At 37.1% G+C, this 72,089-nt stretch overlaps 1 protein-coding gene and 1 pseudogene across 1 annotated transcript; one reads left to right on the forward strand and one right to left on the reverse strand.

The window, feature by feature from the left end:
* Positions 1 to 26,031: 26,031 nt before the first annotated feature.
* On the forward strand, positions 26,032 to 30,876 carry LOC149223653 (nuclear pore complex protein NUP133 pseudogene; annotated as a pseudogene).
* Positions 30,877 to 41,672: 10,796 nt separating this feature from the next.
* On the reverse strand, positions 41,673 to 42,215 carry LOC149223654 (cinnamoyl-CoA reductase-like SNL6). The gene is made up of 2 exons (XM_089387964.1): positions 42,110 to 42,215; positions 41,673 to 41,965 (listed from the first exon to the last, which is right to left on the reverse strand). The coding sequence occupies exons 1-2, from the start codon at positions 42,213 to 42,215 to the stop codon at positions 41,673 to 41,675; spliced, it is 399 nt and encodes a 132-aa protein (XP_089244090.1).
* Positions 42,216 to 72,089: the final 29,874 nt, after the last annotated feature.

Below are 72,089 nucleotides of genomic sequence, written 5' to 3' on the forward strand. Positions count from 1 at the left end.
ATGATCCACCCGACCATAGAGTGGCTGAGCTAAATCTCTCTTCAACCATTCACCCCCATGCCATATTACAAGCATGAACGCGTGACTCAAACCAAAAGAACCAACCAGGGCATACCGAGGCTAAACCACCTCACCCTCATCAATAGAAACTAGGCTTTACCGTAATCCATCGTGGATCACTAAGCCTAATCTGAATGTTGGGAAAAATTGTTAATTCTATGCAAGCTCCCTCATCAATATTAAAAAGACGTGTTTAGGATCATCTCAAGTTAACCAAAATGTGAAGGATTATGTGTCAAGTATTGAGTGTCTTTTATGAGAAATTCATGAGGTTATTTAGCTATTTAAAAACACATTTACAGTAAGTAAAATACATAAGTAAAACACAACAAACTCATAACACACAACTGATAAAGGAGTTCACCCCTCCTGGGCTACATCTCCTTGGACCTGCTTCAATGGCTAGGTTCTCTTTGGATTAATGGTCAATTATATGATTACATGCACATGCAGTGTTCTAATGGATTTGCAACTAGCTCCATTGGATTAAGAAGACCTGGCAAAAACACCAAAAATGACTTCCAAGCTCTACAATTGGACTTCAGTTGATCTAGGCTTGACCTCCTCTCCTGGTGGCCCTAGGCTTCATTAAACTTAAACGTAGAAAAATAATATACAAAAGTGCCTTTCTACCTCTGCAACTTGTTCCATTGTGTTTATAACATCCAAATAATCTAGGAATGACTCTTTCTGAGCCAAAATTGGTCAAAAAATGCCAAAGTTACGGCTTCTTTAGATTTTCCTAGGAAATCTCCACTAAATCTGGAAAAACTCCAAGTAACTCCGCCAAATTTGGAGTTAGCTCTAGATTTGTCAGCTCCACCAAAATTTTGCCAACTTAAACTGCGCTTAATTAATGGATAACCACAAATTAATTAGCACTAATCCTCCACTTAACACTTAATCCATAGTTAGCATAACATGCTAGCGGTTAGTGTTTCAAGGTTGGTCACATGCTAGCGGTTTATCCGACGGTTAATGCTACCTGGTGGTTACATAACTGCTAGCGATTAAGTTTGCAGTTCTGGTCACATGAGTGGTTAAGTCTAGCGGTTAATGCTAGTGGTTAACTCCAAATCCACCGGCGGTTAACAAACATGGTCACATGGGAGAGGGTTAACGCAAGTGGTTATCTCCCAAACTCCACGGTTTAACACTTTAAAATGCATTTGCGCTCATAGCATGTTAAGCAACACATGTGTGGTATGGTGGTAGAGAATTATGCTTTTTGAGGAGAGGTCACGATTTGACTCCCTGGCCTACCCATATAAATTTTACTTGACCTTTGAGAGGGCACGTGGTGGCCTCTGGGCTTGCCACTTGTCAGCCTCTCAATGGTCCTCCCAAATGCACTTTAACCAATTACGTACCGCCACTTGTCATGATCCGGTTGGTCCACCTGTTGGAATATTCCAAGGAATATTCTTTTTTTCTGACTAGGGTGTACGAATGCCTAATCAACATCCCAATCACAAAATTTTGCCTATTTGACCAAACAAACAACAGACTCTAACTTTCTCATACAAACTCCATTTTGAGTGAAACAAGTTGCATTGAGATCATATCACTGAGATAGACACTGTCATTTAGGTTTTGATCGATTGTGAGCACTTTGATTTTTGAGAAATTTTTTGCCCCTAAACCAGATTTTGGTCACTCCTTCCCAGTGACAGCCTTTTGGACCCATAAAAGCTGGTTATATGATGAGACCTGAATACTCTTCTCCTTCCCAAGTGCTATCAATTGATTCTACTTGGAAAAACCTCCATGACAACCACTTGGGTTCATTGACATGCCTTGCCTTGCAAGTGGCTTGGAACTTCAACCAATGTTCTCCTTTTGCTGCTAACCCAATCCAACATTTGTTGGCTGCTTTATGATTAAACACCCTGCTGTACCAAAGTGATCCCTTAGTGATTGGAAAGTTGACTGATGGCCTTCACATTGAGAATAATGTTCCTTCTTTGCAACATATGCATTCGATGCAAGCTTCTCCTTGGAAACCACTTTTCCAAGTTAAGCCCATCTGAGTGAACTACATGAATGAGTTCCAATATTAGTAATAACAAGAAAAGAAATGGCCATTCTTTTACCTCCACGGTTCCAAATTCCACATCTGGAAGAATGCATTCACCATCTCTTTCACTTCTTGGCGTCAACACATCAAATCGCATTGTAGACCATTTGATATTTTACAAGGGCTGCATTTTTTTTTGGCATTTTTGTCCACTTTCGTTGAGTCTTGATTCCATCATCCTCCAGTATTAACATGATGTCCATGTCATGATTTGAGAATGAAGGCTAATTATGAGCCTCTTGCTCAAGCTTGTACCTTCCAAAATCTTGTGACATCTTGTCACAAGAAACACCATTAACCTTGAAAAACACTCATGCAAGAATATAACTTGATGACCTCTTCCTTTTGCTTCTTCAAAGAAACAAATGTCACATCATGTGAACATCACCATTAATATTACATCTTGGTGTATAAAGCATCGACTAAACACAAGTCGACAAAACATACCTCTTCAAATTGACTTTCAAGTCCAGCAAAAGCATGTACAACGATTTGACGATTTACAACAAGAATTCCACATTCTCATGAAACAATTCGTCAGATCTCCCTTTCATCTTTGGAGACAAAATCAACTCTTTCAATTCGATATAACATACATGTAACAATCAATCGACCACACAAGCCAACACTCATGCATGTGCAAATGATCAAGATTCTCAAGTTGACAACATACATGTTAACAAAGTAATCAACGAACACAAGCCAATCACTCATGCATGTTCAAGCAAAATGAAACTATTAACAATTCCACTGTTCACACACACAAACTCTCATGCATGTATAACAATCCTCAACTCTCTCACAAGTACAAGAATCCCATTGGTATGTACGAGTACTTAAAGAGTTGAAATGACCAAATTTGCTGCAATAAAATGAGTCAACACACTCCACTTTCGAACACCTTCTTGGTGTAAACATGCAAGTTCAAGAATGCAACATGCATGCAAATTTGTAGTTGCAAATTGCCATATTTGTTGCATCTAAGTGAGTCAACATAACTCTACTTTTCCAACATCTTGCTTCATGCAATATGCAACATAATTTCAGTAGAAAAGAAATGCATCCAAATAACAAGGAAATGCATCAATAAGGTAAGGTTTGCATCAATTATAAAAATAAATTCAAGACCTTAATTGGTTAAGAAATCTAACCATCTCTTTCCAAACCATTTCAATGGCGCTTCTTTTAGTTGCACTTCATCATGTGTATCATCTTGGCCCACATCAATTATGGAATCCTCTTTTCCATTCTTGCCAAAATCTCTCTCCACCTTCAAATGTCGTGGATGACTTGTTGGATGCAAAGTCCAACACTTGTCTACAAGATGACCCCTCTTATGGCAATGAGTGCAAAATAATTGCATCCTCTTTTCAACATGGTTTCCATTTTCCAATGGACCTTTGGCTTTCTGTCTCTTTTGTTTTGAAAGTTTCCCGTGTATGGCTATCCTCTTCCAACACCTCGAAACAGTATGGTTATTCAAACCATAAAAGGAACATGTAAGTTTTCTTCAAATCTTATGTGAATATTTACCATGTTTATCATAATCAAAAGAAACTTGATTAAAGGCATAATTATACCTTTCACATTCACCATTGTCGCCTTATGGAGGTGAATTTGATGAGGTAGTGGCTCTCTCTGGAATACCAATAATGGTCCCAATGACCTTAGAGCTTTCAACATCATCTTGTTTTCCATTTCCACTAGTTGCATGCTTGTGCACATCTTCTTGCAAAGTGGGTATAAAACTTTTGCATTCCTCATGAACACAAACTTCACCAGTTTGAGGTAATGAACATGTAATAAAAGTCCTTCTTGGAACACCTTCATGTGACTCCTTGGCTTTAGAGCATTCTCCCTCATGTCGTCCATAACCAAGACCCAAATACTTAGGCCTTTCTTCAACAACAATTGGCTCAACTATGCCTTGTGCATGTTGGCATAACCCTTTACCGTCATAACCCATCTTCATCAATAATTTGGACTATATTCCTCTAGTGTGTTTTTCAAAAGCACCAAAAAATTCATTTTGAGAAGAAATTGAAGATAAAATTGAATTTCATACCTCATTTTCATGCACATACTTGGCTAGGGTTTCCTTGGCATCATGGAGTTGAATCTCCATCTCATGCATCTTTTCAAGAAGCTCTTATTTCTCCTCCTTCATGGCCTCAACTCCTCTTGAAGTACAGAGTTCTCCTTCCTATCTTCAAACAACTCTTGCACCCTATCTCTCATGATGATAAGCTCTTGCAACATCTCTTCATCAAAGAGTCTTGCTATGGAAGATGGATTAGAAACATCACTTGTTGAAGCTTGGCAAACCATATCAGGGTTAAAATGAGCTAAAAACCTTGCTTTGATGCCAACTTGATCTAAATGTTGGGCAAACTTGTTAATGTTGTGCAAGATCCCTCATCAATATTAAAAAGATGTGTTTAGGATCGTCTCAAATTAACCAAAATGTGAAGGATTATGTGTCAAGTATTAAGTGTATTTTATGAGAAATTCATAAGGTTAATTAGATGTTTAAAAACACATTTACAGTAAGTAAAATGTAGAAGTAAAACACAACAAACTCATAACACGCAGCTGATAAAGGAGTTCACCCCTCCTAGGCTACATCTCCTTGGACTTGCTTCAATGGTTAGGCCCTCTTTGGATTAATGGTCAATTCTATGATTACATGCACCTACAGTGCTCCAATAGATTTCAAACCTGCTCCATTGGAGTCAAAAGACCCAAAAACGCCAAAAATGACTCTCCAAGCTCTATAATTGGACTTCGGCTGATCTAGGCTTGACCTCCTCTCCTGGTGGTCCTAGGCTTCCTTAAAATTAAACGTAGAAAAATAACATACATAAGTTCCTTTATGCCTCTAAAACCTATTATGTTGTCTTCAGAGCATCCAAATCATCTGGAAATGACTCTTTCTGAGCCAAAATTAATCAAAAATTGCCAAAGTTATGGCTTCTTTAGTTTTTCCTAGGAAATCTCCACTAAATCTAGAAAAACTCCAGTTAACTCCACCAAATTTGAAGTTATCTCTGGATTTTTCGGCTCTGCCAAAAATCCACCAACTTAAAATGCACTTAATTAATGGATAACCATGGATTAATTAGCACTAATCCTCCACTTAGCGCTTAATCCGCAGTTAGCATAAAATGCTAGTGGTTAGTGTTTCAAGGTTGGTCACATGCTAGTGGTTTATCTGGCGGTTAATGCTACCTGGCGGTTACGTAACCACTAGCAGTTAAGTTTGCAGTGATGGTCACATGAGCGGTTAATGCTAGTGGTTAACTCCAAATCCACCGACGGTTAACAAATGTGGTCACATGGGAGAGGGTTAATGCAAGCAGTTATCTCCCAAACTCCACGGTTTAACACTTTAAAATGCATTTGTGCCCATAGTATGTTAAGAAACACATGTGTGGTATGGTGGTAGAGCATTGCGCTTGTTCAGGTGAGGTCATGGGTTCGACTCCCCGACCTGCCCATAAAAAATTTACCTGACTTTGAGAGGGCACGTGGCGGCCTCTAGGCTTGCCATGTGTCAGCCTCTCATTAAAATTTTACCTGACCTTTGAGAGGGCACGTGGCAGCCTCCAAGTTTGCCACGTGTCAGCCTCTCATTGGTCCTCCCAATGCACTTTAACTAATTACGTTCCGCCACTTGTCACCATCTGGTTGGTGTTCATTTGGTCAAACAGACAAAATTTTGTGACTAGGATGATGACTAGGCATCCGTACAACCTAGTGAGCATCCCAGTCACAAAATTTTGATTGTTTGACCAAACAGACAACATGCTCTAACTTTCTCATACGAACTCCATTTTGAGTGAAATGAGTTGCGTTTGGATCATATCGCCGATATGGACGCTGTCGCTCAGGTTTTGATCGATTCCAAGCACTTTGAGTTTTGAGCAAATTTTGCCCCTAATCCAGATTTTGATCAAGGGCAACACAATGAACACATCATAACAATATTTACTATGATCTCCACTAGATCACTAGGCTAAACAAGTGTGGATGCCACTGGATTTCTCCACCAACACCATGAGGAATTTTTCTGTCTCCTAGTCTCTCAAGCTTTGATGCAATCCAAACCTAGATCACTAGGCCCTAAACCGAGACCTACTCTCTAGGATTTACCGTATATACAAAACTCGAGATTACTAGGCCCAATGGGGAGAAAACGACCTCTTGGATTTATCGTATATCTTTCCATTCACTGGCAAGGATTCCTAGGCCCACCGAGACAACACAATCCTGGCTTTACCACAACCCACAGTCTAGCACAGGGGTCACTAGGACAGTGGCTTTACCGTGATCCATAGTTCGGTTCAGGGACCACTAGGCCATGTGATATATCATTTGGATATCCACCTCACTCAGCTTCGAATCCATCAAGCAATCTAGCTCAACTAAAACATGAGAACCACATCACACCATGGTTATTTAGAAATGGCAAAGCTAGGCTAAAAACAATGTTACACCTGGAAAAACCCATGCCATGATACAAAATAACCACATGCAATACCATGCATGCCAAATATAGCAAGGAAAATTCACATGCAAGTCGATACTTGTAATGAAGCCTGCTGTAGTTGCTTGATCCCACCTTTCCTTGCTTGATCTTTTGCTTCCTCTTGTCTTCTTTGCCTTTCTTGCTCCAATGCCAAAATTGCTCTAAGAAAAATCTAAGTGTCCAAGAGTGAGAGAGAGAATAATAAGAGAGCTCCAAAACTCAACTAACAAAAGGTTACCAACTAATCCTCCGAAGCCATTTTATGAATGAGCCCTCTATTTTCTTCATTTTCCATTATTTTCCTTCAATTTATTTCTCACATGCAACTTGTGACTTTTCACCTCCTTTTTCTCCTAATTTCCATTATTTTCATAAATAAATGTGCCAAAAATGCCATTTTGCCTTTCCAAAGCCTTAGCCATTGTGTTTGCCAATTTCCTGAGCCATGAACAACCAAATGAACACCCCCAAGGATGCCTTGCCCAACATTCAACTTGGAATAAGTGTCCCATCAACTGTGGTTATTATTTTTGCCTTGTGAGGCTCCCTCCTAAGTTCTTCTAACTAAAAACTAAATTTCTCTAATTTTAAACACAATAAGATGGGAAATAACTTATTTATGTCTAAACATTTATTTGATGATAATATACCATTAAAATTTATTTACCACAAATTAAATAAGTAAGAATTTCATTGCAACCATTTACATAAGTAATCAATAAACGGAGGAATACCTGTTCCAATAGCTTAGTTGAGATGCTCCTGAGCTCCGGTCTCTGCCGGGATGCTCCTATTGACCACCCGATTGGATTTTCCTCCTAGCCAACTAGGAAGTATTTCCTAGCCCAGGGAACCTCCACAGGTTCCCTAGCCCTCCGAGCCCAAGTCCAACTAGATGTAGTGTGTCCAAGTTAAACAAACACTCTTCTTCTCTCCCTTCTCTTTTCTCCACCTTCCTCCCAAAACAAAACCCCCCAAAACCATAATCAAAACCAAAACCAAAACCAAGACCAAGGATCCCCCTCTCCTCTCATCATCCTTCCCCTTTTATGCCTCTTCCTCCCATCCACCTCAACCACCTATCATTAATGTCATGACTACCCCCTCATCCTTTCATTTGACTTTTCTTACCATATCTTCTCCCAAGTAAATTTGAGAGGACATTTTGGGGATAAGATATGGATATTTAATGTGGAAATTAATTGGGAATACCACATCTTCTCCCAAGTAAATTTGGGAGGAAATTTTGGGGATAAGATATGGATATTTAATTTAGAAATTAATTGGGGAAGACCATATCTTCTCCCAAGTAAATTTGAGAGGACATTTTGGGGATAAGATATGGATATTAAATTTGGAGATTAATTGGGGAAGACCATGTTTTCTCCCAAGTAAATTTGGGAGGACATTTTGGGGATAAGATATGGATATTAAATTTGGAGATTAATTGAGGAAGACCATATCTTCTCCCAAGTATATTTGAGAGGACATTTTGGGGATATGGATATTTAAATTGGAATAATGGAAGGAGACCATATCCTATCCAAGATTAAATTTGAGAAGACAAGTTGGGAATTGAATAATAACAATAATAAATTTTATATCAGTAAATAAAAATTACAGTTTCCCAAATGTAGGTATTTACCAATATTTCTTGATAATTATAAGTCAATATTTTCAGGTAATTTAAACACTAATAAAATTTGCATGATAAGATTAAGTGGGGCATTACATACACCCCTCCTTCAGAAAACTTCATCCCGAAGTTAGAGTGAAAAGATACAAGGAGTTCGAAGGCATAACAAAATAGAGAGAGAGTTATAGTAGTAAAATTTAATAAGTCAGACAATGATACCACTTCCCATCAAGAGTCTCCAACTAATCTATATCCTCCTATCCTTCCTAACCTACTTCCATTCCCACCCTATCCGTCCTCGATTGTTATATATTGGTGCATCAGCTATACCAATATAACCACTGATAAAACCAATATGGTGGAAGCGTCGACTATATCGACCTAACTTCCCCAGCAAGCAAGTGGAAATCGTCATCACACGTCTAGGGAGAGTGTCCATCACTGCCCTCCCACGATTCTAGGTTTGGAGGTTATATGATGGGAAATACATCCACCCCTCCTTACAACTAGGGTCAACATTAACTGGCAATCGTTATCACACATCTAGGGGAGCGTGTCCATCACTGCCCTCCCATGATTCTAGGTATGGATGTTACACGGTGGGAAATACCTCCACCCCTCCTTACACTTGGGTCAACACCCTAATATGGACCACACTACAATGCTGGTTGGATACTTGTCATTGAATAATCCGGTCATGTAGTCTTTTCACCTACCATTTGCATTTTACCTATGTCATAGGAGTGCATACCAAGTAGATACAAAATGTAATAGAATAATGTACATCATACCTTTAGATGTTTCAACCTTCCCCAATGGAAGAGTAGATCTTGGTTATCATATAGTTCTTTCCAATCTGCAGGTTAGTTCTCATTCATGCATATATATAACAACAAAATATATATAGATAAGTGATCTTAAACATCATGTTAATAAGTCTATTATCCACGTGTCAATTTTGTAGTTCACACTCGAAATAAATCTCACATTAGATAAATCGTAATTTCACTAAGTCATTCATTAGATAAATCATATCCACTTAAGCCATACATGAAACAACAATAAATCTGATAAGTTAGGCACTAGATAAATCATAACCAAGTAAGTCATACATTAGGTCATACATCAAACGTTTCCATCATCAATACCTAATCCATCTAATGATTTATATAAGTAGTTTCACCTGTCCAACTAAAGGCATCAATATTACATAGCATTCATAATTAAATAACATGGAACTACAAAATAGAGCTTTAGCATAGGTAGCTATCTAAGTCAAAATGGACATCATAAATGGTTAAAAGTGGGGTAATTACGACATATAGTCTTTGCATCCTCCTGGGTAGCAGATCTTGGGTTATAATTGTCCCATTGTATCTTAACTTGGTCCACCAAGTGATGCTTGAGCTATCGAACCCTATGGTATAATATGCATATTGGTTTGATCATTATGGTTCCCATGTCTGAGACCTATAATTCCCTCTAGTCGAGTTTGTGGGATTCACCAGAAACATAATGTTATAGGGCAGATACAAAAAAAACTTCACGAGTTTTATGCAAGTGGGGTGGTATTACAAGACAATAGGACACTATTCCAATTTTCTCTTTGATTATAAAAGGTCCTATAAATTGAGGTGGTAACTTCATACCTTTCTCAAACTAAATAGTGTTAGGAATAACTCAAAAATAAAAATAAAACTTGGTCCCCCACTTTAAAACTTCGATTAGTACTATGTGCATCAACATAAATATTTTTCCTATCTTGTGCTTCCTTTACCTTCGTTAAATATATCTTATCCATTCCTCCATTTTTTTGAAACAATCCTATGAAGACTATTACTGTGTCTTCCATCATTTCGTCGACTCAATGGTGTCCTACATGGCCTCCCACATAGAGCTTGATAAGGAGGCATCTTAATTGAATTGTGGTTATTTTTATTATAGGAAAAATCTACCAATGGTAAGTACCTTTCCCATCGAGTCTAACTATCCATGACATACATTATAAGCATATATTCTATAACCCGATTTACTCTTTTAGTCTTTCCATCTATTTATAGATGATATGCAGTGCTAAGGTTTAACTAAGCCCCCAACACTAACTGCAAACTTATCCAAAATGTATATGTGAAGCGAGAGTCCCTATCAAAATGATCTTTGTGGGTAACCCATGTAGCTAGATAACTTCACCTACAAATACTTGTTAGCTCTGCTATATAATCAGGATTTTCTAAAGCTGGGGGCCACTTTGTCCATGGTCATGCTCAAAAAGGGGCTTATAATGGTTACCCTCACCTTCCCCTCTACCTCTCTCACCCTCCTTTTGTCTTAACTTCCCGTGCTTATGTTGAAAATCATATTAAAAAGCTCTTTTCAAAGCCCCGGGCATCAATACACAAAACCTTATAAAAACTCGTGCCCACATGACCATGTGCCTCCATAAAACCTTCACCATAACCCCGACTTAACATTTCCCTGTCACATCTGACGAAACCACGCAGTTTAAACCCTGCCGCCCGATCACCTACCAAGCAATCCAACGTCGTTCACCCCTCCCGCACCCGCAAACTGATCGCGCGATAACTCGCGATCAAAAGTGGTTTCATCTCACCCCGTCTGCCACGCGTTGCATGATGATTGAGATCGCTTGTCGTTGTACATTTACTGCTTCCCCCCCAATGGCGGTGCGATCAATACCGCCTACTGCTCGTCCTCCGTCCCCGCTCGTTAACCCCTATGCATGTCCTCCGCCCGATGACCGTTGGATCTGCCCACCCGAGATCCAATGGCTCACAATCGCTTTGCTCCCGTTTCCTCCCGATACTTCCCACCAAGCACTCCCCGTCGTCGATCCGCCCAATCTAATCGTCGATCTTCTTCCTCCATCCATCCTGACTATCCACGTCCATAACCATTCCATACTCCTGAAAGGACGAAGGTGGCCAGCATCCAATACTCGGCGTAGTAGCTCCTCAACAACCGCATTCAACAGGAAGGATGGCCAAGAAGGAAAAGGACAAGCCTTGAGCAGTTAAATGCATTTAGCAGTTATGGAATTTCATCCATATGACACTCCACCTACTCGAGAAGTACAACAGAGCACCCGAGAAGATCAAATTCGTTCACTGAAGCAGGTAGATTGCACCAGAGACTCCATCAAGCAGTTAAAGTGGTTGGTGGTCAATTATGACCCCTCCATGCCTAGAATAGCAGAACGTCTTTGTAATGAAACTCTATATATACCCAGACAACAGATGTAATCAAGGTTGATGGTTGTTGTTTTGATGTAAGGTTCAACTTCTGGAGACTGTAACTGCTTTGATACTTGCAGCGTCTCGTCTTCATTTTCAGCTAATACAAGCTTCTTTTGCTATTAATTGCTCACTTTCCATTTCTATTCTGTTCTAGGCTGTGCTTGATATGCAGTTTTCCTGAACTCTTGATGTATAGCATTAGAGGAGCTGTCATCCTACCTCTATGTTTGAATCTTGCATGTATCAGTGAATGTGTTAATCAGGTTTCTTTTCACTTAGTGACAGAGAGATGTCATCTTGTCTGTGCAGTAGGGAATTAGATTTGCAGACCTCTTTACTAGTTGTAGCCGACCATCACAGGGTCCTGTGCATCTGCTGGTGTGGTCAATATTCTCCATATTCACCCAATCCTTAAGCTGTGAGTAATTGGTGGTCTAAAGCCTTGTAGTTTGGGGATGTTCACACATGTCTGGAGTCAAGAAAAGCAGAAGTGGTTATCTGGCTTGAACAAGCATCATTCCTTCCATTCATCCATTTCCAACATTAAGTTGAGTTTGTAATGTTCCCAAGCATCTCCGAGCTACAACCTATGAGAGTTTCTTGGGGTGATAACATTGATTGGTGCCATTGCCGGGGAGTGGATATTGAAGCTCAGCTTCCTTGGGAGAATGACACAGATCCAGCTTTGATGATAGACAAAGTCTGGACACATTTCTGGTTGTAATCATCTATCTGGTGACTCTACTGGAGAACCTGCCTGGTTGCAACTCCACATTTCAGTTCTAGCTCAGTTTGTGAGGCATACTCGGAGAAATCCTCAGAAATCACCAGAAAGGAGCATCAGGATCAGGTAAGCCTAAGAAATCTTATGCATCTCTGAAAGAGAAAGTTATAGCTAAGGATATACAGTTTGAAGATTTAGAGCCTAGCATTGTTAATAAAGAAATACCTTCAGAGATTCATAAAGCTCCTTGTTCAGTTAGTTCCCCTTTGGATCTCAGTCCAAAGAAAGCCTGTTATGAAACCAGCTCACAAAAAGATAGAAAAGAGAGATCCACGCCTTAGAATTCAGCCTCTTCGAGGGGGCAACCTCCTTTACATTACATAAATGAACAATTCTTGGATGATACAAATGACAAAACCTCCTTTCTATATATAGGAGTCTAAGGAGTCACAGTATAATCCAGCCGACCTAACAATAATAATATAAAGCCACAAAAATAACAATAGAGGGATTCTATGGGCACATTAATAACAATATGGGGGCAATGGGGCACAACAATATAAATAAGGGGTATAACTACAATAGTAATGGGGTAATCACTAGTATTATAGGGACCCAACATGCCCCTCTCCTTCAAAAAAGTGTTGTCCTCAACGCTTGAGTAGTTCTGGATATTTCTGCATAAAATTCTCATCCTCCCATGTGGAATCTTCAGCGGATAAGTTCTTCCACTTGATAAGGTACTCTGAAATTGATCGATTTCGTAGCTGTCGAGTTCTTGTTTCTATAACTGCTTCCGGTTCCAATATAATTTTTCCTTCCTTGTCAAGTTCTGGCAATATTGTTTGAACTGGGAGCTTGTCGCCTATAACCTTCTTTAAGCATGAAACATGGAAAATTGGGTGCAATCGAGAAGCTGCAGGAAGCTCCAATTTGTATGCCATAGTACCAATCTTTTGCAACACCTTGTACGGACCATAATACTTTGGTGATAATTTATTATCCTTCTTAGCTTGCTTGAGGGACATTTTCTTATATGGTTGTAGCCGTAGGAATACCCAATCACCTACATCAAAACTTCTTTCACTGCGATGTTGATCTGCCTGTTGTTTCATTCTATTCTGTGCCAACACAAGGTTATCCTTTAAGAGTTGGAGGACTTGTTGTTGATGTTCGATGTGATGTTCCACTCCCTGAACCTTAGAATTTTCTCTTAAATATGATGTGATGGATGGTGGTTGATACCCATAAAGTGCCATAAATGGGGTCATTTTTGTTGCTGTATGAAAGGAAGTGTTATACCACCATTCAGCCAGAGGCAACCATTTGACCCATTGTGTCTGTTTATCAGATACAAAGCAACGAAGATATCCTTCCAAACATTTGTTTACTATCTCAGTTTGCCCATCAGATTGAGGATGATAAGATGAGCTATGAGCTAACTGAGTACCAAGACAAGAAAATAATTCTGTCCAAAAATTTCCAGTGAAAATGGGATCTCTGTCACTTACAATAATCTTTGGGTTTCCATGTAGCTTTTGAATTGTTTCCATAAATGCAGTAGAAACTGTACTGGCTTTAAATGGATGTGATAATGCACAAAAGTGTGCATACTTGGTAAGTCTGTCAACTACCACCATGATGACACTCTTTCCCTCAGACTTGGGTAAACCTGTGATAAAATCCATTGAAACCTCCTCCCAACGTTGGCTTGGAATGGATAAAGGTTGTAATAGACCCGGTGTCTTAATTGTTTCAACTTTATTTTGTTGGCAAACCAAACATTCTGCCACAAACTTTTGAATATCTGATTTAAGGCCATCCCAAAAAAATTCCTTCTTAACCCTGTGGTAAGTTTTTAAAAATCCTGAGTGCCCTCCTAAGGGAGAAGTGTGCAATTCCATAAGAATCTTTTGTTTTAGCTGGGAATTCTTACAGAGGTATAAGCGATCTTTGTACCATAACGAATCATTTTTCCAGCTAAATGTATCAGACGTACTGGAATCTTGTTGTAGCTTTCGAATAAGTGCCCACACTTCTTCGTCATTCTTCCATTCCTCCCTTGCTTCATTTATCCAATCTGGTTGGATAATAGAAATAGCGCACAACAATGCTTCCACATCCTCATCCTTTCTTGAGAGTGCATCTGCCACCACATTTTGCTTCCCTTTTTTGTAGATGATTTCAAAGTCATAACCCAACATCTTTGTGACCCACTTTTGTTGCTCTTCAGAGGATAATCTTTGTTCTAAAAAGTATTTAAGGCTATCATGATCCGTTTTTACCTTGAAGTGTCTTCCCATTAGGTAGGGTCGCCATTTCTTAAGTGCATGGAGTATTGCCAACATTTCCTTCTCATAAATAGCTTTGCTTAAAAACTTTCCCTTGATTGGACGACTTTCAAAAGCAATGGGTCTTTCATCTTGCATTAGAACAGCACCAATTCCATTTCCTGAAGCATCACATTCCACAATAAAGGTTTTTGTGAAGTCTGGTGTAGCTAAGACCGGTGCTTGGCACATTGCCTCTTTAAGATGTTCAAAGGCCTTTGTTGCTTCCGGAGTCCATGAAAATGCATCTTTCTTCAATAATGTTGTTAGAGGTGCTGCTATTCTCCCATAATTCTTAACAAACTTGCGATAATACCCTGTCAACCCAAGAAATCCTCGCAGATGCTTTATGGATGTGGGGATTTTCCATTCCTTAATGGCTTTAATTTTGCTAGGGTCTACCTTAACTCCTTCATGAGATACAATATGACCCAAATATTCCACCTCCTGGACTCCAAAGAAACATTTGGATCTTTTTGCATATAATTGTTTCTCCTCCAATAGTTGTAGCACCCTGTCAACATGTTCAACATGATCCTTCCAAGACTTGCTGTAGATTAGTATATCATCAAAAAATACTAACACAAATTTTCTAAGGAATGGTTTGAAAATTGAATTCATCAAACCTTGAAATGTTGAAGGTGCATTGGTAAGGCCAAAAGGCATGACCAAAAATTCATAATGACCCTCATGAGTTCTAAATGCTGTTTTCGGAATGTCTTCAATCTTCATTCTGATTTGATGATATCCTGAACGAAGATCCAACTTGGTGAAGTAAATTGATCCATGCAATTCATCCAGTAATTCATCAATGACAGGAATGGGGAACTTATCTTTAATAGTGAGCTTGTTGAGCTCCCTATAATCCGGACACATGCGCCATGATCCATCCTTCTTGTGCACCAATACTACTGGAGCAGAGAAAGAACTTTGACTCGGTTGAATTATACCAGCCTCTAGCATTTCTGCAACCATACGTTCAATTTCACTTTTTTGGACATAGGGATATCTGTACGGCCTGATGTTTGGAGGAACACTTCCTGGAATCAGATGAATAGCATGATCATGATCACGCATAGGTGGGAGACCTTTGGGAGTCTCAAATACCTTGGAATGATTGTCCAGGACTTTTTGGAGATCTGGAGAAATAGATGATTCCAATGTGGAAACATCTAGCGAACATAATTGTGCAATTACACCTCTTTGCTCCTTTTTTAGAAGCTTTGTCATGCCATTAGAGCTGATTATCTTTCCTGGTTTCCCTGCAATACCCCTTAATTCAACTTCCTTTCCTTCCATAGAAAATTTCATGAAAAGTTCTTGAAAATTAAAAGCTATTGTACCCAAGGATTGTAGCCATTGGACTCCTAGTACAACATCAACACCTCCCATTGGAATGGAAAGCATTGGGCTAGTCAATACATATTCTCCCATGGATAGCTTGATATTATGGCACTTTCCAGAAAAATTTATTGTTCCTCCATTTGCAATCATCACTTGACACTCTGGTGCTGGATATAGGAAGCAATTCAATTCTTTTGCTACCCTACAATGAATAAAATTGTGGGTGCTTCCTGAATCAATCAACACTATTACCTTTTTCTTCTTGATTTGTCCTTCTATCTTGATGGTTTGAGGAGTGGTAATTCCCGCCAATGCATTACAAGATATGGTCGGATTTATTTGTTCTTCATCTAGGCTTTGTTCCTGGAATATATCCTCTTCTTTTGACCTTTCTTGCTCCTTTTCTTCTTCCTCTTCACAATCTATGTAGAATAATTTCTTCTCAGCACACTTATGACCTTTTGTGTATTTGCTATCACAATTGTAACAAAGCCCTTTTGCTCTTTTTTCTTCCAATTGTTGTTGTGTCAACCTTGTAGGTTGTGGAAGACTATGGGCAACAACACTTCCGTCTTTATAGTTGTGAATGGTATGCTTCCTAGTTGCCATAATTTTGCTTTCCATTTTTCTTGCTAACCTGAATGCCTTCTCTAATGAATCAGGTTCCCAAAGGCGCACATCATGTTGGATATTATCCTTTAAAGACCCTATGAACACATCAATCCTATGCTCCTCTGGAATATCTTTTACCCTTATGTTCAATTTTTGGAACTCCTCAATGTGCTCCATTATTGAACCCTTTTGTTTGAGACTTATCAATTGGCTAAAAAAAGTGTTGCTTTTTGTATCCTCATAATGTGCTATCAATTCTTCCGTAAAAATTGCCCAAGTGATAAATTGTTTACGAGAACAAAGCCATTGATACCATACAAACTGATTTGGTTCCAAATATAAAGTTGCCATACGTACCTTTTGTGTGTTTTGCACATTATTGAGATCGAAGAATTGCTCCATCTGTAATATCCATGTGGCGGGATCCTTGCCATCAAACTTCCTCATATCGATTTTTGGAACATGGTGAGTCTTCGATCCAACATTAGAGTCTATGGAATCATGATTAACATTTCTTTTGTTCTCATCATGAGTTTCCTTTAGTACTCTTTCACCCTTAGTGACCATTTCTTGTAGCAACTTATTCATATTTATCTTCAATTCTTCCATCTTATCATCCATGCCATCAATTTTACCGTCCATGCCATTCACCTTAGCTTCCATGCCATCCATCTTAGCTTCCATGCCCTTTATCTTAGATTCCACGCCATTTATCTTAGCATCTGTTAGCTTTTGTGAGCGTGACATTTGTTGCACTTGTTCTTGTAATTTTGATATATCATGTAGCATTTCTTCCTCTTCTTCATGAGTCATGCTAGAGCTTTCAGGTTCCTTACTAGGTGTTTGCATTTTCTTTCCTCGGGGCATCAGTTACAGATAATAATGCTTTACTATGCCCTTTGAATTCCTTCAAACCAAGCTTATGCAAAAATTAAAAAAAAAACTACACCTTTTTTTTCTTTGTAGAAGCCTGGTATTGAATCTGATGTATCTCTGTAATTTCGAATCATCCAGTCCTAAAATGTTGACCTGTAGTAGCCTTCTATGTCCTCTTTCTAATGCCACTAGTCTGATCCAAATTGGATTTTCCAAGAAAGAGTTATGCACAATCTCCCGCAGTGACCTGATTATAGATTAGTTCAGTAGAGCGAACTTGTACGAAGTGCCATGTGTCACTGTTTCAACCTTTGACTCTGAAAAATATATAAAAGAAAACTACAGTCCGTCCTCTTTCTGTACCTTCTTACGAAATTTCAATCCGATGCTCAGAAAGAAAGTTATGACGATTTTCCCCAGGTCACCTGTTTTGAGTGTAATTCAGGAGTCTGCAAAAAGACCAACTTCCTAAGATCATATCTCCGAAAATATCACACGAAAAGCTCTGAAATTCGGAGACAAGGTTCAGCGCGATTTCTTCTCAAATGGGTTTTTTTTTGCGACTTCTGAAACGTCACAGAAAAAAAGTTATAGTGAAAATGCCACGATGACCTGTTTGGAGCAGCGAAACCCTAGAATCCAAAGCTCTGATACCAAATGTTATGAAACCAGCTCACAAAAAGATAGAAAAGAGAGATCCACGCCTTAGAATTCAGCCTCTTCGAGGGGGCAACCTCCTTTACATTACATAAATGAACAATTCTTGGATGATACAAATGACAAAACCTCCTTTCTATATATAGGAGTCTAAGGAGTCACAATATAATCCAGCCGACCTAACAATAATAATATAAAGCCACAAAAATAACAATAGAGGGATTCTATGGGCACATTAATAACAATATGGGGGCAATGGGGGCACAACAATATAAATAAGGGGTATAACTACAATAGTAATGGGGTAATCACTAGTATTATAGGGACCCAACAAAGCCTCCCATACAGTTCATCATATTCCTGTGTGTTTGTCATCTATTTCATTACACCTCCTACTATTCAATCTACCAGTATCCTTCCACCTATCCCAGTCATGGCAGGCCAGCAAGCTCCCACGAAGATGGAAATAATTATAGCTGCTAGGTATAGACACCTGGTCTTGCCTGTTCCTTTGAATGCTATGCCTGCAGGAGAATATTAGAAATATATGCCCAAATTCACTGGTATAGAGGGAGTAACAACTGAAGAACACCTTGAATCTTTTTATAGTTATGCTGATAACTTAGATATCAGTGAAGATGATGTGTGGATGAGAGTGTTTGCCCAGAGCCTTGATGGATAGGCCAGAAAGTGGTTCTAAGACTTGCCCCATAAGTCCATAGCAGACATTGAAGCATTGGATGATGCATTCCTGAAGCAATGGGGAGATAGGAAGGATATGCTCTATTACCATATAGAGTTTGGAAACCTGAAGAGAGAAAATGGGGAATCATTGCCTGATTTTAATAAAATATTCAACCATATGTATAATAAGATACCAGCTGAAGTAAAGCCTACCCCCACGTCTGCCAAACTTACTTATGCTAATGCTTTTGACTCAGATTTCTACCTGCTTTTGAGAGAAAGAATATGTGCCACTCTATTTGATATGCAAGATGTAGCACTAGAGGTGGAATCAAATATTATGGCTGTAGAAAAGCTTAAATTCATGTTCATAGAAGGACGCAGAGAGGTGAGGCTTCCTCTTCCTCTGCTTCATCGTCAGAACCTAAATTAGATAAAATGACTAAGATGATAGAGTCATTGGCTGCTGAGATATCTAAGCTGAAAGTTGAGCAGAGTTTTGGGAAAGCAAGGTTTCAAAACACATTTGCTCCAAGAAATCCAAATCCATTTAGGAGAGAAAATGAACAGTTGCAAATCATTCAAATGGGTAAAGAAGTCAATGAAGAACAAAGGGTTAAGGCTCCGTTCTAGAATGTAGTCATGGAGGAAGAGCAGTTTGAAGAAGAGGATGAAATCATTGCATGGAAGATAAAGGTAGTGCTACCTTTTTGACATTGGCTGCATACGAAGAATCATTACTACAGGACCAAACCAGTCAAGAGTGGGATAGAGAGGCTGTTTTGCAGACTGGCGAACAACAAAGATATAATCTGAGGTAAAAATCAAACAATGTCAAGGAGAACCTTGCCCAAAGAGCTGCTGTCCAAACAGAGCAACAAATATCAGACAGAAGAAGCTAGTGGCTGATCCAGTCATCCTCAAAGCACTAGCTTAAGAGGTAAGAGGTCCTAATAAGTCCCTTTCTCCTTTCAGTTTTGAGTCAGAAGTCCAGAAGTTAAAAATATCTGTACCTCTAATAGAACTTGTAAAGAGTGAAGTTTTTAGAAAGCCTATCCTTAATGCTCTTGAGCTGAAAGCCACACAAACCCCCACTGACTATGTCAATTTGCAAGATGGTAAGCCTGCGGTTGTGCTTAGCCCGATGATTAAACCTGTTGATAATAATTCTCCATCATTTTATGTCTCCTTGACCATTCATGACAAAATCCTCCACAATTGCCTGCTAGACACAGGGGCCAGCCACAATTTGATGCCTAAAGTTGTCATGGAGGAGTTAGGCCTTGATATCACTAGACCATATCATGACTTATTCTCATTTGATTCAAGAAAGGTAAAATGCCTAGGATTAATCAAAGACATGGCCATTACCCTGACTCAGTTGCCCATGAAGAGCACGATGATGGATATTGTGGTAGCAGATGTCCCTCCCATGTTTGGCATGCTGTTGTCCAGAGGGTGGATTAAGAGACTAGGTGGGACATTACATAATGACTTATCTTATGCCACTGTCCCAGTCTTTGGAGAGGAAAGCAGGAGATTTTACAGAGAAGCACAACTAGCCTACATTATCAGTGATGAGAGTAATCCTTCTAATCATCCTATCTATGCTGTGGACAATGATTTTGGAGCATGTATTCTCCAAATAGAAGAGTCTCAGAAGGCCTCAATGTAGATCAGGAAACCAATAATCTAGGCCGATGGAGAGCAAGGAAGTCAGGTTTGGGAGATGTTCTTTGATGGAGCATGTTCTAGGGAGACTGCAGGAGCAGGAGTGGTGCTCCAGAACGAGAAAGCACACATTTGTCTTTTAAGCTGGCCTTTCAAGTCACGAACAATATAGCAAAGTATGAGGCTCTGATATTGGGTCTCAATGCAGCTAAAGACAGAGGAATCAGGAACATAAAGGTGTTTGGAGATGCTGATCTTATCATTCAGCAAGTGAATAAAACATTTCAAGCAAAGCACCCAAGGCTGAAAGCATATAGAGATGAGGTATGGAGACTCAAAGATTCTTTTGACAATTTTTGTATCTCATACATCCCTAGAGTAAAAAATTAGCTTACCGATTCCCTTGTTGTGTCTGCTAGCATGTTTATCCCTCCCATGCCTCCAAGACTAGTTTATGAAGTTCAAATGAAATATAGACCATCCTTGCTTGATAATGTCCAGCATTGGAAAGTCTTTGAAGATGATAATGAAATGAATAGATTTCTGCAAGTCATTGATGAATTATCTGAAATGAAAATTGACCAAGATAATGAAGCCTTGGAAGAAAATCCCTAATCCTAGCTTAGAAACAGAATTGGTAAAGATAACATTGTCCAGCTGCCCAGCAATCATATACCTAAGGGTCTAGTTCCTTTAGAAAAGTTGTTTGACCAGAATGATGTTCCTTACAAGGCTGCCCAAAAAGAAGACCAGTCTGTAGTCTGTAAGCACAATATAGGGAGTCCAGATCAACCCAGATACATAAATCTGTCCACTCATATGTTTGCTACCCATAGTGCTGAATACTACAATTTAATGAAGCAATTTGCTGATGTCTTTGCCTGGGGATATAGTGACCTGAAAACATATGAAAAAAAGATCATCCAACATAAAATACCTTTAGAGAAAGACACCATCCCTTTTAAGTAGAAGCTGAGACCCATAAATCCTTTGCTCCTTCCTCTGATTGAAAAAGAAATAAAGAAGTTACTGGCTGCCAAAATCATAGTCCCTCTCAGATATTCAAAGTGGGTAGCCAACTTGGTAGTGGTGAGGAAGAAGAGTGGAGAAATCAGACTCTGCGTTGATTTCAGAAACTTAAACAAATGCTCCAAGAAAGACAACTATCCTCTGCCCAAGATGGAGCATTTGCTGCAGAAGGTCTCAGGGGCCAAAGTGATGTCTTTCCTAGATGGATTTTCAGGGTATAATCAGGTTGCTGTACATCCAGATGACCAAGAGAAGACTGCATTCACCACTCCTTGGGGAAATTTTATGTATTCCAAGATGCCTTTTGGACTGATGAATGCTAGAGCCACCTTTCAGATATCTATGGATATAGCATTTGTGGGAGAGAAGGATAAATTTGTCCTTATCTACTTAGATGATATAACATTGTACACCAGCAGCCATCAAGACCATTTATAGCATTTAAAGAAATTATTCCTGAAGTGCAGAAGGTTTGGGATTTCAGTCAATCCTAAAAAGTCACAATTTGCTTTAGAAGAGAGTAAGCTATTAGGACATGTTGTTTCTGCTGCAGGTGTCCGAATTGACCTAGAAAGAGTAAGAGAAATATAGACTTTGTCTGTCCCGAGATCAAAGAAAGACATATAGTCCTTTCTGGGCAAAATTAATTTTATAAGGAGGTTCATCCCAAATTTTGCAGAACTTGTAAAACATATTACCTCCATGTTGAGAAAGGGGTCCGAAGTCAAATGGTCTGATGCAGCAAGAAGATCCTTTGAGTCCATTAAGAAATCTATTATGGAAGCTCCCATTTTAAGAAGTCCAGATTACAGCAAGGAATTCCATATATTTTAATTTGCCTCTGAAGACACCCTTGTAGCAGTTCTATTGCAAGCAGATGAAGAAGGCTCAGAGCATCCAGTGGCATTCTTCAGCAAAACCTTAAGGGATGCTGAGCTGAGGTATGATATCATTGAAAAACAGGCATATTCTCTTGTCAAGTCTTTGAAAGCATTCAGAATTTACATTCTGCATTCCAAGATAATGGCATACGTACCTTCTGCTTCAATAAAAGATGTTCTGACACAGCCTGATGTTGATGGAAGAAGGGCTAAATGGATTGCAAAGCTGATTGAATTTAACATAGAATTGAAGCCCACTAAGCTGGTCAGAGGTCAGGGCCTTGCCAAATTATTGGCTGAAGAAAATTGCAGAATGCTGGACATAAATCTCATAAGCACAGATGCAGAAAGGGGTCAAATAGAAGAAGAAACAGCTGAACTAGGAAAAAATCAGTCATTGGCAGAAAATTTAGCTTCTTGTGATTGGTACTCTGCAATAGCTCAATTTTTGCTGAAGCTAGAAATTCCTCCAGGCTTTAGTGCAAGCCAAGCCAGAACTATTAAGCTCAGGGCAGCAAAATATTGCATTCATGAAAATCTGCTTTACTGGAGGGACCCCTCTGGAATTCTTTTGAGGTGTCTGGACAAAGAACAATCCATTGAAGTCATGCAACAATTTCATTCCAGCATATGTGGAGGGCATCATTATTGGAAAACTACAGCCCACAAAATCCTTAGAGCTGGGTATTATTGGCCCACCTTGTTTGCTGATGTCTTCTCATTTGTTAAATCATGTGACAGGTGCCAAATATTTGAAGGAAAACATCAATTGAAGTCCCTGCCCTTGAAACCAATACATGCAAACGACCCTTTTTAGCAGTGGGGCTTAGAATTCATTGGAGAAATCAATCCACATATCAGTGGCCAACACAGATGGATCTTAGTTGCCACTAATTACTTCACTAAATGGATTGAAGCAATCCCTTCCAGAAAGGCTAATTAGCATGTTTTCATGAGGTTCTTGACACAGAATATCTTCACCAGATTTGGTTGTCCACATAAAATAATCATAGACAATGCAGCAGCCTTCAAGGCAAAAGAATTGGTGGACATGCGTGACTCAATGGGCATTAAGCTGGTTCATGCCACCTCATATTACCCTCAAGGCAATGGTCTAGCAGAATCTTCCAACAAAAGTCTGATAAGGATAATTAAAAAGTTGTTGGAAGACAACAAAAAGAACTGGGATTCTAAGCTCAAATATGCACTGTGGGCTGACAGAGTAACCACCAAGAAATCCACAGGGAATTATCCATTTAAGCTGGTATATGGCACTGAAGCTGTGTTCCCGATCCAGTTAACTCTCCCTGTGGAAAAGTTCTTACAAGAAGAGCAGAACGACATGGCCAAAAGAATCATTGATTTAGCAGAGGTACTTCAAATCAGGGAACAATTGGTTCAAAAGTCTGCAACACATCAGAAGAAGATCAAGGAAGTCTTTGACGGGAGGACAAAATCAGATAATTTTCAGGTTGGAGACTTGGTTCTTAAGTGGGATGTACTGAAAGAGAAAAAAGGCAACTATGGGAAGTTTGATGCCTTTTGGACAGGGCCTTTTATTATTTCTCAGATCCAAGGGAACAATACTTCATGCTGAAAAGTATGGGAGGAGAAGTAGTTTTTGATGGCCTAGTTAATAGGCGGTTTTTGAAAATTTATGTCATCTAAGGTCTTTTGGCCTTAAGGTTGTAAATATGTTATTTTATTAGTTTTTAGTATAAGCTCAGTTAGACTCCATGCCCAATGGAACACTAGGAAATTTTGCTAATTGGTTTTTACAGGAAAGGCATTGATCTGCAAGTTCTTGAGACCTCACAGGGAGGATCTCATCCAAGGAGCCAGTGTTATCTCTGCTATATAATCAATATTTTCTAAAGCTGGGGGCCCCTTTGTCCATGGTCATGCTAAAAAACGGGGTTTATAATGGTTACCCTCACCTTCCCCTCTACCTTTCTCACCCTCCTTTTGTCTTAACTTCCCGTGCTTATGTTGACAATCATATTAAAAAGTTATTTTCAAAGCCCTGGGCATCAATGCACAAAACCTTATAAAAACCTGTGCCCACACGACCATGTGCCTCCATAAAACCTTCACCGTAACCTCGACTTAACATTTCCTTGTCACATCCGACGAAACCGCGCAGTTTAAACCCTGCCGTCCGATCACCTACCAAGCGATCCAACGTCGTTCACTCCTCCCGCACCCGCAAACTGACCGCGCGATAACTCGCGATCAAAAGCGGTTTCATCCCGCCCCGTCCACCATGCGTCGCACGATGATTGAGATCGCTTGTCATTGTACGTTTACCGCTTCCCCCCCAATGGCGGTGCGATCAATACCACTTACCACCCGTCCTCCGTCCCCGCTCGTTAACCCCCGTGCATGTCCTCCACCCAATGACCGTTGGATCTGCCCACCTGAGATCAAATGGCTCACAATCGCTTTGCTCCCATTTCCTCCTGATACTTCCCGCCAAGCACTCCCCGCCGTCGATCCGTCCAATCTAATGGCTGAACTTCTTCCTCCATCTGTCCTGAATATCCACGTCCATAACCATTCCATACTCTTGAAAGGACGAAGGTGGCCAGCATCCAGTACTCGGCATAGTAGCTCCTCAACAACTGCATTCAACATGAAGGATGATCGAGAAGGAAAAGGACAAGGCTCGAGCAGTTAAAAGCATTTAGCAGTTATGGAATTTCATCCATACGACACTCCACTTGCTCTAGAAGTACAACAGAGCACCCGAGAAGATCAAATTCGTTCACTAAAGCAGGCAGATTGCACCAGAGACTCCATCAAGCAGTTAAAGCGGTTGGTGGTCAATTATGACTCCTCCATGCCTAGAATAGCAGAACGTCTTTGTAATGAAACTCTATATATAGCCAGACAACAGATGTAATCAAGGTTGATGGTTGTTGTTTTGATGTAAGGTTCAACTTCTGGAGACTGTAACTGCTTTGATACTTGCAACATCTCGTCTTCATTTTCAGCGAATACAAGCTTCTTTTGCTGTTAATTGCTCACTTTCCATTTCTATTCTATTCTAGGCTATGCTTGATATGTAGTTTTCCTGAACTCTTGATGTATAGCATTAGAGGAGCTATCATCCTACCTTTGTGTTTGAATATTGCATGTATCAGTGAATGTGTTAATCAGGTTTATTTTCACCTAGTGACAAAGAGTTGTCATCCTGTATGTGCAGTAGGGAATTAGATTTGCAGACCTCTTTACTGGTTGCAACTGGCCATCACAGGGTCCTGTGCATCTGTTGGTGTGGTCAGTATTCTCCATATTCACCCAATCCTTAAGTTGTGAGTAATTGGTGGTCTAAAGCCTTGTAGTCTGGGGGTGTTCATGCATGTCTGGAGTCAAGCAAAGAAGAAGTAGTTATTTGGCTTGAAAAAGCATCATTCCTTCCATTCATCCATTTCCAACATTAAGTTGAGTTTGTAATTTTCCCGAGCATCTCTGAGCTACAACCTAGGAGAGTTTCTTGGGGTGATAACAATACTCAAGCCAAAATGGGAGTAGTCTCTTAGACAAGGTAGTTAGCCACCTTGAGATGCCAAATACATGGCCAAAATAGAATATGTTAAGGTTGTTTATCCAAGAAGAGAGCAACTCATCCTTCAAGGATAATCCATGAAAAAATATTTTTGCAAATAATGGTCATGACCACCTTTACAAGTGGAGTGACTTCAAAGAATATGCCAAGGTAATTAGAGTCTTGTAGACAAATAATGTAACTCCTCCAAATGGAAATAGTAATAAGATGTTAGGGAATTATCTCCCATGGTTAACCAAATTGGCCATAAATAGTAATCCCATAGAAACATGTGCCATAATTTTCCATAAAGTTGTTATAACCTCCTCAAAGAAGTGGGGCGTCCTCAATCAATGTGCCAAACTGGTTAAATGCACATGTACCAACACCTCTCCTCCAAGGAATATGATAAATAGTTCACCCTAAGAGATTGTGTAATGAGACTAGGACACTCTCCAATATAGTAATAAAGGATCTTCCCAAACCAAGAGAAACCATATGATACAATGTGAAAATAACATGCCAAATGACCAAAACCATGGGTGTCAATATAGAAGACCATTCAAGCAAGGTCTAAATGCCTCCAAATGCATGAGAAGATGCCAAATAAGGGTAGTGATTTCCTCTATCAAGAAAATAACTACTCACAACATGCCACATCATAGCCAAACTATAAATATCCATTGGCATTCTTCTAACAAACCACAACCACTTTTCCATGTCATCAAGACATCCACCAAAAGGGACATAACTTATGCAACAAAGGGTGGGTGTACTACTTCAAGGTTCACCAATCAAAATCATGAAACAATAATCCAAGTGAAACCCTATGAACACATGCAAACATGCCCAAAAACTAATTCACTGTGTCAAGGAGCAATAATTAACCAACAATATTTAAGGAAACTCTTAGTTGATGGATATCCTTAATCATAAATGTGCTAAGGGTGAATCAAATGTTTGAGCAATGTTATGCAAGGCCCTCAATCACATTTCAAACACCATATGTGTGATATGCAAGCCTCCAAACAAGAAATGATGACGTCACCCAAGGACATAATGTGCATTATCTAATATGGGATATCAATAATAAATCATAGTAACAAACCCCCATGGTTATGTGATTTTGAGGGCAACGACACTAGGTAAGTGCGCATAAGAACAATTTTCATTAAGACACCTCAACACTCACTAGAGGTGATCAACAATGTCATAAGGGACAAAAATCCAAAGGAGGCTAATTTACAGGATGGGTTCATAGTTATAGAGTGCTTGGAAGCTGAACTTTTGGGTGATTATATTCATGGAGAAAGCACGCCACCCCCATCTGCTAGCAGTTTTCCGGATGTAGGGGATTTTCCTTTAGCTTCGCAATGCTTAGCATTACATGGGGGCCATGTAGTTGCTGGTCATGTTCCATGAACACTTTCACCTACTCTTGCTTCTCTTCCTCATATATCATGGGAAAAGAAATTAGAAGTTTCTTGTCGCAAGAAGAAAGCTTAGTAGATACTAGATCTCTCTCTTTTTGTTGTTTAAAAGCAGTCCCCAGAAATTAGTAATTTTTTTTTTATTATGGCCTATTTCGTAAATATTATAAGCCTTTTTAAGATTTAACTTTGAACTTGCCTTTAAGGTTTGAACTATAGTTTGAATCTAACAACTCTTTGGTAATGAATATGATGCTTTGCTTCATTTCATGGTTGATGTTATTTATTATTTTTTGTCGATGACAAATTTTATATGTGGAAACTTGAAGGTTGTGATTGATGATAATGCTATAACTAATAAATGATTGTTGTTATTTTTGTACCAAATGGTTGGTGCATAAATGATCATCACTAATCTAGTAGTTAAATATATGTTTTCATGTTTTCTGTAGTTGACTCAACTTTTTGCATGTTTTCTTTTGAAAATACATACATACATACATACATACATACATACATACATACATACATACATACATACATACATACATACATACATACATACATATATATATATATATATGCAACAATTATATGAAAATATGTATATATAAAAATGCTTCTGAAACATTCCTCTACTGGAAGAATTCCGCTTCCAACAGCCTTGGGAGGGGGAATTTTGATAGGCAACTGCACTGGGGCTAAGGTATTGACCGAACCCCTCCCATGATTAATAGTTAACGGAGGTCATTAAAAAAGTTTTTGGCTCTTTTTTTTTTGGGGATCCCCCTCCACTTGTCTTTTGAAGAGCATATCAAGGAGTGGAGGGGTAAATGCCATAGACATCAACCCCCCCTTCATTACAATTTGGTGATTTTTTTTTTACCAGTATTCGATTCCTGTGTGTGAAACTTGATGGCCTTACCCAGGGTTGATGGCTATCATTTCTAGCTTTTAAATTGGCTGCTTAATAAGGGTTATCGATATGTTGAAACATAAGCATGATCATTCTTGTTTGGCTTGAGGGTTTAGTTTGGAGATCCACATTTTGGTGGAGGGCCTGACACTGAGTGACCCCACTGGTTCCCTGGGATCAAGGTGACTCTATTGGTCCTTATTTGAGAGCCTCCATGTCTCACTACTGTTGTTGCATTTTCAGGGAGATTTGGGGTTGAAAGAAGTGCCTTCACCAATGTGATAAAGACATTGTGGATGTCCATGGCAGTTTAATTTACTTGCCACTAGCATGGGCAAATTAGAAGCATGGTTTTGAGGATCACTCAAAGGCAAATAAGGCTGGGGTCTAGTTCACCCTTGAGGCTGTATATGTCATTATCCCTTGAGACTGGTAAGAGGAACCGTGGGCCACTACAGGTTTTGCACAGGAAACATACAAAGTTGTCCACCATTCTAGACAACATATCTGACCTGGTAGTGTGTATTTCAGCTCACATAAATCTTGACCCTACACTTGGCCTGCCTGATTAGTTTGTTGATTTTGCTGCATCTGGCCTCACATAAGAGTCTAAAATGGAAGTTTGGAGAGCATGTTGACTTTGTAGATGATGCTCATTCAGTGCTTTAATTATCTGTTAAAATTTGTTTGTTTTGTCTAATTACATTTTTGTTAATCATGTAAGACAATATAGTTGCAAATTCATAAGCAGGCTGGTTGGGTGCCATAATCTAGTGCCTGTATATGTAATCTGAGCTTTTCACTGAGGTTAAGGTCTATATTCGATTTCACACGAGATTAAAAACACATGCCCTATAGAAACTGTTTAAATCACCTGCATAAAGCGTGACATCCACAGTGCCACCACACTCATCTAATTGTTGGGTGAGAATTTCTGTGATGGATGCTCACAGTTTTCAACATTTCAGGGCCACCTTATGTCATTGTGGGGATAGCTTGTGAAGCTTCTTGAACAAACAACATAACGAAATACCAAAGTACTCCCTTTTGACATTGTGTTACAAGTCATCTGGTCAAAAGATGAGAGGTGATGAGTTGGCTTTTGGAATATTTTTTTTTGAAAGAAATGCTCCAGTTAGGGTGATTTTTCCAAAATCACAAGTGGAGGAGGATTTCCTATTTTCTATGCATCTAGGAGTAGGTGTCAAGCCTGCTGGATCTACAATGATATTATTTGGAGATGGAACAACAACCGTTACTCACTATTGGAATGAAGCTACATCCCTATATCAGTTTGAGTTATCGTGGGATGCAGGGAAGGTTCTAGATGCCTCAATTTTTCCGTCGGTGGATGGTGGTGAGGAAGGTGCATGGATAGTCCTCATAGAGAAAGCAAGTTTATGGGAAATCCCTGAAAAAGCTATTCTATTAGGTGATGTTGAACCAACCAAACGAAGTTTGTCCCATAAAGGGACCTCCAATGAAGGAGTTACAGAAGAAGAAAGGAAAAACTTTGTGGTTGGAGGTAATTTTTCTCTTCGAAGAGAAAGTACTGAGGCATGGATTTCCAGAGATAATGGAGAAAGGGCTGTACTGAAAGGAGTTGGCCAGCGTACTGCCCAAGATGAGGAAGCAGAAAGTTTAATTGGGCATCTATTTCAAAATTTTCTTAACTTAGGGCAAATTGAAGGAGCATTTGAAAAGCTCCATCAGGCTAGTGCATTTGAAAGAGATGGGGAAATGAATGTATTTACCCATCTAAGTCGAGCTATTGTTGACAGACTTGTAAAACACTGGATAGCAAGTAGAGGAGAAAATATAGCAGCAATGGCTACTATATCTTCCCAGCTTTTAGAAAAAAAGCACTGACATCGACATTTTTTGCAGTTTCTTGCTACCTCCAAGTGCCATGAAGAGCTTCAGATGAGGTAGAGAGAATTTTTACAATCTATCATGCGACACGGTGAAAAACTTTCTGCCATGATTCGACTCAAGGAACTGCATAATGCATCTGCCCAAGCTAGGCCACAAAGAAGGCTTGAGTCTCTAAATACTGATTTACAACACAATGAAATTAGTGGCTCTCTTTGGGATCTTGTCCAGATAGTTGGTGAGAAAGGTAGTAAGAAAATGTAATGTTGATGGATAGAGAGAAAGCAAAAGTGTTTTATAGTTGAGTTTTTGAGTTGGAGGAGTTATTTTCCTGTGTTAACAAACATCTAACTTATGTAATAGGAAAGGAGCTGCCACTTCTGTTACAAATAGAACGACTTCGTGAAATCTCAATTGCTTGCACAAGTGTAGTACGCACTGCTATTTGCAATAGAGATATCCAATACTCTTGGTATCCATATCTTGAAGGTCTAACACCTTGGTATTGCCAACTGATAGTACGGTATGGAATTTAGAAGCTAGGATCACTTATCCTAGAATTAAAAATGGAAGCAGATGTTTTAGACCTTCAATGAAATCAATTTTAGCTTCTCAGCTAGAAGAGGTTACTGATATTTTACTAGAAGCATATGCTGGTGAAATTACTGCTAAAGTTGAATGAGAGGAAGAATATCGTGGTTATCAAGCAGAGTATTGGAGTAGACGGCTGGTGATGGGAGATTTGTAGAGAAACCAAATTTCAACAATAAAGGGCAATATGCTAGTGTCCAGATTAAGGCCATGAAGGACCAGAAGGCTTAGGATTACTCAGTCCAGAAAGCATTGCCTTCTGATACGAGTAGATCCCAAGATCAGGGAACTTTACCTTATTCAAGGGAAGGTGTTCAGTCGATGCAAATGGAATGGAATAAACAATTGTACAATCTTGGAAAGCATATGCATGGACTAGCGTAGGTTGCAGAAGGCTACCACAAGTTATGTCCCCCTTCCACCTCACGTGTACGTATAGATTACTAAGGAAGCCCAATACGCCCAATACTTGCTCGACAGTTTGTGGACAAATAAGAGGAGAGAAGGGACTCTAGAGGGCATAGGGTGGAAGGAGGTGGATGAGGCACAAAGTGAGGGGGGGTGGATTAGGGAGGAACAACAATAGCATTAAGGATGTATGCAATGACGTGTGGGTGAGTAAAAGGGAGGGCAAAATTTGAGATTATTTTTATTTTTTATTTATTTATTTATTTTTCTTTCTGAATGTTTTGTTTATTATTATTATTATTATTTTTAATTTAATAATTGATTTTTTTTGTTATATATATATATATATATATATATATATAATTTTTTATTTTAATAATATTTTTGTTTTTTAATAATTTTTTTAATATACAGATATGTTATTTTTTAAATAATAATTTTTATAGATATATTATTTTGTTAATTGTCTTTTTTTAATTTTAATTACGTTTTTTGGTTAATTTTATTTTTATGTTTTAAAATTTTATTTTTGTTTATTTGAAATTGTGTTTTAACTTCTTTCTTTCTTTTAAATTTAAATTTTATTTAAATTAGTTTTTTTGGTTAATTTTATTTTTATGTTTTAAAATTTTATTTTTATTTATTTGAAATTGTGTTTTAACTTTGTTTTTTTTTTTTAAATAAAAGAGATTATTTTTTTAATAATTTTTATTCTTAAGAAAAATCATTAAATTTTTTTATTTAAAATGTACAATCAATTAATAGATAATTCTCAAGTAATATGTCCTTTGGATTTAGGAGTTGATTTTTAGTTTTTTATTTGTGACATTATAGATTGTTAGTGAGATGATTTCAATTGAGTCATAATTTTAGTTTCAAAAATAGAAGTAGTGCTAATGGAATTATTACTTTTCAATTCAACGATCCATTTTAAGGTTTGTTTGTTTGTTTGTTTATTGTTTTTTTTTTTTGTTTTTCTTTTCTAAAATGGAAAGACCATAATGTCAAACAAGTTACAATCAAGTTGACATTTTAACCACTTCCAAAAAATAGTAGTACCACTTTTTGATTTAAGGGTTGATATTGATGTTTTCAACCCAAAAATATGGGGTTTTTGGTCCATAGTTCTCATTTTGAGGTCATATTTCTCGTTAAGTTGGTAACCTTTTTTAAAGTGCCATCTATTATTGCTGTTGTAAATGAATCACCAATATTGCATGTGTCAATTACTATTTATGGTTGTGTTATTAATTGATTTCAATCATAAGATTAAGGATATCAAAAGTGTATTTTAGAGCATATCATTTATCAATATTGTGCATTGTTTGAGCATATTACAACCATGACAAGTAAGTAGTGAATAGTCCCATGAACAAACATAAGCAAACCGAGATATAAAGAGATGTGAATATGCTGATTTAAATGGACTATGTGTTTTAGGGGAGAGTGTATGTTTGATATTAGGCATAGAACCTATATGAAAAAAGGCTAGTGAGTCCCATAATATAAGTTGTAATCACACTTATATATTAATAAAATACATTACCATTGTAGATTGACTCAAACATAATGGTAGGGGGCGATATGACTCCATGAGAGGGAAAATGAACTAAGGGATTAAGGAAAAATGATAAGGATATAATATTATATTCCTTAGTCCTAAGTCATTATTATAATGATTTTATCTTAAGTTTCCAAGTGATGAGATGAGTTCCCAAGTGGTGGGAGAAGTATTTCTTTATGTCCATTTGTCAAGAGAAAAAAATGCATTTTTAAGCTACAAATTTAGTGGAAAAATCACCCATTCTCAACATTGTGACTTGCTAATGGGTTTAGTTATGCTTAGTGCAAGTTAGGGAGCCAATGTAACCTTGCTAATTTGTGAAAACTTATGAATTCTAGGTGGATTTGAGTGGAAAATTCTCCTTGGGTTGCATTGGGGAAGGCTAGAGCCTTGGAGGGATAATTGTTGGGAATAGGTTTCCCATTTGTGAGGCCTAGAGGATTCCTAGTGACTCCATTATAGTAGCTAGAGTTCCTAGAGCCACATAGCTCTAAGACTTCCTAGCCAACTTCTATTGGATTTGTAGAAGGGGAATGGTACAACTTGAGGGATTATAAAGTAGAGAATGGGGTGCACTTCCTTGGGTTATGTATGCTAATGGGGAATGTGAGACTATAGGTTGGAATTATTGGTAGAGTTTGATACATTGGTCAAGCCATTGTTTGCAATGATCGAGAAACCTAGTTGGTTTAGTAGCCTTTGTCATGGTGGAGTCATAACCCTAACTCAAGGGTGACCTGTAATTGGGAGCCCTAGAACAATAATGTCTATGGATATGTGGACTGTCTAGGTTCTACAACTAGTTGGTGCTTTTACACAAAAATAAGTGTTCTATGTTATATACTTTTACATGATGTGTTTTATGTGTTTAATATATGCTATGATATGTATGTATGAAATTATGCATGAAAATACATGTTGGTAGGATTGCGTGTGTGTTTCATATGCATGCCATATTGTTTAGTTCTAATACCAATAGGTAACACGATCATGTTTAGCTTGGGTCTATCTTGTGCTAACCAATTATCCCATGTTTTATCTATCTTAAGTTGGCATATTTAAGCGAGCTTAGCTCGCTGAAATTATAGGTTTATATTGCATATTATTACGACTACACATCTCTCAAAGAATGCCTCATGAGCATCAAGATAGGGAAACCTAGGCTATACAAGATTAAAAGGGAATATAGAATAATAATAGATCCATCTTAAGTATTGAAAATTATAAAAGATTAAGCATCAATCTTAGGTAGGAAGTTAAAAACCTATGATATTGAATTTCAATACTAAAATCTAACTTCAAAATTTATAGAGAAATAAATTAAGCATTCATCATACCTTATTTGCATTGTTTCCCTCAATAATATTCCTTTCCTCAATGTCTGTTGCATGTCAAAACCCTTATATAACTACCCTAGAACAACTACCTCAAGAAAATAGGAAACAAAAGCTACATTAAAATTGGCAATAAGTGTCTTCCAATTAATTTCTAGCCACGAGAAATGATAAAGGATCCCTCATATGGATAAGATGCCTCAATAAACATGAGTAGTAAACCATGTGCTATTATAATACTATGTGCCAATACAAAGTGTTAAAAAAAATGCATGAGTTAAAATAGGAGGCACCCTCAATACCATGTTCTAAAACAATTTTGAGCAATAAAATAATATATCATGAAATAACCACCTCAACCAACTTATACATGTAAGTGGACTAACTAAAGAAAAGAGGTACACTCTACAAAATACTATAACAACCTACATGTGTGGATATGGAGTGCTCAAAACACACAACAATTTTCACATGACAATTTCATCAACATCACTATTTCATTAATTTTTATCCTATTTTCTATTATGACCCCATTTTAGAAATATGATGGCCATTGTACATATCATGATATTGGTAGAATTTTGGGCACTCTATCAAAATATATTTTCCCTTGAAGTTGGACACCTTAAATAATGTGAAAAAATCACCTCATAGTCACCTTTAACCACCCATACAAGTAATAATATTAATCAAAGTCACTCATGCATGTTCCATATGCTAACATTTGTACAAAATGTTGATTTGGACACCTTTGTGATGATGTGACATCCTTGTCATTGTCCACTGTGGTAACCTAGATCCCAATATATTGACACAAATCCCTCGAAATGTGGCATGGATCGAAATATAGGTAGATATTTCTGAACATAGATACATGGATCTCAATGCATGTACATGGATTTTGAAGTGATGTCATGGATCCCAAGGCATATGCATAGATCCTAGTGTGGGTTTCCCCATCCATAATATTGCATCAAGCTTCAAAATAATTCAGTAGGAAATGCACATTAAATAATAGCTTTTAACAACTTCAAAAAATAAGTCAATTTTATAATTTAGCTAATTTTACCATGGTAGGACAACCTTACCCCTATTACATGTGTTAATTCTTACGACAAAAAATGTTTCCTAGCTCACTGGGTTAACATGGGTAAAATAATGAATAATTTATGGAGAAAGTAAGAGGGACCCTGTGTTTTAACCATGGAAGTCATATATAATGATTACTGAGGTATATTATTAGCCCAAATTTCCTTTTTGATCTAGCAATCCTCGCTTTTTTGTACTTAAAAGCCTTTGTGAGGGAGATCTATTTAGAATTATCACCTTGACACCTTATTATTACTCCTCTTTTTTGATACTTTTCTTTAGATATTCATTTTGGCATGGGACTTTGGGTTTGGGTCTTTTTAATGAGGTGCATAGCTCTATCCTCATTATTTCATATTCTTCTTATTCTTATTAAACTTCTTGCTATTGTATTTTTTGGCTTTATTTAACATTGGATTACACTGTTCCTCAATTTCTTCATTTAGAACTTATTGGATGATATTTGCTAAGTCAAACAAAAGTTGCGATAATATCTTCTTATAAATGAAATGATAATGAAAGGAAAATGATGGAAATTTTCAGATATGATTAACATGAAATGGTATGCTATTCAACTAGATCACCAATAATATAATCTAGCCTAAATCAAGATAATACTTATCTAAAGACAATTATGTCCGCCCATAATACATGAGACAAGTAAATAGAATCTTATTATAGTTAACTAAAAATGAGATAAGTAAATAGAATCTTATTATATTAAACTAAAAATTTATTCCTTTCATGGGACAAGTAAATAGAATCTTATTATATCAGAACACACTTAGAAATCAACACAACATGTTTATCCAAAAAAACTACATATGAAATCATAACACATAACCTAAAAATATTATATGCATAAAGACATGTCTATCAATTTTCTTCTGCCACTCGCCAACATACTTTTACCCTGTCACAAAATATTCCATATAATGATTGTTTAGTAAATAGCTTGACGAAGCCACATGCAACGAATTATGTTGATGCATACTCAATCAGATGGTGGACGGGTGATTTTCACACCGACAGAAGAAAACAACTTAAGAAATGACTCGGAGGAAAAGAGGAAGATGAATATTTTTCAAATGTGAATATTTTTATATGTAATACATAAGTGTGTTTAATATCATGTTGCTACGTGTTAGATTTTCAAATAATTGGAATCAAATACATATAAGTGGTGAATATTTATGTTGCTATTTATTATTTAATACTATAGTGTTTGGTATATAAATGGTCAGATTTTAAAACAATTAGAATTTGAGGATTTCTATAAATGGTCAGATTTTAAAACAATTAGAATGTGAGGATTTTAATTAATTTTTTTTAGCATTAAATACGATTTAGTAGTATAAATATTATTTAGCATTTACAAAATGGTGTTTAGCAATATAGATATTATTCACTATAAATAAATAATTATATATTTTAAAATATTTACGCCGTAAGGTGTTTCCCTCTGAGATTAACTCCCCAAATTGCTTTCGTGTCAAAATATGTGCCATTGGATTTTAGTGTTAGACGATTAGGTAATCCTTATCCGTTGATTTGAATTGACTGTTCGTTCGATCCTGCACTAACTGCGACTGTTCGTTCGATCCTGCAATAATATGGACTTCTCCTTTAGTGCAATTGAGAAGATCTTCCAGGACGTGGACAGTATCGGGAACAGCAAGCCAGAGCGCCTCGCTGTGCCAGAGTATCTGATCCTCTGCATCAATGGTGAGGCGGTTTCTTGGTTTTTAAAATTAAATCCTCTGAATCCACATTTCTTGGTTTTTTTAATTAAATCCTTTAAATCCATGCTGAGGCGGTTTCCTTGGTTTTTAAATTAGATCATCTGCATCCATGATGAGGCGGCAACATAGATCCATCGTTCCACAGAAAACGAGAGAACCCGACCTTCCAAATTCACTGTTGAATATGGATGGCCGGCGTCGAAGGGCTTTTGAGGAGAAATTCCTGAGATCCTGCTGTAAAGTGAAGATGTTAAAAGATGAGGCGGTTTCCTTGGTTTTTAAATTAGATCATTTGCATCCATGATGAGGCGGCAACATAGATCCATCGTTCCACAGAAAACGAGAGAACCCGGCCTTCCAAATTCACTGTTGAATATGGATGGCCGGCGTCGAAGGGCTTTTGAGGAGAAATTCCTGAGATCCTGCTGTAAAGTGAAGATGTTAAAAGATTGAGTTGGAGGGCGTATACGGTGCATAGTGTTGGTGCTTGCTCCAGAATGGGTTTCTCGGTTGTGGTATCCGGTAGTGGAATCATGGTTGGGCGACCATTTTCTCCCAATACAGCGGCCATTCTCTCAGATTATTCCTGTAACGTAGACATTGAATCTAAGGGCAAAGAAGAAGGGATTGAGCAACGCCGTAAGCCTTGCAAATATGATGTCTCCCTCAGAGGTAAGCATTTACTTGAAGGACTATGGTAATTTTGTTGGGTGCCATTGTCGATTGCACCAAGGAGAATAGGGGATTTTATCATAAACGCATACATACATGTGTGATAAAGAGAATGTTCAGATTTCACTGTACTTCCTTGTAAGATAATTCATTCATTTATAATTTATAGTCATCGCTGTCATGATTCTGATAATAAATTTATGTATTGCTGTGAAAGAAACATTGGTTTTCCTCTCCAAGATTCCAAAATGGTCAAACTCCATTTTGCACTGCGAATGATATTTGCATTTAATTGATTATATCTTTTAACGATGTTTGCATTTAATTGGTTATATTCGGGGAGTACGATGACTTAGGTTCTGTCTCAAAACATCCTTGAAACTCATCTCTTGCTCTGAGGTTTCTCAGAATCCGCATAACCATGATCTGCTGTTGGCCAGCAGTGTTTTCTTTGTCCAGATTTGCAGTTATTGATTTATTTGGGTTACAAGATTTTTTGAATTTTTTTGCCCAAATTCCAGTCACTTTTGGCCGTCTAAGCAATTCCTCTACCTTGTTAGAAAACTCCTTATTGTATTTATATAAAATTCAATTTCTCCCTACGTATTTGGTGGAATTTCATAAGAATTTGTACTCCCTTAAACATTATGTGGTGTAGAAATCCATGAACAAATAATTAGAAATGGATTTCAGCTGGATGTCATTGTGGTCACTGCCCTATTAGACATGTATGAAAAATGTGGTAGCTTAGACAATGCACGCGACCTGTTTGACATGATGCGACATCGAGATGTTGTCTGTTGGACGGCCATGATTGCAGGATATGCCATGCATGGCCCCTTGGTCTTTAAAAGATTGTCCATGGTAATCATGGAAGTGGCAAAGTTACATGAATACATTTACTGGCCAGCATGCAAGCTGGGGAGTTTCAGATCCAGCTCAATGATACATTTAGCATTACGAGCTAAACCAAATACATTGTTGATTATACTAGAATAAATTGTTTATTCTGAACAGTTTGGAGAGCCCTCAAAAGTTAGTGTCTTTGATGAGATTAGAATGACAAGAAAAGGAGTGACCTTGATATTACATCTTGGCAATAGTCCTGTCTTGCTAACATGCTGTTTGGTGGACTTAGAAGTCTCCCTATTTGGATGAGTGAGGAATGAAATGTAACTTTCAAAGAAATTGCCATTTCAGCAATAACCAGATTCAATGATTGGTTGCATTGTTGAATATAATTGGCAAATCTTGAAATATCATCAATGATGTTTATCATCCTACTAATATTGTTGTCCATGTTTGACTCCCAAGTATCGTCCTGCTAATATTGTTGTCCATGTCTGACTCCCAAGTATCGTCCTGCTAATATTGTTGTCCATGTCTGACTCCCAAGTATCGTCCTGCTAATATTGTTGTCCATGTCTGACTCCCAAGTTCTCCAAGTCATCTTTTTTTTCTTTATTGCTTTGTTCCTGTTATCCTTTGACTTGCCGGGGTAGCTATAGAATCAATTCACTTGTGTTTTGTATCAGAACCAGCAGTTCCATAAATGAGATCTATGGAATTTCCATGGACATTTTCTAGAGATGTTTTTAACATACTTAGCTGACCCTTGTGATGTCAGGTGTTTGGGAGAGAGAGATTATACCAAACTGTGATGCACTCTATGTTCGTCCTCTCACACATGATGATGTTGCTTTTTGGATGTGGGTTGTGATATATGGTAATCATTGGTATATTCTATACTGGCTCATAACACTTTAAATTCTTGTCTTTTACCATGTTGTACCATGGTTTGTTCATAATTTATCTCTAGATAATGTATCACCTTATGAATCAAGTTGAACTACTAGAAACCAAGGTAGGTGTTTTACATCATTTTCCCTACTCATTTTGCACACCCCATCACTTCATCAACATTTTCATGCATTATCATCACTTCTCCTTCCATGCTTGAGTTATCATATGTATTGTAGCAAGGTTCAAAATAAAAAGGAAAATTATTAGGTATGAGAATGTCTAAATAAAAATCAAAGAGCTAAAAAAAATGCTCAAGGTAGAAACAACTAAAGTCACATTATGCACATGAGACATGCTGCCTTGCTATAAAACCCAGGTTCTCCCAGCCCCATTCTCAGATTAAAAAGAAGGAAAGAAAGAACTAAGCATATAAAAAGAGAAAAAGAAAAATAATCTCTAGCTCTTGAAACATCATTTCCCTTGTACCACATTCACCATCATCACTTGCACCCTATTTAGAATCCTAAGAAATACATCTTGTCTTAAGGGTTTTCACATGTAATTAAGGTTAACGATGTCCACATGATGGTCAAGTTAGGAATGAGTGATTAAATTAGTCATCGAGTATTAAGAGATTTCACTTGATTGTAATGATTCGAATTTATGAAGGGAACGATACATATTTATAACCAAAACACAGAGATATAGTGAAATTAAATTTCTATTAATAAATGGAAAATGTTGAAATTGTATCAATGGTATCTCTATCTTTGAATGGAAATTGATGCAAGTAAAAGGAAGTAAGAGTTATGGCCCCCCCTTTTTATTTAGTTTTAGAAATAAAACTAAATAAATGGGGACCCTTCTAAAAAATAAAAACTAGTGCTTATCTTTCCCTTAGTTTATTTTCAAGATATATGTGAAAAAATTAATCAATCCTATAAAAAAAATTTAACAAAGTGATATTTTCTTATATAGTTGAGATGTGAAATGTGAATTAGTTACTTTATGTAAATTTAATATTCTTGAAATTTAAAAGTTCAAATTTATGGAGAAATATTTGAAAGTAAAAACTACTTACAGAAAGCAAGTAGATTCAATTAGTTTTTAAAAAAGTGAATTTATTTATATATTTAAAAATATATTTTTAATAATAATAAATTATTTAAAATATTGAAAAATATAAAATAAAAATTAATAACTTTAAAATTATAAAAAAAAAGTGAGAATGTTTGTAGAGTTTGTTTTAATCCCAACAAAAATTATTCATAAGATATATAAATAGTTTATTTTTTATTTAATTAAGAAGCTTTTCTTTCATGTTATAAAATATATTAATGAACCAAAACCCAAATATATTAGAAAAAGAAATGGAAATTTACCTTCCATTAGCTCCAAAAACTGAATCCATTCCATACTTTAAATAATAAAAAATTAAAAATAATCCATTCCATACTTTAAATAATAAAAAATTAAAAATAAAATAAAAAATAAAAAATAAAATAAAAAATAAAAAATAAAATAAAAATAATCCATTCCATTCTATTTTTTATCTTTTAATTGAAGAATTTACCATCCCAATATATAAAGATGCTATCAATTTATAAGAAAATATAGAGACAGACAAAAAAAACAGCCCTTCTGTAACAAAATTGCCACATATAAGAGAACATTACACACTCCATAAAACAGAAAAAGTGTAACTTCCCATTCCATTCATAACACAACTGATGCTTAAAAAGTGTAACTTCCCATAATGGTAAAACAAACAGGAGGAACTTTCATAATGATAAAACAATTCCAGAGTGTGAGGTATCCACTTTTTATTCACACACAAAACAACCCATCAACAAAGCTTGCTTTCACTTTTCCTTGCAAGGAATCATGAATTTGATTTTACTTCAGAAATTAACCAAAAAAAAAATGCATATGGTAGAGAGCCTTAGTCACATCCTTAAACTTCAATGCTGGTTGTTATGGAAATCGACTTAGGGCTATTGCCAACTATCAAATGAAGGCTGGTGCTCGTAGTGAAGGAAACCGACTTATTGCCAACTATCCAACAAACCTTGAAGTGAAAATTACATTACATTATGTACAAAAATGGATATATTTTGAACATGTAAACTCCCCAAGTTTTCTTGTGCCCCTCATTGATGGCTGCTGTTAAGCTATAACATGGGGAAAAGCTCCCCCCTTCCCTTACAGTTCGCTACTTAGGGTTGCACGGTTTCCATATCCAACCATTAATCTAGTCAGCTTCTTATTACTCAGACACTCTTGGCAAACCGTCGAGTCTTCAAATCTGTTACCAAATTATGAAAAAAATCAAATAAATAATGAATTCATGACTATCTTTGCACAGTATCTATGTATGATTAATTTCATTGTGACATAATAGCTAAGATAAAATATCATTAGGTAAGCAACCTAATTTAAATCTTGAAGATACAGAATCTTCAGTGATTTTAATATCTGAAGAATAATTAATTGCTCTGTACATATCAGGGAACGGTATCAGGTGTTGCAAACTATGTGCTAAATTGACAGCATCTTCTGCATTACTGACTATTTGATTGAAACATATATATCTCCCATAGGCAGATGGATCTTCATAAGCACATATATGTGCATCCACTAGAAACCTTATGTATACAGTAGCTAAAGTGCCCTTCTCGTACATTTGTGCAGCCCCTGCAATCACAAAGACTAGCCACTGTAAATAAACTAGCTAATATTTTGCACTTCCATAGATTGGATCCTCTCCAAGGGATTACCATACCATATTTGTACGTTCTAGAGTAGAGTCTATTTGATATGCAGATCTCTCACCCTCACCTTTAAGATATGCAATGGTAGATCCTGAGCTTTTGTATGTGATACCAAGTCCCACAATTAGAGATGAGTTGATTGTCACCATATTCAGCCCCCTGTCCATGGCCATCACCCATGCAGCCTTCTCTGATAGTGTCTTGGCTAATGTGTACCACAACTGTGAATAGGAAATATTGTGTAATTAGAACATAATACCACAGATCACTGCAAGGTTCAGAATACTGTTATTAAACTGTACAGCTTTGAACTCCACAATCTTTGAGAAACACCCAAATTTTGTACATATACCTCTTCAAAAAAATGATGAATACCGCACCACAATGTATTTAGGTTCTCTCTGTAAAAATATATATACTTAGCACAAAGCCATTTTAGCCCTGATTTAGTATGCACCAAAGATTTAGACAAAGGTTACATATCTAGACTTTCTCATTATTTGATGAATTTATAACCTGGGCAACTTCAAAGACAAAAATGAATTGGATATGGATTGTTGCATATAGAGAAGATATATGCACTATGTTGTCTATGATGTGGTATCACTTCATTAATCTTAAGAGGCAAAAGATCAATTGGATATGGATTATTTCAGGGTTATCTGCAATATGTAGCATGTATTATCATTTGAGCAATTTTAAAAAGCCAAAAGCTAATTGGATATGGATTCATGGACTGAAAGAAGGAAGATGAATATGTAGCATGTATTATCATTTGAGCAATTTCAAAAAGCCAAAATCTAATTGGATATGGATTCATGGATAGAGAGAACGCTAAAGCAAGATGCATTGTATAGCTCAGTAAAATGATGGTGGACGAACTAAAATATGAAAGAGTCAATTGGATTTATTTCTTTAGATTGGAAGGAGAAATTATGCTTTTCCCCACCCAGATACAATTGTTACAAATGTCATGTTTAGCTCATATTAAATATACTACTGTCATGGATTCCATCACCTTGGAAAACTACTATTGTAGCTGGCCTTGAAAAACTGTAGATGCAAACGTTGAAGTTATTTATTAGATTAACTAATCTGATCAAAGAAGCTTTAGATGCAAACTTCTGAGTTACTTACTAGATTAAGCAACTAATCAGACCAATGCTATCAAACATACCATTCAGTTAGATATCGTTAACAAGTTAAAAGGAAAAAGTGATAAATCAGTCCACTTTAATTAGATTGTATACTAAATTTAACATTTTGTCATTTAAAAATTATATATACAAACCTTCAATTTCCTGCAAAGATTTGCATCACTCCAATGCCTCTCATCAAGGGCATTAACCTTGCAGTCTCCATATTCTCTCCAAATTGTTGCAGCCACAAAAGAAGTGAACACAACTTTCTCAATGGTCTAGGTCTGAGCACACGCTTCCAGTGCATTGTGGGCTGCTTGTACTTCAAGTTCTGCCATCACTTCCTGTATTACACAAGTCCACATCTATCAATATCCAACCCTTCCAATACATATACAAAATGCCCACATATTTAATTCAAAGGTTCACTAACTTACATCATAACCTGCAGCACTTTGAGGGTGTTCAAAGCTATAGAATAGACCAGAACAGCCCTTGAGCGCATCAGTAATGTTGTGATAATCCAAGACGTCTGCATAGAAGATCTACAATCGATCCCCATGCAATTTTCTGAGAGACTCAACTTCGCCTGCCACTATTTAAAATCATCAATGAAGAATGCCAACATACTATAAGTTCAATCAAAAAGAAATGTGAAAACCTTCATCTCAATTTCAAGGTGACTGGGAATTCAAAATAGGGATGGGATGGCGCAATTTTCCTATATTTATTCTTAGGCGTTTGAAAAAAAAGGTAATGCATCAAACTTGGGTTAAAATATTAAATTCATAGATTCATCTTAACGTGAAATTTATCAAGAAACTACAAAATCTTGTTCTTTTTTCAATAAATAAACATACCAGCGTCTCTCTGCACAGTGGCGTGCACTGAATAGCCTCGTTGCAGAAGGCCCTGAATAATCTGCAAGCCTACATAACTGGACGCATCCATGACACAGATTACCTTACCATTGCCCTCAGAGGGGTTCAGACCAGAGGTAAACACCAGCATGGCTACTCTCTCCACAAATCGTTTTTCTGAATGCAGGCCTGCAAGAGAGAGACATAAGTAAAAGAGTATGCCTGGTTGACCATGGCAGGAGCTTTCATTGGATTCATGGGATTGACTTCTATGTGAAGTTGAATGGTAGGGAGTAGTCTACCCAGGCAGAGGTATTGGTGAGGGAGCAGTCTGCCGGTTATTTCCGAATTCAAATTCCATGGTGAATTAACTTACCGACGACAAGACATGATGGAAATCGGAATGTCTGTCAGGAACCTGTCAGTCGTCGACATTAATGTGGAGGGTGGTGGAGCTGGGTGGAGGCCGCGGAGGGTGGCGGAGGGCGGAGGAATTGCCGGCGGCCGGAGCCGGAGGTTTTTCCGGGCGGCGACGGAAACTGGGCAATTCCTTCGCCTGGGTAGAGTACTCCCATCTAATTTGTTGAACTTCAACCTTGGGAACTAAGACGGATGATGACTCTTTTTGTTGTGTCGTTTGTTTCTTCTTTCTAAACGATGATGTGCCCAACCACATACTAGCACTTACAGTAATATATTCATCTAAATTTGTCATACGTTTGCTTAATATTTTTAGGTGATTCTGTCAAATTGAGAAAGCTTGTATTGGAAACTCGATTTAAAATGTTACCAAATTCCATTCCTGGGTCTCGAAGCTCGCAAGTTCTCTATTCTTCATGATGGAGTAGCAATAATCTTTGTTCTTCACGATGGAGTAGCTATTTTATAGATAGAAATTAAAACTTATAAAATTGTTTTGTAATTTTTTTTGGAAGCATCATGAAATTGACATTGAAACAGTGAGAAAACATTATCAAGAATGCAAAAATTTAGGGGCCATGAACTTGAAAGCTTGTGGGTGATTCCCGTCAGTTTGTATTGGAAACTCCATTTAAAAATGTTACCAAATTCCATTCCTGGGTCTTGAAGCTCCCAAGTTTTGTGTTGTAGTTTTTAAGGACATTTAATATCTGCATGGCTTATGTTACTATTCCCTGAAGAAGGAAACTTCCATAATAATCCTCTATGCGTGTACGCATTCGTTTGAAACTTTGATGTTCAATCATGTTTCCCTTGTAAAATGTTACCAAATACCAAATTCCATTCCTGGGTCTTGAAGCTCCCAAGTTCTGTGCTTTAGTTTTTAAGGACATTTAATATCCTCATGGCTTATATTACGATTCCCTGAAGAAGGAATCTTCCATAATAATCCTCTATGCGTGTACGCATTCGTTTTGTCTGGACGACAAATTCTGAAATTTGACTGTGGGAGTGTTTAAATTGTTTTTGGATGGCGGAAATGGATTTAGCATCTGTCATGAATGCCTGGGTACCCAAAACACTGAAGCTTGACCGCTATAATTGACACTTTCAAAAAAATGAGTTGGATTTTTTCAAAATCATGCTGTAATTTCTATCATTTTCTGTGCAAAATTAAGGCACTAAAAATTCTAAAACGTGACAACTATAATCCACATTTTCAAAAAATTTAGCTAAATTTTTTCAAAATCATGCTGGAATTTTTAGTATTATCATGATGGCTCAAACAATTTTTCATGCATTTTCAAATATGGAACGACGACCATGATGTTGTTCACAATGTCGTATCACATAACTAATCATTTCAAGTATAACTCATTATCATCCACCCTAGCTTTCAACAATGTCCATTCACATGTTGCTATTTTTCCACACACTACTATTATTTACAAAATATCCATATTCAAAATACACATAACTAATACTTTCAACTCTAAATCATTATCATCCACCCTTTCTTTCAACAATCTCCATTCACATGTTGCTATTCTTCCACTTTCAGAATACACATAACTAACTATTGCAATTGTAACTCATTATCATCCACCCTTGCTTTCAACAATGTCCATTCACATGTCCTTATTCTTCCCCACTCTATGTTATTCTTCCCCACTCTATGCTATTCTTCCCCACTCTATGCCTTACGGCGTTTCCTTTGCAACATAAGGTGCAAATGCTAGTTTAAAATTTTAACTAGTAATTGTATCACATATTATAAAGGAAATGTAGTAAAGTGGTAGTATAGGTAAGAGGAGCATAGAAGAAAGAATTTCTTAATGTTCATTGTAGCTTAACTTATGCAAATAACATATTGGAAATGATTTATTGACTATTGTGACATGTTTGTCCTTTGCTAGTGCTAAGTTTGGATAAAACTATTGTGAGAATGTTCATTTCTTCTACAATCATTTGCAATAAAACAGAGTACTCAATAGCAGAAACCAAATTGGGCAAGATGATTTCCTCTGCAACATGACCCTAAAGATGAAATAATTGTGCAAAACTAAACAGTGACAATGTTGGCTACTCTCAACCTTCTTCCCTTACCTGAACACCATCAACAATGCATCGGTCACCAACATCAAAGGGATGCATAACGAACACAAACACAATTGCTTCAAAGATTGTTTTGCAGGTATTCTCGAATATGAAGCCTGCTAATACCAGCTGAGATGATACCAACAAAATGACATGGGATGTGGCAATCCCTAAAACAAGTAAAATGACAATTATCATGACTACAATGACAATCACATTGGTAATTTTAAATCTTGTATTAAAATATTTATAAGGTAAATATTGAAATATTTAGAAGTTATATCTATATATATATATATATATATAGTAATGCTTGGTAGGACTTTCTATTTTCTATTTATGAAAAACAAGTTTACACCACATAGATGAGATAGGTGGCCTCAACTTGCCCAGTGGGAAACCAAGTCTGTTGGCCACCTATCCGCGTTATATGCCATCCAAAAATCATATAGTTTAAGGCGATCTACCCAAGCTATATATACATCTATATCATAATACGAGTTTGAGTTTCTGTCTATCATAAGCATACATTATAAAAGTAAATGCTATCCGCTAAAAACTTAAAAATAGTTAGGAACTTGACTATTCCTTTTGGTCCTTTGAGGTTGAGTCGACCGAGGTTGGGTCATCAGCGAAGTCTCCTGGTGCATTTTCCAACTCGATGATACAAGGGATATGTCTTTGAATTCGGTCTAGGCGGATCTCCTGCTTGCACAATTGGAACTGTATGGTCTGCAGGTCCTTCTTGTAGTTTAGCATGTCCTGGAGGGTCATTGCCATCCCGATTGATAGTTGCTCCATGGCCTTCCCCATCAAGATCTTCATGAGCCAGTATAGGTATAAAGTCTGCTTAAATTGAGTTAGTCTCCCCCTCGTATTACCTGGGTCCAAGATTACCTCTCGCGAGGCCTCCATTTCCCATAGGTGCTTCGTTGGGGGAGCAATATCATACACCGTGGGTTCATATTGGGGGATATATATTGAGGAAAAAATGAAATAATATATTGGGGGATATATACGGAGTAAAGTGTTTCTATATTGGAAAATATAAAAAATGGAGCTCAAAGTTAATGAAAAAATATAAAGGGGTGTAAAAAATGTTAATGAAAAAATGGATACCTACAATATCTAGTAAAAGTAAGGGTTTTTTAAATTGGGAAGCTATATTGCGTTTATATTTGTAGGAGGTTAAATAATGTGATTTTTAGACGGATTTTCCAATAGGTAGTCAAATTAGGGGTATTGTTTAATAAGCCATGAACGCACGTGATATATCAGAGGTTCACTGAGTGAATCCCCTGTGCCATTTCCTCTTTTGAGTTTGCCTCCTCTTTTATCTGTTCCTCCCAGTCTTCTAAGATCTTCCTGATGCCTGCATTCGTCCCTACTATATACGATGTCGCTGCTTCATGGACTAGTCTTTCTACTGGCTTTCTTCCCCGTCTTGGTTCCGAGGTACCTGGGTCAGCACCCTGAGGCTCCTCCCTTCCCCTTCTTCCGTGTCCTCTGCCACGGGCTGGTCTAGCCATGTCACCTGTTGTGCTCACCTGTTAAAAAAACATTCCAGTTAGCTTACGAGTTACATTTTCCAGCCTTTCCACCATTCTATCGTTTCCCCTCTCCTTGCATCTCCTACCATCCCCGTCTCTGCCCCAATGCCCCTCTACCCACTTCTTTGCTTTCTCATTTCTGTCCGAAGTAGCAGTGCCTCTCCCCTGCCATGCAATAGCCTCTCTGCTAGAGCTAACAACTCCACTCCCCTGCCATGCAATAACCTCTCTGCGAGAGCTAGCAGTGCCACTCCCCTACAATGCAATAGCCTCTCTGCCAGAGCTAACATTTCCGCTCCCCTGCCATGCACTATACCCTCTGCCTTTTTGGAAATTTCGTCTCTTTGCTCTGTTCCCAGGGATAGAGTCCTGGTTCTCAATTCGCATGGAACTTATAGCCTTACCCTCCCGTTCCTCGAACCAAACAATTACTATTACTACCCTCAATTCCTTTCCCTTCTCCCTCCCCTCTAGCCTTAGTGCCTTTCCCTCTTCTCTGTCCCTCGCAATTTCCCCGCCTCTCACTTGCTTATCTCCCTTCTCTCCTTCCACCTTATAGGTTTGGCTGTCTAAATTACTGGTCTGGCCTCCCTCATATGCTGGTCCCTGGTGGTCCCTCTCGATACCATTTACAGGTTCGACCTCACTCCCCTTCCCTCCCTGCACTCCCTTCTCTCTGATCATACCTCTCATTCCCCTTCCATGTAAAAACACAAACATCATTTCAATTAATGAATATGGCCAGATTACATAACCAGTGCCACTTCGAAGGTGTTATTGCAGGTTGATGAGCTGATCTTCCTCATCAGTCCCCTGTCTCAACTTCACAACAATAATCTTCCCATCACCCTTCATTCCTTCATGCTCCCCCTTATTCCTCCTTTGTCCCATCCATCCTCCTGTCCTGTCCTTCCCACCTCTATCACTACCCTGGCACTAGCTGCCACTTCTCCCTTCCAGCCTGTACTCCCTCATGTGGGACAACATCGCACCCATCACCATGAGCGTGTGGGATGCGGTGGGCTGTACCCGTCCTGGTATTTTCCTGACAGCCATATCTGGCCTATTTCCTTGGGCAGCCACCCTGATCAAGGGTACATATATTTATTTTTACTTGATGTAAAATTATATTAATATTTAAGTGATAAAAGTTTCTAGTCTAATTTGTCTAGAATATGGTAGGAATTTCTTGGGATCATACATTTGAGTTATAAACTTTCCACAATATGAGTGTCTCAGGGGTAGGGCATTGAATCCATGAATGTAGTTAAAAACTCATTTTAAACAACTAAATTAAGATTTGGCCAAAATAATGATCAAATTCTGACCAAAATCTCCAAAACATAACATGTTTAGATAATACATTTTATAAATTTTAATTAAAACTAACCAAATATATATGTTTTTGTAGTGTTTTGTAGGTTCAATGTCTCTAGACTTCTGCTCATTTGAAGAACCTCTTTTTCTCCATGCGTTTTTTTTTTTTGTGGGTTAAGAACTGATACTCAGATAAATAGGGTCTGTAAAAGTTGCAGTGTTTGAATTTTCCACAATGTTTGGAGGTCTTTTATTTTGGGCTCTGTTGTAGCATCCATTGCTATTTAAGTTTATTTTCAGTTTTATCACAAAATGAAGGAAAAATAAAAAATATGAAAGAAATGGTTGATTTTTATGGCCTTTGAAAGTGATAAACCCGCGAGAAGATCTGGGCTGTCTGATCAACAGACCATAGTTCTGACAACAATCACGTAGTTAACTAGAATGGGGTTTATTTTGGAGATTAGATGTGATGGTGTATCAAATACAGTTTAATTCACTGAAGTTCGGGCCAAATATAGGGTCTGAATATTGGGTCGGAAAGTAATTAGGTTCTATATTTTAAATCGGACCCGATAAATCATTAAATGGTAGTTTTTATTTCCTATTGGGTCTGTATGATGCTGATAGATATTGGGTCGGCAAGTAATCAGGTTCTATCCCTAAAATCGGCCCGATAAATTATTAACTGGTAGTTTTTATTTCCTATCGGGTTCGTATGGGAGTCAAAAGGGAATTGAAAAACGGACACAATAGGTTTATGAACCAAAGGGTTAATTCTTTTGAGTTCCGTAATAACCGATCCATTGTCTAAAGGTCATGCAGGTTCAAGAGGCGCGATCAAGTGATGGCTTGATAAGTACGTTGAGGTGTGCTGTGGGGGAGAAATGAGCACGAAGATTAATTAAAGCTCAACCCCCGCAATTGACCGTGATGCTAGCATGGTTAACCAAAATGTGTGGCCTGAAATTACTGCGGGGGTTCGTCCTCGTTGAAGCTCCTGTACATTCTTTACCCCCGCAGTGAGCACCCAAAGCTTTCTGCCCCATGTCGCTCATTTGACATCTTCCACCGCTTTCATCTGTTAATTTCCCACGTCACTCACCATACCCCACTCAATATAGTGAAACAGATGTCATCTATGATGATAATGAAATTGATGAATGTTGGAAGTGGTTTTCTGATTTTATGCAGGCAAAACTACATAGGAAATATGACTTGAGATCAAGGAAAAGATCTAGAAGTCAAGAAGATGAAGGTGAGTAGCGAGTTCCAACTCCCTTAGAAAAGGCGACTCCACAAGAACAAGAACCACAACCTGCAAAACAATTGAATAAAGGAAAGCAACAACAAAATACAGGTTGAGGAGCTGATCTTCCTCATTAATCCCTTGTCTCTCCTTCACAACAATACTCTTCCCATCACCCTTCATTCCTTCATGCTCCCCCTTATTCCTCCTCTGTCCCATCCATCCTCCTGTCCTGTCCTTCCCACCTCTATCACTACCCTGGCACTGGCTGCCACTTCTCCCTTCCAGCCTTTACTCCCTCATGTGGGACAACATCTCACCCATCACCATGAGCGTGTGGGATGCGGTGGGCTGTACCCGTCCTGGTATTTTCCTGACAGCCATATCTGGCCTATTTCCTTGGGCAGCCACCCTGATCAAGGGTACATATATTTATTTTTACTTGATGTAAAATTATATTAATATTTAAGTGATAAAAGTTTCTAGTCTAATTTGTCTAGAATATGGTAGGAATAACTTGGGATCATACATTTGAGTTATAAACTTTCCACAATATGAGTATCTCAGGGGTAGGGCATTGAATCCATGTATGTATTTAAAAACTCATTTTAAACAAATAAACTAAGATTTGGCCAAAATAATGATCAAATTCCGACCAAAATCTCCAAAACATAACATGTTTAGATAATACATTTTATAACTTTTAATTAAAACTAACCAAATATATATGTTTTTGTAGTGTTTTGTAGGTTCAATGTCTTTAGACTTCTGCTCATTTGAAGAACCTCTTTTTCTCCATGTGTATTTTTTTTCTTTGGGTTAAGAACTGATACTCAGATAAATAAGGTCTATAAAAGTTGCAGTGTTTGAAATTTCCACAATGTTTGGAGGTATTTTATTTTCGGCTCTGTTGTAGCATCCATTGTTATTTAAGTTTTATTTTTAGTTTCATCACAAAATGAAAGAAAGATCAAAAATATGAAAGAAATGGTTGCTTTTTATGGATTTTGAAAGTAATAAACCCGCGAGAAGATCTGGGCCGTCCGATCAACAGGTCATAGATTTGACAACAATCGCGTAGTTAACTAGAATGGGGTTTATTTCGGAGATCAAACACAATGGTGTATCAAATACAGTTTAATTCGCTGAAGTCCGGGCCAAATATCAAGTCTGAATATTGGGTCGGAAAGTAATTAGGTTCTATCTTTTAAATTGGACCCGATAAATCATTAAATGGCAGTTTTTATTTCCTATCGGGTCTGTATGACGCCGACATATATTGGGTCGGCAAGTAATCAAGTTCTATCTCTAAAATCAGACCCGATAAATTATTAACCGACAATTTTTATTTCCTATCTGGTCCGTATGGGAGTCAAAAGGGCGTTGAAAAACGGATCTGACATGTTTATGAACCAAAGTGTTAATTCTTTTGAGTTCCGTAATAACCGATCCATTGTCTAAAGGTCATGTAGGTTCAAGAGGCACGATCAAGTGATGGCTTGATAAGTACATTGAGGTGTGTTGTGGGGGAGAAATGAGCACGCAGATTAATTAAGGTCAACCCCCGCAATTGACCGTGACATTAGCATGGTTGACCAAAATGTGTGGCCTGAAATTACTGTGGGGGTTCGTCCTCGTTGAAGCTCTCGTACATTCTTTACCCCCATAGTGAGCTCCCAAAGCTTTTTTCCCCACGTCGCTCATTCCACATCTTCCATTGCTTTCATCTGTTAATTTCCCACGTCACTCACCATACCCCGCCACTTCCTCCACTACTCCATTAATGGATGATAGAGCAACACAAAGATACATCAACAAAACCACAGGCTCAAGCTACAGATTTGAACAACGAACAACCATCACCTTCTAATTTCCGTTACTTCTTGTTATTTTATTTTCTTGAGAATGAGGTGTCTTTTACCCTCTATGTAATATTCTGTAATAATTTTTACTTTAGATAGTTAGAGGATAGTTAGGTAGTTTGATAGTTTTGGTGATTACTAACTGTCTCATAATGTATAAAAATAGGAAAGTTTACAGAGAAGGAGTTTGAATTTTGGAGAACCTTGAGACTAGGCCTGATCCGGATTTAAGCAGGAACGCAATAGATTACAGAGATAACCATAAATACAGAGATGTGATAACCATAAAAACAGAGATGCCACAGAAATAATACTTCATTTCATTAATGGAGAATACCGAAATATGCTTACAAATAGAAATAACCTAGCTAGGGCGATGGTAGCTTATCTCTGAGAAGAGATGTGTCGGCTACATGCCTCTAAACTGTTTCGAACTCCCTTTACAATGAGGCTCGAAGGCCTATTTATTATTGAGAAACAATGGAAAACCCTTCACATTCCAAAACCTAACCCTAGAAGATGAAACGCCAAATTGTGGGCCTCGTTTTGGGGTGAGTTGGACAGCCAACTTCCTAGGGTCGCGAATTGGTCGTCTTATTTCCGTTTGACGCGCATGACAGCCCGTTGGAAAGATCTCTCCAAGGACTACGACGGAAAAGACGATTTTTATCAGAAAAATCGCTGGCGGTGGATTTCCCAAAAAACTTCGTTTAGGGCCTCAAAACGGCTCCGGAAGTTTAGGACCCGAAAAACTGCTAAAAATAGTAAACTGCACTATAATTAAGGAAAGTGAAAAACTGAAAGAGACAGTTGTGGGGGTCCAAATGGGATAGGTGGGTGGCCACCAACATCCACCTGGATCAAGGCCACTGTATTCTTGATACAACTGTTGATTAATGAAAGAATTAGAAGTTTTCCATACATTGTTGGGTATGATTTTGTGACTTCTCTGTTATGTGTCATTAAATGTTTTCTTCCTTTAAGTATGGTAATGAAGCTGCAAGTCTTTATTTTCTTATGTAAATGAAGTTAAAATCCCTTAAAAGAGCGCTCTTATACTTGAAGTTCCCACCTCTGCAATTCTTCTAAGTTACAGATAGTAGCTTCTGTGTAAGAAATCATATTATCTTTAACTAAGTTCTCCAAGTGTCACATATAGTAGATTCTATGTAAACCAACATATTGTCTATGACTCCTATACTTGAAGTTCCTACCTCTACAATTCTTCTAAGTTACAGATAGTAGTTTCTCTGTAAGATAACACATTATCTTTAACTTCTCCAAGAGTCACAAATAGTAGATTCTGTGTAAACAACATATTGTCTTTGACTTCTTCAAGCTTTCTTCATTCATCATTTATATTCAACAATCAAATGGCATTTTGAGATTTTCATGTCACCTAAGTATTGAGGGTTTAAAACCAAGTCTTTCAAGTCCTTCATTTGAGAATAAAACATACAATTAAGTGACAAACACGTGACAATAATTATAAACATTAATGTCTTAAGCACAATTTCTATAAAACCAAGAAATTGGTTTCTTAAGGTACAAGATTAATTGGCGCTATTGCCGGGGAGAGAAGACAAGAACACGTTTCCCTGGGTTTTCAATATTTTCCTCTGGTTGTTCAGTGAGGAGGAAATATTTGGCTGTTTTGAACAAAAGCAATAACTCTGGCTCCAAAGAGACCCCATACAAGGTCAGACACGTCACAAAAGAAAGTTCAAGCCCTTTCAGATCCAGAAAGACTAGTTTCCAAGAGGGTTGGAAGGCCTAAAACTCCACTTACACAAAGTCCTACACTGTCTGCACCAGGTAGCAGTTCATCACATATTTCACATTCATCTTTTATTGACCAAGAGTCACTTTATACATCCAATTCATTCCAAGAACACAACTATCAGGAATAGTCTTTAGAGTCTATTACTTTGTTAGTATCTACTATAGTTATTTAGCTTGAACCTATAACTACATTACCACCTTTGCACACTTCATTTACTCCCTAGTCAAGTTCCACATATGCTAGTAATCAAGGTTTAGTAAATTCAGGAGCAAACATGGAAACACCTACATTTTTTATGAATAAGTATGCACCTATTCAATTGCCACAACAGTTGAATCAAATGCCACAAGAATACTTGAAGATTCTTCCTCGTTTCACAGGGGAGGATGAACAAACAACAGAGAATCATGTATCAATATTTTGTAATTTTGCAGAAAACATAAATGTTGAACACCTGGATGTTGTTCTAAGACTTTTTGTCCAATACTTGGATGGAGAAGAAAGAAAATGGTTTAAAGGGATTCCTAATAACTCTATTACAACATGGGAAGAGATGGAGTGCCTGTTCACCCAGGGATGGGGAGAAAAAAGAGACCATGGTTATTCACTCACAAAGTTTAGTACTATCAAGAAGAAATTTGATGAAGGTGTTGTTGAATTCATCAAAATATTTAATAAATTGTACAATAGTATTCTTGTATAAAGGTTTCCCATTTACATTTTACCTATGTCATAAGAGTGAATACCAAGTAGATACAAAATGTAATAGAGCAATGTACATCATACCTTTAGATGTTTCAACCTTCGCCAGTGGAAGAGTAGATCTTGGTTATCATATAGTTCTTTCAAATCTGCAGGTTAGTTCTCATTCATGCATATATATAACAACAAAATATATATAGATAAGTGATCTTAAACATCATGTTATTAAATCTATTATCCACGTGTCAATTTTGTAGTTCACATTGGAAATAAATCTTTCATTAGATAAATCGTAATTTCACTAAGTCATTCATTAGATAAATCATATCCACTTAAGCCATACATGAGACAAGAATAACTCTGATAAGTTATGCACTAGATAAATCGTAACCAAGTAAGTCATACATTAGGTCATACATCAAACATTTCCATCATCAATACCTAATCCATCTAATGATTTATATAAGTATTTTCACCTGTCCAACTAAATGCATCAATATTACATAGCGTTCATAATTAATTAACATGGAACTGCAAAATAGAGCTTTAGCATAGGTAGCTATCTAAGTCAAAATGGACATCATAAACGGTTAAAAACGAGGGGTAATTGCGACATATAGTCTTTGCATCCTCCCGGGTAGTATATCTTGGGTTATAATTGTCCCATTGTATCTTAACTTGGTCCACCAAGTGATGCTTGAGCTATCAAACCCTATGGTATAATATGCATATTGGTTTGATAATTATGGTTCCCACGTCTGAGACTTATAATTCCCTCCAATCGAGTTTGTGGGATTCATCAAAAACATAATGTTATATAGGGCAGATACTTAAAAAACTTCACTAGTTTTATGCAAGTGGGGTGGTAGTACAAGACAATAGGACACTGGTCCAATTTTCTCTTTGATTCTAAAAGGTCCTATAAATCGAGGTGGTAACTTCATACCTTTCTCAAACTAAATAGTGTTAGGAATAACTCAAAAATAAAAATAAAACTTGGTCCCCCACTTTAAAACTTTGATCGGTACTATGTGCATCAACATAAATCTTTTTCCTATCTTGTGCTTCCTTTAACTTCGTTAAATATATCTTATCCATTCCTCCATTTTTTTTTGAAACAATCCTATCATGACTATTACTGTGTCTTCCATCCTTTCGTCGACTCAATGGTGTCCTGCATGGCCTCCCACATAGAGCTTGATAAGGAGGCATCCTAATTGAATTGTGGTTATTTTTATTATAGGAAAACTCTACCAATGGTAAGTACCTTTCCCACCGAGTCTAATTATCCATGACATACATTATAGGCATATATTCTATAACCCGACTTCCTCTTTTAGTCTTTCCATCTATTTATAGATGATATGCAGTTCTAAGGATTAACTAAGCCCAAAACACTAACTGCAAACTTATCCAAAATGTATATGTGAAGCGAGAGTCCCTATCAAAATGATCTTTGTGGGTAATCCATGTAGCTAGATAACTTCACCTATAAATACTCAAGCTAAAATGGGAGCAGTCTCTTAGACAAGGTAGTTAACCACCTTGAGATACCAAATACATGGCCAAAATAGAATATGTTAAGGTTGTTTCTCCAAGAAGAGAGAAACTCATCCTTCAAGAGTAATCCATAAAAAAATATTTTTGCAAATAATGGTCATGACCACCTTTATAAGTGGAGTGACTTCAAAGAATATGCCAAGGTAATTAGAGCCTTGTAGACAAATAATGTAACTCCTCCAAATGGAAATAGTAATAAGATGTTAGGGAATTATCTCCCATGATTAACCAAATTGGCCATAAATAGTAATCCCATAGAAACATGTGCCATAATTGTCCATAAAGTTGTTATAACCTCCTCAAAGAAGTGGGGCGTCCTCAATCAATGTGAAAAAGTGGTTAAATGCACATGTACCAACACCTCTCCTCCAAGGAATATGATAAATACTTCACCCTAAGAGATTGTGTAATGAGACTAGGACACTCTCCAATATAATAATAAAGGATCTTCCCAAACCAAGAGAAACCATATGATACAATGTGAAAATGACATGCCAAATGACCAAAACCATGGGTGTCAATATAGAAGACCATCCGAGCAAGGTCTGAATGCATCCAAATGCATGAGAAGATGCCAAATAATGGGAGTGATTTCCTCTATCAAGAAAATAACTACTCACAACATGCCACATCATAGCCAAACTATAAATATGCATTGGCATTCTTCTAACAAACCACAACCACTTTTCCATGTCATCAAGACATCCACCAAATGGGACATCACATATGCAACAAAGGGTGGGTGTACTACTTCAAGGTTCACCAATCAAAATCATGAAACAATAATCCAAGTGAAACCATATGAACACATGCAAACATGCCCAAAAACTAATTCACTATGTCAAGGAGCAATAATTAACCAACAATATTTAAGGAAACTCTTAGTTGATGGATATCCCTCATCATAAATGTGCTAAGGGTGAATCAAATGTTTGAGCAATGTTATGCAAGGCCCTCAATCACATTTCAAACACCATATGTGCGAGATGCAAGCCTTCAAACAACAAATGATGACATCAACCAAGGACATAATGTGCATTATCTAATATGGGATATCAATAATAAATCATAATAAAAAACCCCCATGGTTATGTGATTTCGAGGGCAACGACACTAGGTAAGTGCGCATAAGAACAACTTTCATTAAGACACCTCAACACTCACCAGAGGTGATCAACAATGTCATGAGGGACAACAATCCAAAGGAGGCTAATTTGCAGGATGGATTCATAGTTATAGAGTGCTTGGAAGCTGAACTTTTGGGTGATTATATTCATGGAGAAAACATGCCACCCCCATCCGCTAGCAGTTTTCCGGATGTAGGGGATTTTCCTTTAGCTTCGCAATGCATAGCGTTACATGGGGGCCATGTAGTTGCTGGTCATGTTCCATGAACACTTTCACCTACTCTTGCTCCTCTTCCTCATATATCATGGGAAAAGAAATTAGAAGTTTCTTGTGGCAAGAAGAAAGCTTAGTAGATACTAGATCTCTCTCTTTTTGTTGTTTAAAAGCAGCCCCTAGAAATTAGTAGTTTTTTTTATTTTTTATTTTTTTTATTATGGCCTATTTCGTAAATATTATAAGACTTTTTAAAATTGATTTTTGAACTTGCCTTTAAGGTTTGAACTGTTGATTGAATCTAACAACTCTTTGGTAATGAATATGATGCTTTTCTTCATTTCATGGTTGATGTTATTTATTATTTTTTGTCGATGACAAATTTTCTATGTTGAAACTTGAAGGTTGTGATTGATGATAATGCTATAACTAATAAATGATTGATGTTATTTGTTTACCAAATGGTTGGTGCTTAAATGATCATCATTAATCTAGTAGTTAAATATATGCTTTCATGTTTTCTATAGTTGACTCAACTTTTTGCATGTTTTCTTATATATATATATATATATATATATATATATATATATATATATATGCAACAATTATATGTAAATATTTATATAATAAAATGCTTCTAAAACATTCCTATACTAGAAGAATTCCGCTTCCAACAACCTTGGGAGGGGGAATTTTGATAAGCAACTGCACTAGGGCTAAGGTATTGACCAAACCCCTCCCATGATTAATAATTAATGGAGGTAATTAAAAAGCTTTTGGCTCTTTTTTTTTTTTGCAATCCCACTCCACTTGTCAATTCAAGAGCATATCAAGGAGTGGAGGGATAAACTTTGGGTTTGGGCCTTTTTAATGAGGTGCATAGCTCTATCCTCATTATTTCATATTCTTCTTCTTATTCTTAAACTTCTTGCTATTGTATTTTTTTGGCTTTATTTAACATTGGATTACATTGTTCCTCAATTTCTTCATTTAGAACTTATTGGATGATATTTGCCAAGTCAAACAAAAGTTGCGATAATATCTTCTTATAAATGAAATGATAGTGAAAGGAAAATGATAGAAATTTTCAAATATGATTAAGATAAGTGGTATGCTATTCAACTAGATCACCAATAATATAATCTAGCCTAAATCAAGATAATACTTATCTAAAGACAATTATGTCCACCCATAATACATGAGACTAGTAAATAGAATCTTATTATATTAAATTAAAAGTTTATTCCTTTCATGAGACAAGTAAATAGAATCTTATTATATTAAACCAAAAGTTTATTACTTTCAAAACACAGTGAGAAATCAACACAACATGTTTATCCAAAAGGACCACATATGAAATCATAACACATAACCTAAAAATATTATATGCATAAAGACATGTCTATCAATTTTCTAGTGCCACTCACCAACATACTCTTGATGATCTTGCTTAATTTTTGTTTTACCCTGTCACAAAATATTCCATATAATGATTGTTTAGTAAATAGCTTGACGAAGCCACATGCAACGAATTATGTTGATGCATACTCAATCAGATGGTGGACGGGTGATTTTCACACCGACAGAAGAAAACAACTTAAGAAATGACTCCGAGGAAAAGAGGAAGATGAATATTGTTTTCAAATGTGAAATAATTGAAAATGCATGTAATTCCATGACATAAAAATGTTTCTGCATCATAAGTGGGACGTTCTTTACTTGTCAAATCTTTAGAGTCTCATAAAGTTGTCTGCCATTGTTATAACAAAATTGGATTTCCCGTAGCACTTTTATATGTAATACATAAGTGTGTTTAATATCATGTTGCTACGTGTTAGATTTTCAAATAATTGGAATCAAATACATATAAGTGGTCAATTTTTATGTTGCTATTTATTATTTAATACTATAGTGTTTGGTATATAAATGGTCAGATTTTAAAACAATTAGAATTTGAGGATTTCTATAAATGGTCAGGTTTCAAAACAATTAGAATGTGAGGATTTTTATTAATTTTTTTTAGCATTAAATATTATTTAGTAGCATAAATATTATTTGGCATTTACAAAATGTTGTTTTAGCAATATAGATATTATTCACTATCAATAAATAATTATATATTTTAAAATATTTTAAAATTTTAACTAGTAATTGTATCACATATTATAAAGGAAATGTCGTAAAGTGGTAGTACATGTAAGAGGAGCATAGAAGAAAGAAGTTCTTAATGCTCATTGTAGCTTAACTTATGCAAATAACATATTGGAAATGATTTATTGACTATTGTGACATGTTTGTCCTTTGCTAGTGCTAAGTTTGGATAAAACTATTGTGAGAATGTTCATTTCTTTTACAATCATCTGCAATAAAACAGAGTACTCAGTAGTAGAAACCAAATTGGGCAAGATGAGTTCCTTTGCAACATGACCCTAAAGAAGAAATGATTGTGGAAAACTAAATAGTGACAATGTTGGCTACTCTCAACCTTCTTCCCTTACTTGAACACCATCAACAATGCATCGGTCACCAACATCAAAGGGATGCATAACGAACACAAACACAATTGGTTCAAAGATTGTTTTGCAGGTATTCTCGAATATGAAGCTTGCTAATACCAACTGAGATGATACCAAAAAAATGACATGGGATGTGGCAATCCCTAAAACAAGTAAAATGACAATTATCATGACTACAGTGACAATCACATTGGTAACTTTAAATCTTGTATTAAAATATTTATAAGGTAAATATTGAAATATTTAGAAGTTATATATATATATATATATATATATATATATATAGTAATGCTTGGTAGGACCTTCTATTTTCTATTTATGAAAAACAAGTTTACACCACATAGATGAGATAGGTGGCCTCAACTTTCCCAATGGGAAACCAAGTCTATTGGCCACCTATCTGCGTTATATGCCATCCAGAAATCATATAGTTTAAGGTGATCTACCCAAGCTATATATACATCTATATCATAATACAAGTCTGAGTTTCTGTCTATCATAAGCATACATTATAAAAGTAAATTATATCCGCTAAAAACTTAAAACAATCAGGAACATGACTATTCCTTTTGGTCCTCTGAGGCTGAGTCGACCGGGGTTGGGTCGTCAGCGGAGTCTCTTGGTGCATCTGCCAACTCGATGATACAAGGGATATGTCTTTGAATTCGGTCTAAGCAGATGTCCTGCTTGGACAATTGGAACTGTATGGTCTACAGGTCCTTCTTGTCGTTTGGCATGTCCTGGAGGGTCATTGCCATCCCCATTGATAGTTGCTTCATGGCCTTCCCCATCAAGATCTTCATGAACCAGTATAGGTATAATGTCTGCTTAAATTGAGTTAGTCTCCCCCTCGTATTACTTGGGTCTGGGATTACCTCTCGCTAGGCCTCCATTTCCCATAGGGGCTTCACTAGGGGAGCAATATCATACCATGTGGGTTCATATTGGGGGATATATATTGAGGAAAAAAATGAAATAATATATTGGAGGATATATAGGGGGTAAAGTGTTTCTATATAAAGGGGTGTAAAAAATGTTAATGAAAAAATGGATACCTACAATATTTAGTCAAAGTAAGGGTTTTTTAAATTGGCAAGCTATATTGGGTTTATATCGGTAGGAGGTTAAATAATGTGATTTTTAGAGGGATTTTCCAATAGGTAGTCAAATTAGGGGTATTGTTTAATATGCCACGAACGCACGTGATATGTCAGAGGTTCACTGAGTGAATCCCCCATGCCATTTCCTCTTCTGAGTTTGCCTCCTCTTTTATCTCTTCCTCCCAGTCTTCTAAGATCTTCCTGATGCCTGCATCCGTCCCTACTCTATACGATGTCGCTGCTTCATGGATTAGTCTTTCTACTGGCTTTCTTCCCCATCTGGGTTCCAAGGTACCTGGGTCAGCACCCCGAGGCTCCTCCCTTCCCCTTCTTCCGCGTCCTCTGCCACGGGCTGGTCTAGCCATGTCACTTGTTGTGCTCACCTGTTCACAAAACATTCTAGTTAGCTTACGAGTTACATTTCTAGCCTTTCCACCATTCTATCGTTTCCCCTCTCCTTGCATCTCCTACCATCCCCGTCTCTACCCCGATGCCCCTTTGCCCATTTCTTTGCTTTCTCATTTTTTGTTCGAAGTAGTAGCGCCTCTCCCCTGCCATGCAATAGCCTCTCTGCTAGAGCTAACAACTCCACTCCCCTGCCATGCAATAGCCTCTCTGTGAGAGCTAGCAATGCCACTCCCCTGCCATGCAATAGCCTCTCTGCCAGAGCTAACATCGCCGCTCCCCTGCCATGCACTATACCCTCTGCCTTTTTGGAAATTTCCTCTCTCTTCTCTGTTCTCGGGGATAGAGTCCTGGTGCTCAATTCGCATGACACTTATAACCTTACCCTCCCATCCCTCGAACCATACAAATACTATTCCTACCCTCAATTCCTTTCCCCTCTCCCTCCCCTTTGGCCTGAGTGCCTTTCACTCTTCTCTGTCCCTCGCAATTTTCCCACCTCTCACTTGCTTATCTCCCTTCTCTCCTTCCACCTTACAGGTTTGGATGTCTAAATTACTGGTCTGGCCTCCCTCATATGCTGGTCCTTGGTGGTTCCTCTCGATACCATTTACAGGTTCGTCCTCATTCCCCTTCCCTCCCTGCGTTCCCTCCTCTCTGATCATACCTCTCATTCCCCTTCCATGTAAACACACAAACGTCATTTCATTTAACGAATATGGCCAGATTACATACCCAGTGCCACTTCGAAGGTGTCATTGCAGGTTGATGAGCTGATCTTCCTCGTCAGTTCCCTGTCTCTCCTTCGCAACAATACTCTTCCCATCACCCTTCATTCCTTCATGCTCCCCCTTATTCCTCCTCTGTCCCATCCATCCTCTTGTCATGTCCTTCCCACCTCTGTCACTACCCTGGCACTGGCTGCCACTTCTCCCTTCCAACCTGTACTTCCTCATGTAGGACGGCATCGCACCCATTGCCATGAGCGTGTGGGATGCGGTGGGGTGTACCCGTCCTGGTATTTTTCTGACAACCATATCTAGCCTATTTCCTTGGGCAGCCACCACGATCAAGGGTACATATATTTATTTTTAATTGATATAAAATTATATTAATATTTAAGTGATAAAATTTTCTAGTCTAATTTGTCTAGAATATGGTAGGAATTTCTTGGGATCATACATTTGACTTATAAACTTTCCACAATATGAGTGTCTCAGGGGTAGGGTGTTGAATCCATGTATGTAGTTAAAAACTCATTTTAAACAACGAAATTAAGATTTGGCCAAAATAATGATCAAATTTTGACCAAAATCTCCAAAACATAACATGTTTAGATAATACATTTATAACTTTTAATTAAAACTAACCAAATATATATGTTTTTGTAGTGTTTTGTAGGTTCAATGTCTCTAGATTTCTTCTCATTTGAAGAACTTCTTTTTCTCCTTGTGTATTTTGTTTTCTTTGGGTTAAGAACTGACACTCAGATAAATAGGGTCTGTAAAAGTTGCAGTGTTTGAATTTTCTACAATGTTTGGAGGTCTTTTATTTTGCGCTCTGTTGTAGCATCCATTGTTATTTAAGTTTTATTTTAAGTTTTATCACAAAATGAAAGAAAAATAAAAAAATTATGAAAGAAATGGTTGATTTTTATGGCTTTTGAAAGTGATAAACCCGTGAGAAGATCTGGGCCGTCCAATCAACAGGCCACAGATCTGACAACAATTGCGTAGTTAACTAGAATGGGGTTTATTTCGGAGATCATATGCGATGGTGTATGAAATATAGTTTAATTCACTAAAGTCCAGGCCAAATATCGGTTCGGAAAGTAATTAGGTTCTATCTTTTAAATCGGACCCGATAAATCATTAAATGACAGTTTTTATTTCCTATCGGGTCTGTATGACGCCGACAGATATTGGGTCGGCAAGTAATCAGGTTCTATCTCTAAAATCGGACCCGATAAATTATTAACCGGAAGTTTTTATTTCCTATCGAGTCCGTATGGGAGTCAAAAGGGCATTGAAAAACGGACACGACAGGTTTATGAACCAAAGTGTTAATTCTTTTGAGTTCCATAATAACCGATCCATTGTCTAAAGGTCATGCAGGTTTAAGAGGCGCGATCAAGTGATGGCTTGATATGTATGTTGAGGTGTGTTGTGGGGGAGCAATGAGCACGAAGATTAATTAAAGATCAACCCCCGCAATTGACCGTGACGTTAGCATGGTTGACCAAAATGTGTGGCCTGAAATTACTGCGGGGGTTCGTCCTCGTTGAAGCTCTCGTACATTCTTTACCCCCGCAGTGAGTTCCCAAAGCTTTTTGCCCCATGTCGCTCATTCCATATCTTCCACCGCTTTCATCTATTAATTTCCCACGTCACTCACCATACCTCGCCACTTCCTCCACTACTCCATTAATGTATGATAGAGCAACACAAAGATACATCAACAAAACCATAGGCTCAAGCTACAGATTTGAACAACGAACAACCATCACCTTCTAATTTCCGTTACTTCCTGTTATTTTATTTTCTTGAGAATGAGGTGTCTTTTACCCTCTATGTAATATTCTGTAATAATTTTTACTTTAGATAGTTAGAGGATAGTTAGGTAGTTTGATAGTTTTTGTGATTACCAACTATCTCATAATGTATAAAAATAGGAAAGTTTATAGAGAAGGGGTTTGAATTTTGGAGAACCTTGAGACTAGGCCACTATATTCCTGATACAACTGTTGATTAATGAAAGAATCAAAAGTTTTCATACATTGTTGGGTATGCTTTTGTGACTTCTCTGTTATTTGTCATTAAATGTTTTCTTCCTTTAAGTATGGTAATGAAGCTGTAGGTCTTTATTTGCTTATGTAAATGAAGTTAAAATCCCTTAAAAGAGCACTCCTATACTTGAAGTTCCCACCTTTGCAATTCTTCTAAGTTACAGATAGTAGTTTCTGTGTAAGAAATCATATTATCTTTAACTTCTCCAAGTGTCACATATAGTAGATTCTGTGTAAAACAACATATTGTCTATGACTCCTATACTTGAAGTTCCTACCTCTACAATTCTCCTAAGTTACAGATAGTAGTTTCTGTGTAAGATAACATATTATCTTTAACTTCTCCAAGTGTCACAGATAGTAGATTCTGTGTAAACAACATATTGTCTTTTACTTCTTCAAGCTTTCTTCATTCATCATTTATATTCAGCAATCAAATGACATTCTGAGATTTTCATGTCACCTAAGTATTGAGGGTTTAAAACCAAGTCTTTCAAGTCCTTCATTTGAGAATACAACATACAATTAAGTGACGAACACGTGACAATAATTATAAACATTAATGTCTTAAGCACAATTTCTATACAACCAGGAAATTGGTTTCTTAAGGTACAAGATTAATTGGTGCCATTGCTAGGGAGAGAAGACAAGAACACATTTCCTTGGGTTTTCAATATTTTCCTCTGGTTGTTCAGTGAGGAGGAAATATTTGGCTGTTTTGAACAAAAGCAATAACTCTGGCTCCAAAGAGACCCCATACAAGGTCAGACACCTCACAAAAGAAAGTTCAAGCCCTTTCAGATCCTGAAAGGCTAGTTTCCAAGAGGGTTGGAAGGCCTAAAACTCCACTTACACCAAGTCCTACACTGTCTGCACCAGGTAGTAGTTCATCACATCTTTCACATTCATCTTTATTGACCAAGAGTCACTTTCTACATCCAATTCATTCCAAGAACCCAACTATCAGGAATAGTCTTTAGAGTTTGTTACTTTTTCAATATCTGCTATAGTTATTTAGCTTGAACCTATAACTACATTACCACCTTTTCACACTTCATTTACTCCCCAGTCAGGTTCCACATCTGCTAGTAATCAAGGTTCAGTAAATTTAGGAGAAAACATGGAAACACCTACATTTTTTATGAATAAGTATGCACCTATTCAATTGCCACAACAGTTGAATCAAATGCCACAAGAATACTTGAAGATTCTTCCTCGTTTCGCAGGGGAGGATGAACAAATAGCAGAGAATCATGTATCAATATTTTGTAATTTTGCAGAAAACATAAATGTTGAACACCTGGATGTTGTTCTAAGACTTTTTGTCCAATCCTTGGATGGAGAAGCCAGAAAATGGTTTAAAGGGATTCCTAATAACTCTATTACAACATGGGAAGAGATGGAGCGTCTGTTCACCTAGAGATGGGGAGAAAAAAGAGACCATGGTTATTCACTCATAAAGTTTAATACTATCAAAAAGAAATATGATGAAGATGTTGCTGAATTCATCATAATATTTAATAAATTGTACAATAGTCTTCCAGTGGAGATTAAGCCCCCTCCTGCTGGTGCAAAAATAACTTTTGCAGGGGCTTTTGAGTCAAATTTTGCATTCACATTGAGGGAGAGGAGATCCCCAACCCTTGATCAGATCCAAACAGATGCAGTAGAGACAAAAGCAAATCTGGTGGTTGCAGGTAAAACACCAGATACAAAATCTATCCAAGATAAGGGAAAGGCTAAAGTAGAATCCTCTCAAGATCAAACATTAGAGGATATGAGTAATGTAATTAGAAATTTGTATAATAAATTGATTAAATTGGAACTAGAGAGTAAGAATTCTCAGAGACAAGTACAAAAAAATAGAAATTTTAATCCTCAATATAGAAGACAACCTTTGCAAATTTTACAGAAGGAGGGAAAAGATCAAGATCAGATTCAAGCTCCACTGTATATAGAGGCAGATCCTGATGGAGTACCAGAGCATTCCAAGGATCATGATGACCATATTTTCACATTGTATGCAATAGATGAAGATGAACTAGGTGTTGAGGGAGGAGAATATAGTGAAACAGATGTCATCTATGATGATAATGAAATTGATGAATGTTGGAAGTGTTTTTTCTGATTTTATGCAAGCAAAACTACATAAGAAATACGACTTGAGATCAAGGAAAAGATCTAAAATTCAAGAAGATGAAGGTGAGCAGCAAGTTCCAACTCCCTTACAAAAGGCAACTCCATAAGAACAAGAACCACAACCTGCAAAACAATTGAATAAAGGAAAGCAACAACAGAATACAAGTAGCAAGACTCAAATGCTTCAAGGTGAGTCATCTCAAGACAAAAGTGGAAAAATTACTTCAGAGAAACTTGTTTCCATTCCACAAGATATTTCAGTCATGAAGAAAAGTGAAGATGAGAATGAAAGGAATACTATACAGAGTCATGTGTTCAGTTTCACCAAAGAGTTAGAAAATACCAAAATTGAGGTACCCCTCACAGAGTTGGTTAAAACACCAGCTTATCAAAGAGAAATTACAGAGTTTATCAATCTATCTTAGAATGTGAATATAAATGACATTGTGAATTTGCAAGAAGATAAACCAGTAGTGGTTTTTGGTTCACATGTGGAGGAGGTAGATTCTTCAACACCTCCTTTCTACATTTCTTTATTGGTTCATGATTTAGTCTTACACAATTTTATGTTTGATTAAGTAGCCTCACATAACCTTATGCCATTATCAGTGATGAAACAACTAAACCTACAAGTTACTAAACCTTACATAGACTTGTATTCTTTTGATTCACATAAAGTCAAGTGTTTGGGGGGCATTAAAGATGTGGTGGTGTCACTAGCCCAGATTCCAACCAAAAGTTTGGCAATGGATGTAGTGGTAGCAGATATCCCTGCTAGGTTTGGAATGTTACTATCTAGGTCATGGGGGGCTAAATTGGGTGGTGTTTTGAAACTAGATTTTTCTTATGCTGTCATACCAATTTTTAGTGGGGAAGAAAGGAGGTTTTACAGAGAAACAATATTTATTAGAACAATCACAAATAATGAAGCAAGTAATTCACCTATATAGCCAGGAAAAAGATGACTTTTCTTGCTTCATGTTGCATGACAATGCAGAATTGGCTGAAGATAACTAGAGGAAACTTACTTTAGCCTGTGTAAATACAGAGCTGCAAACAGAAGGGGTGTGGAAGTGCTTCTTTGATGGAGCCTATTCTAAAGAAAGAACAGGTGATGGTTTCCTTTCATAGGATGAAGGTCTTCAAGTTCATCAATTGGGTGTTGGACATAGAGAAGAAAACCAGCAAGTGGGAAATGTTGGACAACAATATGTTGAGCCATTTATCATAGCAAAAGAGGCTATCTTATGTAAAAAGAAAGCTGATAAAGAGATTGTTTATCATTGCATTGAAGAACACAATGATGCCCATGGATCAGAGGTAAACAATCTATTTGAAGTTGGCCATATGTCATATAGTGATGTGAAAAATTTTCTTTTATTTCCTGAGGTCATAATTACAAATTATTTTCAATCAAAGCTCAAAGATGAAAAGTGGAGACATAAAAGTGACATAAGTCATTTTCTTAAAGATGTTTCTGACTGTTATGTTGAGCATATTATCCCAATAGAAGGTTTATTCGAGCAAGAACCTTCATACATAGAGATTTTTTTTTTGGGGGCTGATAAGGACCATATTTTTTCTTCTACTTTTGAAGATCCTATGGCAGATTACATGGAGAAATTTATTAGCAGCCTACACATACCATTTTTTGGATATATTCCTAAATTTTGTTGTGAGCTGCCCTTATGCATAGTTTATTTTCCATTCAGGATGAATTGTATTTTCAAAATTCATTGGCAGAATGGTTCTAGATTAGGCATTCAAATACTAACCTGGTACCATTGGAAGATTGAATTCACCTGATTGAGATCAGTCATGTACATAGGTAGGAACATGTACATAAATAAGCTTAGATGTTGAGCATTTGGTTTCCAGTTCCAATTCTTTAGTTTAATTTTAGCTGATAAATAAGGGTGACTGTCCTAGTTGGAAACTGGTTTGCAGAGCTTTCATATTTCAAGAATATCAAGTTTTAGTCTTTCAAATTTCACGGTTTTCAGAATTTTGGACTTCATGCCCAACTAAGGCTACTGCCATAGAATTTGAATTCGTTAAGCAATATATGACTCCATGCCCAAGGTGAAGGCACTGATCTGCAGTTCTTAGTGCTTCTGTGGCAAAAGTAGTATCCCCAAGTGGAGCCAGATGTTGTAGCATCCATTGTTATTTAAGTTTTATTTTCAATTTTATCACAAAATGAAAGAAAAATAAAAAATATGAAAGAAGTGGTTGATTTTTATGGCTTTTGAAAGTGATAAACCCGTGAGAAGATCTGGGCCGTCTGCTCAACAGGCCATAGATCTGATGACAATCGCGTAGTTAACTAGAATGGGGTTTATTTCGGAGATCAGACGCAATGGTGTATCAAATACAGTTTAATTCACTGAAGTTTGGGCCAAATATCGGGTTGGAAAGTAATTAGGTTCTATATTTTAAATCGGACCCGATAAATCATTAAATGGCAGTTTTTATTTCCTATTGGGTCCGTATGATGCCGACGGATATTAGGTCGACAAGTAATCAGGTTCTATTTCTAAAATCGGACTCGATAAATTATTAACTAGCAGTTTTTATTTCCTATCGGGTCTGTATGGGAGTCAAAAGGGCGTTGAAAAATAGGCGCGACAGGTTTATGAACCAAAGTGTTAATTATTTTTAGTTTCGTAATAACCAATCCATTGTCTAAAGGTCATGCAGGTTCAAGAGGTGCGATCAAGTGATGGCTTGATAAGTACGTTGAGGTGTGCTGCGGGGGAGAAATAAGCACAAAGATTAATTAAAGCTCAACCCCCGTAGTTGACCATGACGTTAGCATGGTTGACTGAAATGTGTGGCCAGAAATTACTGTGGGGGTTCGACCTCGTTGAAGCTCCCGTACATTCTTTACCCCTGCAGTGAGCTCCCAAAGCTTTCTCCCCCATGTCTCTCATTCCACATCTTCCACTGCTTTCATTTGTTAATTGCCCATGTCACTCACCATACCCCTCCACTTCCTCCACTACTCCATTAATGGATGACAAAGAAACACAAAGATACATCAACAGAACCACAGGCTCAAGCTAAAAATTCGAACATCGAACAACCATCACCTTCTAATTTCCGTTACTTCCTGTTATTTTATTTTCTTGAGAGTGAGGTGTCTTTTACCCTATATGTAATATTCTATAATAATTTTTACTTTAGACAGTTAGAGGATAGTTAGGTAGTTTGACAATTTTGGTGAGTACCCACTGTCTCATAATGTATAAAAAGAGGAAAGTTTACAGAGAAGGGGTTCGAATCTTGGAGAACTTGGAGACTAGGCCATTGTATTCCTGATACAATTGTTGATTAATGAAAAAATCATAAGTTTTCCATACATTGTTGGGTATGATTTTGTGACTTCTTGTTATGTGTCATTAAATGTTTTCTTCCTTTAAGTATGGTAATGAAGCTGTAGGTCTTTATTTGCTTATGTAAATGAATTTAAAATCCCTTAAAAGAGCGCTCATATACTTGAAGTTCCCACCTCTGTAATTCTCCTAAGCTACAGATAGTAGTTTCTGTGTAAGACATCACATTATCTTTAACTTCTCCAAGTATCATAGATAGTAGATTCTGTGTAAAACAACATATTGTCTGTGACTCCTATACTTGAAGTTCCTACCTCTACAATTCTTCTAAGTTACAGATAGTAGTTTCTGTGTAAGACATCATGTTATCTTTAACTTCTCCAAGTGTCACAGATAGTATATTTTGTGTAAAACAACATATTGTCTCTGAATTCTTCAAGCTTTCTTCATTTATCATTTATATTCAACAATCAAATGGCATTATGAGATGTTCATGTCACCTAAGTATTGAGAGTTTAAAACCAAGTCTTTCAGGTCCTTCATTTGAGAATACAACATACAATTAAGTGACAAACAAGTGACAATAATTATAAACATTAATGTCTTAAGCACAATTTCTATACAGCCAGGAAATTAGTTTTTTAAGGTACAACAGGCTCTTTGATACTAGCCTTTATGTTCCTGGTATTCTTAATTGATTTTTATTTAGTATCTAATATTTTTAGTGAATTTCTTTGTAGGTGATGCTAGCACCTTATATATGTTGCATGTTATATTTTACTATGGTGTTTTAGGAGTAATCTATCCATTGGTTTTCACAGAATAAATATTCTGAGTTGATTCTCATATTCCTATTGCTTCTGTTCTCCTAGTTGATATGCTTATCAATTAGTTGGTGCCCATATGGGTAGGGTGTGTTCTCTTTTTAGGACAGAGTCTCCCCCCATTTTTTGAGTGACCTTGTTGGATCCTTTTGAAGAGGTCATTTGAATTTTGGAGAGTGCTCTAGGTCACTGGCAATACTACGAGTGAAATTGTAAATGTATGGATTATGATCACTAGCAGAAAATTATGAAATTAGTGAATAGGTGACTAAAAACGTTAGTCACCGCAATTATTTCAAGTGAATTACTACTAAATTTGAGCAGTTAGAAGTGACCAAACTAAAAAAGACTAACTTAAACGACTAATTTAGTCTAGGGATAAAATATACGACTAGATAATAAGTGACCAAACTAAAAACGACTAACTTAAATGACTAATTTAGTCCATGACTAAAATATATGACTAGATAATAAGTGATAAAATTAATAATGATTAACGTAAATGACTACTATAGTCCATGAATAAAAATATGACAAAATAACAAGTACAACAAGTATATGAATTACTCATTTATGTTAGTAAATTTTAATTATGCCACTCCAGAAATGGAAAATTGCAATTTTGATATTGAAATGTTACATTTCATTATAGGGGTTGTTAGGTCCCTATAATACTAGTGATTACCCCATTACTATTGTAGTTGTATCCCTTATTAATATTGTTGCGCCCCTATTGCCCCCCATATTTTTATTACTGTGCCCCATAGAATCCCTCTATTGTTATTTTTGTGGCTTTATATTAGTATTGTTAGGTCGGCTGGGTTATATTGTGACTCCTTAGAATCCTATATATAGAAAGGAGGTTTTTTCATTTGTATCATCCAAGAATTGTTCATTTGTGTAATGTAAAGGAGGTTTCCCCCTCGAAGAGGCTGAATTCTAAGGCATTGAACTATCTTTTCTATCTTTTTGTGAGCTGGTTTCATAACATTTGGTATCAAAGCTTTGGGTTCTAGGGTTTCACTACTTCAAATAGGTCATTGTGGCATTTTCGCTATAACTT

The sequence above is a fragment of the Pinus tabuliformis genome, chromosome Q (genome assembly GCF_031772625.1).
Source record: "Pinus tabuliformis cultivar Carrire ecotype Pingquan chromosome Q, CPIR1, whole genome shotgun sequence".
NCBI lineage: Eukaryota > Viridiplantae > Streptophyta > Pinopsida > Pinales > Pinaceae > Pinus > Pinus tabuliformis.

Coding starts and splice junctions, on each gene's coding strand:
- LOC149223654 (XM_089387964.1), bottom strand. CDS start 42,215: ATGGCCATGGACAGGGGGCTGAATATGGTGACAATCAACTCATCTCTA. Junction 41,966..42,109: donor TACCATTGCATATCTTAAAG/GTGAGGGTGAGA, acceptor TTGTGATTGCAG/GGGCTGCACAAATGTACGAG.